Genomic DNA, 55,542 nt, shown 5'->3' with positions numbered 1-55,542 from the left:
GGGACACTTTGCTCTGATTCTTGCTCTTTTTGGCAAGAGAAGCCAGGAGTTTTCCTGCCTAGCCTTACAGCAGAGCATTCAGTGAGGACTCCTCCTGATGAGCTGGGTCCAAGATAAGAGCTGTTAGGGGAAACTAGGGGGTTTGTTTAAGAACACATAAACTACTTCATTTTAATTCATAGGGTAAAAAAAATGAACTGATCTTGCTGCTCATTGCATGTCCCTGCTCACACTTCCTGTGTTAATCACAGCTCTGACTAACTCTGCTCATTCTAGACAAGATGACCAAGTCACAAACATGCAAATGACCTCACTGTGAGGTGAGTGCAAAATGTAACCCAAGCTATTTCCACTTAGGCTGTATTCCTTTGCTGTTTTCTCTAACCCTGGCTGAACTGAGATTCTGGAATGCCTGGATGTCTTAAAGCAGGTAATCTGAAATCTAAATTTTCCTTTGAAAACTCTGACCTGAGTACAGGTGAAGAAATGGAAGAGTGAACTCATGACACCCACCTGTACTAAAAGACAGCACACGTATGGGGAGGGCAAGGAGAGGAAAAAATCATCCCTTTACAGAATATCATGCAAACAAGGAATGTATAGAGAACAACAGGGCAAAAATGCAAACATGCTAGAAGAGTTTGTTGATGCTTAATGCAGATGCTTCTGACTTTAAAAGTTGGGTAAAAGATGTTTAGTTTATTGAGAGATTTTGATTTATGACATAAATTGTTTAGTTTTTGGTAAATGCAAAGAAGAATTTGTCTGTGATATACATTGAAATCTCATCTTTGGAGTTCTTCCAATTAGCAAAAGAAAAATTACATGGACAACTTCCTAAAGTCAATCATTCAGGACATTTTCTATATAAAAATCAGAGAATGTTCTCATGTTTCTTCACAAAATCATGAAACACAGAAGTTGCTTCTAAAGATACTATTTTAAGTTATGTTTTCAGTGATTCAACTTGAAACTTCTGCTTAAGAGCAGACACTGGGTTTTGTTTCCTTGCTACCTAAAATGATGACCATATAAAACTATTAAAACAACAACCAAGAAAAGGCAAAGGCAGTAACTGTTGGTTTTTGTTGTTTTTTTTTTTTTGAGATTTTTTTTTCCTGCTCAATTCCTCTTTTACCCAGCACACTGGCTCCCTTTTACTAGTACACAAAAGAAAATGAAACTTTTTGGGGTTTTTTATCTGCCCTGAGAGGGATAGGCAATTCAATCCCAATGAGGCAATGAGCATTTGTAAAAAGTTAACAAAACTGCTTTCATTTCAAGGTTAGGCAACATAACAGCACGGTGACAGGAACTATAATGAGGAAAAAAATTCCACTATTATAAGAAATATGGCTATTTCTGTCTAAAGGAACAAACACATTTTGTAAAGCACTCAGGTCTTGGAAACAAATATTTTTACCACTGCATTTACAGTGCTTTATCTTTGGGAAAATCAATTCCAGAACAGCACTGACCTCCTTTTCCAGAAGCTTTTGGACTTGCCGATTAAAATGTGATGTAAATGTTAAATGTGCTGCCACATAATTCTCCCCAAATATACTGACACTTGAGTTTTAACCATGCTTTTCCATCTTGTGGTACGCAGTTTAAATATGCTGAGAAGAAGAGACTCCGTGTATGTAGGTGGGATGGAAACTTTGGAGTTCATCTACCCAAACCTCATACTCAGTGGGTCACATTAAAATTCAATGCTACGAGGAAGGGAACTTTTCTGATGGAAATGCATGCTTACTTAGCTCATTCCTATGAGTGTTCCCAGTTAAAATAGTCCACTTTCTGCACGAAAGGTCTTGCAAGAGCAAAATGAAATGTGTTGACCTTCTTCTGAAACATTCTTTAAAGAAAAAGCCCTGCAAACAACCTCAGTGGCTTCCTGAAACAGCAGTAGTCAAAGGCATACAGTCACAGTCTAATAAAGGACTACTAGTGCTAAAATGTCACAACAGGAAAGGAAGAGTAAATATTGAAGGTTCAATAATGAAAACCAACAAAGACACATCAATTTTAAACTAGGCTAATACGTTAAATATTGATTCAGAGTAAAACCCTAGGGGGAAAAAAAAGTATAAGGATGTTCACAATAGAAACAGATTAAATATGACTAAAGCAGATTGAAATACAAATTGGGGTTTATTTAAAATGCTGATTAAGAGGGCCGTTTTCTTCCCATAAGAGGTAAATGGACTAGAGGTCTCCTTGTAAGTGAGAAGGAAATGAATGCACTGCAAATCCTCAGAGCCACCAGGTTACAAGGTAAGAGAGAAAGGAAAAGAGAAAGCCTACAGGCTGCAGCTGTGTACATCAGGACTATTCCCCATTCCATTCGGACTTTAAGGCCTGCATGTACCAGGACCAACATCAGGGATCTTGGCTGGGTCAGGGGCTCTGCCTACAGGCAGCACAGGGAGAGCCTGATCAAAGCAAAATACTGCAAGAAAAGAAGTATGTTTTCTTTGCAGAGTCCACAATCAATTTAGAAATCCATCCTTTGAGTCCAGTTTGTAACGCTGTTACCTATTTGTGAATCTTCCAGTCAAGTGCTCCCTACGTTGCCAGTGCTGAAGGTCAGCAGGAGGACTAGCAGCATGGTCTTAGCTTCTGGGGGAAATTCATTCCATTTTGGTAGCCCACACTGTTACAATTGGTACTTATTTCATCCATCCCTCAAAACTGAAACGTGGATTCTCTAAAAACAAGGAAGAGACTATAGTTTTGGATGAATTAATGTATTTTCCTGAGAAAAACCTGCTGGTTATCTATTAAATAAATAAATAAATAAATAAATATTATTATTTGGCAGTAGTACAGGTTACGCATGTGCCTGTGGAGAAACAAAAGACGTTCTGCTCTGAGTTTCTCCCTTTGATCTCCAAGCATGTGCTCCCACAAACCCTGTCCATGTTCCCTTGTTACTGCTTCTTTCTCTGAATTTGAATGAATGATCAGAGGACAAGTGTTTTCTGAGGACTTTCTGAGCCCTTTATCAAGGGCTACCTGAAAATTCAGGAACTGCAGGTCCATCATGGAGATGGGGATGGACTGTGAGGGAGAAAGCCTTAATGGCCAGGAAGCCCTGCATGCCACAGTAGTGTGGTGAAGGAAGTCTCATCTGAGTTTCCTCTTGTTGTCTAACTCAGAAATAATGTGTACAGCACACTCTATTGCCGGACTGCTACTATTGCTGATCTACTCAGTTAGTTAGTTACAGTTACTACACCTTACCAATTGTTACAGGGATACTTTGGAAGCAGCTGATGGCAGCAGTAGCATCCCACCAGTCACCCAAGACAGAGCCCCAGTGGAGATCAATGACAGAGACTGCTGGGGACCAGGCCACAGACCCTCCCATGTGTCTTGTCACACCAGACTCCTGCTGAGACGGCAGTGCCATCATCCACCTTCTATCATGGCCCCTGCCATCACTGTGGGAAGGTTCTGCAAGAGAAAGTGGAAAAGGGCTTCTTTCCCACCAGGGAAAACTTACACAAGCCTTTGAGGAAGATGGTGGTTTAAGCACAGCTCTTATAATTATCTTTTATGCTGGAACAAAAAAAGATAGGCTTTGATCCTGCAGACACAAAGGCTACCTTATTCCTCTCATCTGAAAGGAGAAAAAAACAATCCCACAGCAGCCTGGAAATGTTTGGCCAGAAATCCATATAAGAGCAAAATTTCACCCTCCTTGTAAAATACAGGATGCAAAAGTTCCTCAGGGAGGGAAGCCTAAGTCACACTCTTGTATTTGATTCTACATTTACCTGCAAGGGAAGTCTGCAACCCAGTATTTCACTGTCAATGGTGGGAACACATGCAAAATGTTTCATTAGGAGAATTCTGGCACCCTTTGGATATCCTCCTAGCCTTCCGGAGGATGCCATCTTCAGGACAGCTACATCTCACCAGCGCACTCAGGAGTGTGCCTGGGCTCCCAGGTTTGGATGCTCACCCCAGCTGTACCCAAACTCCAAACCCAAAGGCAAACATGAACACTCCTATTCCACCTCCCAGAGACAGGGGCGTCAGGGTGGCACGTGAGGTGGCACCCCAGCCCCAAGCACCACACAGAGGAGGGCAGCTCCAAGGTGCAGACACAAGCATTGCTACTCCTGCCCAAACGAGCTCACAGCCCAGCAGGGGAGAGCCGTGGTTCCACATGGCTCACAGATAATGTGCTGTATTTGTTTGTGGTGACGTTTTCCTTTTAGCCTTGCACCGCTAAGCACAAAAAGCCAATGATGAAATAAATCACTCGGGCATTGTATTGATCCTTGAATGACAATTACATAAAGAAAAATGTAAATTATTTGGTGTATTAAATAATCCCTCTCTGGTACCTATTATGCATGTTGCACCCATGCCTTTAATTTCATTTATGCAGCTTCTTTGGAGGAAAGACATCCAAATTTTCCCCTCAGCCTATTCCACGCACTTTATGCAGTGGAATACGTGCAAAGGAAGGAGAGAAGCAGAGGAAAGACGGAAATTGATTGCTGCCAGCCTGGTAGGGAAACGCTAACCTTGCAGGCAGGAGACAAACAGCAGAGTCATCTGCAACATGCAAACCAGCTTCTTCATCTCCATAGCGAGGCAGAGGAAGTGCCCTTCAGAAATTTTCAAAACTATTACAGCTATAAAGGAGTTGTCTTTAGTGGGACCCTGTGGACAGAAGTGAATTTTAAAAAGAAATACTAAGATTAAATGTATGAGGCAAGCATTCTTTGACAGAGAGAACTATAGTGGGTGATCAGTGTTCACAGAACACAGATGCAGACTACTCAGCAGTCCCTAAATGCAACCGCAAGAGAACACCTTCAGTTATCAGATCTGCTAAAACTGCCTCCACTTCAGTATCCCACCCTCACCCCTGCCCTCTCCTGTCTCTCTCTTTGCCTTATCCTGCATTTGTCAGTCACTCTCAAAAGACTTTGTACCCAGCTAAAATTTCTATCACACTGTATCAAATGGGACTTGCTTGAAATCAGGACTGCGGTGCCGGGCCTATTTCTCAAAGTAATTATATAGCCGAGATTAATCCGAAAAGGTCTGGCTCAGCTCGACCTGGTTCACATGAAGAAGCACCAGCTTTACACCTGCCACCCCATCCAGCACAGTCCGCGGCACCGCTGTGCTGGGGCACAGCGTGACACCGACGGCACAGCCCCGCTTCCCTCCGCTCCCCGGGCACGGCTCCGCACCGCCCTCGCCGGCATCCCCGCAGCGCTCCCGCAGCCGGCAGCTCCATCCCGGGACTCCCGCACCGCTCCCGCAGCCGGCAGCGCCATCCCGGGACTCCCGCACCGCTCCCGCAGCCGGCAGCGCCATCCCGGGACTCCCGCAGCGCTCCCCGGTCCGCAGCGCGCCCCCCGAAAGAGCGGTAACTGCTCCCGGAGGAGTCCGCTTCATAGCAACTTTAATTTTAATCTTTTCTTCGTGAGCACCGAGGGGGAAATAATAATAGCAATAATAGCAATAATAGCAATAATAGCAATAATAGCAATAATAGCAATAATAATAATAATAATAATAATAATAATAATAATAATAATAATAATAATAATGACCACCATCACCACGTCCTCCATCCAGAGCCACGATGACAGAGGATAGTTACCAGCGAGGAGCGGCGCAGCAACAGGCGATGCCGGGCCGGGGGCGGGCGCGCTCCCGCAGCCGCAGCCCCTCCGCCCGCTCCCACCGGCGCCGCCGCCCGCGCCCCGCCCAGGCCCTGCGGACACGCCCCGGACACGCCCCTGCACGGGGATCGTCCCCAAGGCCAGCCCGGTGTGTGACACCGGGCAGTCACTGCATTGCTCGGTGAAAGATGCTGCTAAAGGTACAGTGGTACAGGTGCTTTCCCCTCAGCAGTGTTAGCCCGGTTTTGGTACTGTGCAGCAGAAAGTTCCTGGTGCTTGTGCATGGTCGGAGTAGAATACAGCTGTATCCAGGTTTCTCTTGATGCACATATGTTTGCTGGGAATTGGTTTTTCCCTTTCTTCAGACCCTGACTTTGCTGTTTTCCCAGAGTAAGGAGCAAACTGGCAGGGTTCATGACAGACACATCATTCCTTTGCTCCTGCATCCTTTACCATGCTCAGTTTCCTCAGTAGCAGTTTTCTGTTCTCCCTTCTGTAGTACAGATAAATCTGGGCAGCTCAGCTGCCCGGTACCTTGAGCTGAATTGCACCTACCACTGAAACTGCAGACATGCTCGTGTGGCACCAAGGCTGTGAGTTCAATCCCTGGATGGGCCCCTTCCAACTCAGAATATTCTGTGATTCTCTTCTGATTTTATTTTGATTTTTACCTAAAATCTTGCCAAACATAATGGTCAGTTTTATCTCATGAGAAAATCATGTTCCTTCTCCCTGTGATGTGCTTTTATCCTTTCTGTCTCTACTAGCTTGAACACCTCTACTTTTCTTCCCTGCCAGAAGCACTAGGGTTTCTTCTCTACGTTGCATTTCCTCCACTCCTCCCACTGAGTCTCCCGTTTTCTTGTCATCAACCTCTGTAACTTCAGGTTTCCTCTTGGTTTTCACCTCCTTCCCTGTTTCTGAGCTGTGCTGTGTACATTCACTTCAGGAATTCTTCCACTCCCCTTCCATCCTAAGCCCTCATTTCTTTTCCAGTCTGTTCTTCTTCCTGAAATTTTGCAGGCAGTGCTCCTCAGGGCACTGATAACCAATTCTGCAACCATTTCTCACCATCCTTGATCAGTCAGCCAGTTTCCACAGAGGTTACCTATAAATGAGGGAAAACAAGCTCACTTCTCTTTAGATGTGTGCCCTAGCTGGGTGTGCACTCTATGTCTTGGCTTTTATCAGTGTTGGAAGGAGGCAGGACCAGAGGTTGCCCAGAAGGTTGTGGGGTCTCCATCCTTGCATACAGATCTGAGTAATCTGCTCAGAGCTTATAGTTCAACCCTGCTGTGAGCAGGAGCTTGGACTAGAGACCTCCTGAGCTATCTTCCAAGCTGAATTACTCCTTGTGCCATATCTGTGTGCAGGTGCCAGAAATGTTATCCTGAAGAGGAAAAGACTGGAATGCTAAGCTGTATCGGGTATAAACATAATTATAGAGTGTTTTGTAATTGTTCCTCAAATTCAACTTCTTTGGCTCTTTAAGAGGTCTTGCACTGGGGGAGGGAGGACAGTTATTGTTGTTATTGGGTTGTTTGGTGTTGGTTGGTTTGGGTTTTGTTTTTTAATATTATATATTCTTCCTCCTGTGCCTCCAGTCTATTGCAAGGGTACTGTCCCCAGCCTCTGGGTAACATCAGGAACCATTTTTGTGTCATTGTACCTCATCTTGTTGCAATGTTTGTCCATTTATTCAAACTCAGCAGGGTTAGAATTGAACTCCAGGCTTCCTTTTTAAACTTCCCCCATTTCTTCCTGTCTCCAGCTCCTTTTTTAAGTGCCATTCAAGCCCAATAGCCAAGTGTCAAGTCTGAACTCATTATTTGTTTCGGGACTGTCTTTTTTCTTTTCATGACAGTATTTGTTTTTCTTTCCATCACAGTTTTATATTATGCTGCGTTTGATTTAAATTAATCTTGCCCACATGCAAAATTGCTCAGAAGTCCCAAGTTTATCTATTTTCAAATCAAATTACTGGGGGAAAAATTGCCTATAGGTGTCTTTGCTTCTAGGTGTATGTGAAAGTTTTCTTAATCTTTGCAAATCTTTCTGTCAGCCATTAGCTTCTGGTGGCACTTTCAGTTTCTCTTCAAAGTCACCTTCATCAGTGCTCTCTCTTCTGTGTTTTCCTTCTGATTTCCAGATCTTTAGGACTGAGTCTTTATACTCTATGATGTCTAAGATGTTTTCAGCCCTACAGGAAAAAAAAAATATAACTAACATGTTCTGCAATTTAGGATATAGATAATCTTGAAAATTACAGTGAGTCAGAGATTTGCTAAAGTTGGCTACTAATAAGAGGATTTCTGAAACCAAATCAGAGATTCTTTGATTGAAATTAGTGTCATTGTATGCATTCATAAACTAATAGGAAACTAGAAAGAAGCATAAAATTACTACTTGCAGATTCGGCCTTTTCCCAGGGTTAATAGTTGCTCTTAGAAAATCTGTTTACACAGCAGAAAACTGGTTTTGGGAGCTTTTGCAATGTCTGTCATGGGGCATTTCTCTATTTTAGTGTTCCTCCTTTGGCTCAGAGATCAAAAACTCTAATTTCCTCACCTTTTGTGGCAGAGGTCATAGAACTATAGAATTATAAATCATAGAATTATAGAATATCCTAGTTGGAAGGGACACACATGGATCATCAAAGTCCAACTCATGGCCCTGCACAGGATCACCCTAAGTGCTGAATAACATTCTTTAATGCAAGCATTTGAAGTTAATAGAATAAGTTTGGGTTTGTTTTATTTTTGTTAATTTAATGTCACTGATTTATTTCCTGAAACACTAATGATAACTAGAAAAACTGTTAAATCTGTCACTAAGAGAACAAATGCCCTTTTTGGCCACTTCTCATCTTTTATCAACTGCTTCATCTTAGCAGACATTCACAGCTCAGCCCCTTAAACTAGAGGTGATTTTTTTTTTTTTTTTTTTTTTGCCTCGTGAGATTTGTTCTGATTTTTGAAAATTCTTCATTTATCTGTCAGGAACAAAGGCTAAGCAGGAACGGGTTGAGCAGCCAAAGCTGCTCGATAGACCTCTGCCTCCTAAGCTGCTGTCTAAACTGTCTACACCAAGGGAGAATGTTGACCAAGGGAGACTGCACAGACAGTTTCTGTGGCTCATAGTTACAAATGCCATGTTCTCTCTAAAATTAACACAGAAGAAGATAGATTGGCAGCTCACCTGCTAGTGCAAAGCAGTGTGAATGAGATTGCAGTATGACCCATATGACCTGCATCTCTTTGGGAGGCTCTTCATATAAACTGGGGAACAGTCCTCTTGGCAGGTCCTGGAAGTTGAGCCTTCCACCTCTCAGATTTGAATTCTACCCACTGGATAATAGAGGCATTCCCCTTAGCTCATCAGAAAATATGAGACATAGCATGAAAAACTGCTGGTCAAGAAAGATAAAATTGGATCACATGGAGTCACATCATAGGGGAAGTGAGATACAGCTTGGATTCAGATAAAATGGAAAAAATGACATTTTGGGGGATGGTCATGCTCTTCTCAGAATATGCAATCCTGTGAAAAGAAATATCTTGGCTTATATTATTTTACAGGTATCAGAGATTTCTAATAAAACAAAGAACTTTCTATGCAGCGTGCTTTAGAAGTAACCAGGCATTTTGTGTGCTTCTTATGTATGTGAATGAAAAGCTCTTTCCAGTCTATATAAAGTAGCTATTGATTAAATATTTAAGGACTAACCTTTAAAAATAAATGTGAAAAACAATAACATGATCTCTAATTATAACATTTTTAACCTAAGTAATATATGAGTGAGATGGAAACTAGGCACCACTCCTGCAAACAGATCTGTAGAGAAGAATCCTGGCATCTGTGCAGGTTCACTGACTTCTGTCTACAACCTCAGGCCCCAGGAGCCACTGTAAAAAAATAAAATGCAGAAATTTCACAATGTATTTTTTTACAGATCAGCACAGTAGAATAAAGTTGTAGCATGGAAAAACAATGCTGTCCCTATGACTGAGATAAAGAGACCAAATCAAGTTTGGTTTTTTTTCCATCCAGCTTCTGTAATCTGGTAGGAGCACCTAAATAGCTAAAGCTCCTCAATCTTCACATCATCAATGAATTAGGCAAAGAGAAAGAAAATACATCAAAAGGGTTTTTATGATGTTTGAGAGAAATGGTAAGTAATTTGAATATTCATTTTGTTAGAACACTGTCATACTGTACTTATCCTCATTATGTAATATTAAATTAAAAGGAGTATCGGTAATATATTAAAAGTAATACCTTTCTAAGAGTATGAAAAATAGTAAAGAAAACTCAGTTAAAGAAGTAAGGTTGAAAAGTCAGTTAATGTAATATTCCTTGATATTATTAAGCCCTGCTGAATATTATTTTGAAAGTCTGGTAAAATCTGCTTAGGTACAATACAGTTCCAGTCTGGCGCTGCCCAAACAGATGTAAATATTTCTGGCTCACTACCAGAGCTGTGATTCAATGATTTAAGCCATTTAAAAAATGATAGAAAAACCTTTTATCTGGAATCAAACTTCTGCTCTGCTGGCTCTCATTCTAGTAGTACATATTACTGATGAATGCTGTTTAGAGATTGTGTATTTATATAGTAAACATGACAGGAATCTAAGAGCTCGCAGTAAAGTTTGTTCAAGGATCATTTCTCCAAATGGAGCTATCACACTTGAAAGATATTTACACAGCAGCATGCCCATTGATCAGCAAGCAGCTCTTCAGCAATGGTATTTCCATCATCTTGGTGGATGGAATTGTTTTGTGCTTCACGAAGTGTGAGACTGAGACTGAAGAGCAGAAGCCCTGGGCTGGAAAAAAGACAATATTTTGTGTTGTCACTATCTTTTCCCTCACAGGGGAGTATAGAAAGTGGGGCTGTAACAAAATGGGGTTGTTGATTAAAAAGGCAGCAGAAATGTCGTGGAGGGTGGACTGAGCCCACCTGAGAGCTGGAAGCTGTCAGACACTGAAGCTGAGGGCATGAAGTCAGGGAGATAAGGCAATGGTCCCAGCTTTCTTTGAGAGCTAAGCTATAGCAAAGATGTGTACAGAGTGACTTCTCCCTCAGCAGGTCCCAGGAAATGAGCCTCCCTTGTTAAGTAAGCAGGGCATCAACATTGTGGAGCTAAAGAGACTGAGTGAAGGATATGTTACTGAGTATTTATTTGTTGATAAAAATATTCACAACTAAATGGCTGCTGTCTGCAGTGCTGTTCAGAAACCAGGGAGTAGCACAGGACCCAATGGTCCTCTAAAACGAGGTCTTTGGAGATAGCCCTGGTGGCAAAGCCCTGAGCCCAGTTCCAGCGTGAGGTGTGTGAAATGAACCTCTGTCTTAGTGTTTTCATTTGGTTTCTCTGGCACAGTTTTGGTAGTGAGGGGGGCTAAAGGGGTGTCTTCCATGAGAAGCTGCCAGAAACTTCTCCCATGTCTGACAGATCCAATGGCTGCCAGCTCCAGGATGGACCCACTGCTGGCCAAGGCCAAGCCCTCCAGTAATTGTGGTAGCTCCTCAGCACAGCCCTGATTCCCTGTCCTCCTGCACCACTGAGGGGAAGAAAGTAGAAATATCAGGACTGAAGTTAAGCCCAGGACGAAGGGAGGGATGGGGAGAAGATGATTTAAGACTTTGAGTTTTTTCTTATTACTCTGCCCTGGTTCAATTGGTAATAAGTTCAGTTCATTCCCCCAGGTCCAGTTTTGCCTGTGATGGTAGCTGGTGAGCCATGTCTCCCTGTCCTTACCTTGGCCCACAAGCCTTTTGTTATATTTTCTCCCCCTGCCCAGCTGAGGGGAATGACAGACTGGCTTTGGTGGGTACCTGGCATCCAGCCAGGGTCATCTCCCCCCAGTGGTGTGGGACACTAGGGCTCAGTGCCAACAGTTGCATCAAGAATATAGAAATTTGGCAGAAAATGAAGCCTCTTGCACTCCAGCTGGTCCTCAGAGATCAGAGGGGCTGGGTGTGGCTGGGTTTAATTTCTGATTATAGCCTCATCAACTTCAGTAAGAACTTGTACAATCCAGGTTCAAAACCAGTGCAGTTTATTGGAGCAACAGGAAAGCAGGTTCAGAACTGTCAGTGATAAATCCACTCCAATGTAGTGGAAGGTGCAAAGCTCACCTAAGCATCCCTTCAGAGGGAGAGGAGAGACACGGTCTTGACCAATTCAAAGCAGGCAAAGGTTTTCCCCCTCACCTCCAATCTTTTTTTTTTTCTTTTTTTTTTCTGGTCCTGGAACTCCTCTTGTCTATACTATAACTTTTGGCCCTTCGCAATGAGGTGGAAGAGTCACGTGTTATAGGTGGGGTTTTGGTGACTGTGGTCACAAGTATAAGGCATGGATGGACAGTTTTCTCTTCATCTGCATTCTTATGGAAGCAAAAGTTTATATGCAAATAGGGCTTAATAAGGGTGTTTGTTACTTCCTGCCAGAATTTACAGTTGCCACCAGAGGTAGAAAGAACACTTGGATCATCCTTGACCTGCTGAGGCAGCTGTAAAGGCTGTGTGACCTCCGTCAGAGGTCACTCCAGGCATCGTTTCATTGTCAGCCCTTGCTTGAGGCAGGCTCTAGGTAAGCAAGGGGCTCAGCTCAAATTTGTCTCAACTAGCTTCATCAGTTCTTCACAGACTTAAAGCATGTCTGGCTGCTGAAGGCATCATCCACCTTGTGACCACAGACATGAAAACAACACCTATGAAAAGCACAAGAAATTCTGTCATGCTGCCTGTGACTGAAGTTCTGTGAAGTGTCCCATCCTGCAGACACTGGTGAGACAATTTCTAGAAGCTGATTCCCTTGTTCCTTCCACAATTTCCTGTTCCTTGACCACGACTGACCTCACTTTTGCCATCACCCTTTAAACATGTCCCTTCCATGGTGCTTTTTTCATGTGGTATTTGCCTGATTTGCCTTTCCCATTCAGTAGGATTAGGAGATACATGATGGATAAGCTTTAGGTGATACACGGAACACTGTGGAGCATAAGGGGAGGGAGCTCTCACCAAAGGAGCCCCATCTACTTCTCAGGTGAAAGATCTCATTGCATTGCCACATGGCACCTTGCAAATGGATTCAGGATCCCTAAATAGGGACTTGTCAGTGATACAAGGAGCCATATTTCACACACAGGAGAACAAACATTGCTCATTCATTCTTCATTTAAACTCACAATGTACCTCTGAAAACCTGTCCTTTCTGTCTTGCTTCTGAGCCAACTCTTCTACTGGATTCAACGCATCATTCAGTACAGTGTGCAGGAGAACTGCACTTGCGTTGAAAAAAAAAGACTAATGTATTTTGTGATTGCCAACACTGAGATGCTTGGTCTTAATTGTTGGTGCGTTTTTTTCTGAACAAGAAAAATACATATAGGACATGGAGAATTTGTCACATGATCTTTTCATCACAAGGGATGCCAGAGGATCCCTCATTATAAATGTATTTTTTCCCTTGTCTTCAGCAGGAAGGCTTTTTGGACAAATATCCAGCTAGAGCAGTAAATAGTACAAATAATGAAAATGGAAAAGAAGGGTCTGGCAGTGCTTAAGGGTTAGTCAGGCAAACAGACACTTCCCTCAGCAATGAGCATGTAGTGCCTTCAAAATCCAATCTAAAGATGGAAACCACACTATTCATCAGATTTGCCATGGTCAAGTGCAAATCCAGCTGAAAGGACCACTTCTTCAGACGCAGCTGGAGCCTGGCAATGCACAGCCTGTTTGACCACATTTGTTCTTGCCTCATGTGCTTTCAACAGAAATAAGCCTATCTCCTTAGCCAAGATAATATCCATGGGCAAAAACACTTGCAGCACAAAACTACAGGTTTGCATGAATTAACGAGAGCTTTGATTCCCTCCAAAGCAAGTTTCCAACAGGGCAGAATGATGACAGATACTTCCCAGATCTAGTTCATAAGAATAACAGTCCTGGATGTTAGTCTTTGCCAGGCATAGCTGCAAGTCCTCCTGTCTACTCCGGAAGCAAAATGCCAAACCAACTACTTTGAATGGTGCTGACATAACTTGGGTTGAATTACAATTTCACAATAGGTGCAGTGCTGGGCAAGTGCCGTGAAAATTATTCAGGATGCATCTGAAAGAACATGAGACACAGTAAAGCTACAGAGGAAATGGCAAAAGACAAAAGAAAGAAAAATAAACATTGGAAAATGTAAGGCAAGGGTACTACAGAAAAAAAATCCCATGTAAATCAGTTATCCCTACAGCTACTCTAGTACTAAGTTTTAAATCACTAATATTCAGTTTTAAATCATGCTAAGCACTTCATTTTCATGCAGTGGTAGGGTAAGAAATGCAAGATCACTTTTCGGTCAATGAGGTTACAATTCCAAAAGATACTTTAAATAAAAGCTGCTATTGACTCTTGAACACAGCAACATGAGCAATGCATCTTTAAGGAATATACCCTGAAGGCTAAAAGCAGTTTTCTGCTACAAGAAGCAACTCAACACTTCCACTTGGGACCCAGACACCAGTTTTTCCTCAGACTGTCTTGTTCATACTACGTGTCTTGAATGTTTCACAGCTACCTGTGAGAATGCCTGAACTGGATTTTCATTTTTGCTGTAAATGTTTTTTCATCTTTACAATCACATGTTGTAGATTTTTGTTTACACAAAAAAAGGATTTTCATTTGGGTTTTTAATTTTAACAAAATAGAGACAATGCTTTCTTACTCTGACTGTAGTTATCTGTTACTCTCTGTTACTACCCTGGGAAATCTTCTGAAGCACTGAAGCATTGTTTTCCTTGCAAAGCAGATGCCAGGGATCTAAGAAAATTCTGAACTCCAATGCAGTATATAACTTCTCTTTCATGATAGTCATCTTCATTGTTTACTCTCATCTGTGTATTTATTATAACCCTTGTTTTTGTCATATTTATTGAAACCCTTAGATTCATATTTGATAATATTACAGGGATTAAATGGTAGTGTACATTGCATAGATACACTTTATTGTGTATCTGTTGTGAAAATGATTTAATTCTCGTTTATATAGAACTGGATGGCAGATTATATATATATTAAAATGTATTTGAAATTATATAAGGCAAGAGTTAAATATTATCTCAGGATCTATGTAGCTTGAGACAGTGTGTGTAACAATAATCAGAAGAATGCAGAATTGGTGTTCTCCTATCAGAGTTTGTATAAAACTTCCTAGGTTAGAAATGAAATAAAGAATTTTATAAAAGAGCAACAAGCTGCAAAAGAGTTTCCCTGCCTGGTTCCTGGAGATGTTTTGTGAATGGTTTGGATCCTCTCTAGGGGATAAGTACAGTGCAGAACTTGACTAGGCTTCTTGAGTGAACATAGCCAGTATGCCTTAGGAAGGTTACAGAGGGAAGTCCAGCACAGTTGAACAACATGGGAGAGTGTTACTTTATGAAGCTGATTCAATTTAAATGTCTCTTTTGGGCCTACTTTCTGTTTCACCTTCCAGACTCCACGCCTTTAACGGTTACCTTTGCCTGCCTTAATCTGTCATTCAACAACTTACTCTTCTTTCCTGTACAGGTCCGTGCTGCTTATTTTCCATAGCTTCACTGAAGGGATGTAGAGCTGAAATTTCACAGTTTAGTTATATACTTCGATATAAAGCTTTTGCCTGGGCAAAGACTGGTTTTGGACAACAGAGTTGTAGATACAGGCTGGAAGGGAGTTCTGGCCAAGCCCTACTCAGAGCAGCACAAGTTTAGACCTTCAGATATCTCCCTCAGGAGCACAGGACTCTTGACCTAAAGAAATAATCCAGTATTTTCCCAAACTTTTAAAAAATGTGATCCTCACCCTCCCTACTTTTCTGACTCATCATGTGTATGCAGCCAATTATATAAGACCACAAAGTGTCAGAGAAGTGACTTAAATGAGGGTACTGCTAGCAGTCAGACCTCTCTTTTGAAAAGTTTCACTTTTCCTTTTGTAGAGCAGAGCAGGACTAGATGACTTCCAGAGGTCCCCTTCAGCCTATATTTTTCTGACTCCATGTTTCCCTGTAATTTCTAATTTTAAATTCTAATTCATTTTTCTATTTTATTTCCTCGTGGGTTGTTTTTATTAGAAGATCTCAAGTATTTGGATGTTGCCTATAATGATATTAAGTTTATTCCTGATGACATCAAGAACCTCAGGTACCTAAACAACAGAAAATGAAAACAGATCTGTACATCATCATTGTCAGAACCCAGGACTCTCCTCTGGGTGTCCTGGATGGCCAGAGCTGCTGGCAGGGGGCTCTGAGACCCTGGCATGCAGCCAAAGACACACGTGGGGTTTTGATCTTAGCCCATGGAGCAAGTTACTAACTCTGTATGAAGAATTACAAGCCACACACACAAGTTTAGATAGCATAGTAGAGATAGTCACGAAGTGAAAGGAAGGATTTTTGAGTGCTGTACAGGGGGGTTTTAAGCCTTGTACGCAGGGGTCCAAGTTTTGTACATGGGGGTCAGGAGTTCTAAGATGGAGGGACTTGGGTGTGCCCTGTCCTCTTTCTTTCTCCTTCCTAGCCTCCATGTCTTTGGTGATGTTGGCACTCACAGATTGGTTTAGAGTAGAAAGTCACCATTCAATATAGATAGTAGGTATTGGAGAAAAAGCATAAACATGTAGTACGTAATATATGATATAAAAGATGGCACCAGCCCCCTGAGAGGGCAGAGTGCCTTTGTCTGACCTGCTGAACGGGCCACAGCAGTTCAGGAGAAGAATCTTGTAGATAACCAACAATAAATAACCTTGAGAACAGACAACAGAAGACTACTGAGTCTTTCTTTGAAGGCACGGGTTGGAGGAGGGACTTTTCCATCTTTTGGGGTCATCCCAATCCGGGGGTGAAACCCCACATCTGGCATCCCTGGGTGGGCAGGAAACCCCACACATCATGCTCTGGACCATATGTGGATATTAATTATGCCACTGAATACATTTGAAAGATCCACTGCCCCTTCTCCCTCTTCTTACTCCTATCCTATGGGAAAGTCTCATTGAAACAAAACCAGTGGATGATAACTGCATACCAGAAACAGCTGTGGGTAGAGTAGACCCAGGCACTATTTGCAAGAATCTTTATGATGGTTGCAAGTCGAATATTTCTGTGCAAAATATGATCATTCCCTCAACTGACCGTACATGTTCACATACTCTTGCTTTCTGTGATAAGGAAAGAGAAGATGTATTTCTAAGCCATGTATGGTTGTTATCAAGCAGTGTGAAGTGTTGGTGAGATAAAAATTAAAATGGGGACCCACCCAATAGAATCTGTAGGGAAAAAATCATATGAGACTTGTTCTTTGCTGACCTTAATGTTGATGTTATCTGTATATACAAGTCTAATACATTCAGATGCTCGCATTCCTGTTTTTCCAGATAATCCAGGTATTTAAAGTATCATTAGAAAAGAACTGTACATACACTTGCGTCTAGAACCTAAAGGACACTATAAGAAACACATAGCCTTTTTTATGTACATACCAGCTTGGTTTATTAATTCACCAAATAGGAATTAAGACAACAATAATGTGGTCAAGGTTGGATATGGTGTGAAGAACTTAAAAATGCCTAGTGATTCCTCAAGTTACTTAAAAATCAAGTGTTTGAACACTGAAGAGAACCAGCTCTCTGCTTTGCTACCTGGGATTTTGAATCTTCCACTAAAATTCCTCTGAATAAAAAATTACTTTTTGCATTCCTTGTTCTGGAATAATAATATTCAGAATATTCAGAATTCATTAGCCTGAGATGCTTGGTCATGTGGCTGCCATTTGCTTCTCCAGAAAGAACCCAGAGGAAAAAATGCCTAGACATTAATGACAGAAAACAAAAAAAATTACTGGATGAATAATACAGAAATGTGTCCCAGTTCCTTGCCTCCTCCAAGGAGTATTTTGAGCAAGAAATATGCAGAGATGACCCCCAATCAGTAATTGTACAAATACTAGGAGAGTGGAAGTTCATAAGTGGTTCACTCTTTCACGTGGAATTAATGTTGATCAGAGGTGGCCATTACATTATATGGGGCACGTCGTGGTTTGCTCAAATCCAGATATCAAGTGTAACTGAATGAACGAGAAACCATTTTTAAGGGAGATTTATCAGGCATGCAAATATTTCCTTGTATCTGAGGTTTCCTAGGATTGTACACTGCCACCTGTCCTCCAGACAAATGTGCTTTGCAGTTTCACGTGGTGGCCGTGTGCCAAGCCAGTCTGCTCAGAAGGGGGATGGACCTGAAGCTCACAGCTGAGACAGAATTATGTCAGCTCCATTTCTGGGAATTGCAGAATCATTTTCTCCCCTCTCTCTCCACCTCACTGCACTGTACAGCACATCTTTCTATTTTTGACACGCCTGCCTCCTTCCCCACGGGAGCCATGCAGACTGTGCATTAAGGCCAGAGTAATTACTCCTCTGCAGTGGTGTGAGCCTACACTCAAGTGGAGCTGGAAAGCTTAAGCACCTTCTCTAGTGATGAACCACAGCCACTTTGAGGCCAAATGATTTCTTTAATTTGCATTTATGAGTGAGGAGGTTGAGCTGCTGTGGGTGTGTGCACATAATTTTAGAAGGATGATGCCAAGGTTTTGACCCAGTTTCGTCTCCAGAAGAGTTTTGAGTTTTACTGTCTGTGATTGCTGCAGTGGGCCTTGGTATGGGGAAGGGCTTTGGCTCATCATCACAGGAACATGCTTAGATTTGGAAGACTTCCCTTTTATTGCCACGCTGGGTCATCATCATACTACAGAAACCTTGTGTCTCAGACTGAGTCTTGTCTCCTGTACCTTGAGAAAAGTGATCTGGATTGCAGAAGAGGAACTGTGAATGGGATAAAATAGTTTAAAAATACGAGATCTCATGTTATGTTATTCTGTTGTACAACCTGGGACTCGGCTGGAGCAGTGAGGGTATCAGTGCTTTCAGCTCTGAAAGGTCTGTTTTGTATCAATGTATATATAGTTGAATCAAAATGAAAGGCAGACTCAGCCCTATGCAAAATCAATGAAGTTATATGCTGACACTGAGTTTCCTTCAGTGGTACTTGGAGAGGGATCAGATTTTTTCTGCTAGCACTATGTCATTTTACATAATAAGGCTTGTCCAAAAAAAACCCTCCATAACAACAACAACAAAAAATAAACAAAAAAACCCCCCAAAACCCACAACAAAGCAAACCAAAAGCAAAAGCAAAAGCAAAAGCAAAACCAAACAAAAACAATGACTTTATTCCTGGACCACAAATTACATATAGGATCTATTTGTCAAAACTGCAACATTTTGCAAACTTTACAAGGTCTTGCAAATAAATCTTGGCATTTCTTGTAAATACATTTGGTTTATTACAGGAAGAAAACCTGAATTTTTCATGAGTTGCAGTCCCCAAATCTGAAATGTCTGTTTTTTCTAAACACTAAGACCTCAAACAAACAAAAGTACTTTGCCCAAGGGCCTTGATGATGAAGACAGCCTGCAAGAGAACAGGGATCAGAGCTTCAGCTTCTGATCTGCTACCCCTTAACCACTGTACTGCTCAGTAAAGGCTTACTGGTTCTCTCTGTTGTTTCCACACTAACATAGTGAAACTCTAATGCTTTCTTAATTTGAAAAATCAAACCACTCTGATTTTATTACAATTCACTTAACAAGACATTATTATTAAACATGACAGATTTTCATATCTTTGGTTAAATTACAAAATCCAACATTTTTTCACAGTGACAGTTGAAGGGGTTTGCTCTGATCTCTGTAACAAACATTGTACTTTTGCCTATTCCAAGGCAAACATTTTCTGTATTGAAGGATTTATACCATAGGTCTGTAAGAGACTTTGGGGCCTGATGCACTGAATCCAGTGCCTGAGTCTTCCCTGACCGTGGAACACCTGCAGCTACAACCTGGACTAAACAGGAGAAAGGGACTTCCCAGTATGGCCCTATGGGACTTGTCCAAACCTGGTGTTTTCATAACCTTCAGCTGGAAGTGCCTTGGTTTTGTTATGTGTCTTGATTGTCAATAATGTAAATTGTCTCAACAGTCAATATTATTTGACTTGAGGCTGGAAAGTCTGGAAATGGCTTTTCACAGATGCTGGATACACAGCATTATAAATGCAGGGGGGAATCTAAGACAGAAGAGGGGAATGCAAGGGAGAGATTAAAAACTGGTGACACAGGTCTTCTTTGTATCCAAGCACTCCTATGCACAGATGTAATCCTCTGTCCCAGTGAGCGGAACACAGTATTTGTCCCAAAATAGTTGCTGGATAAATTGCATCAGTAACATCAAGGGCAGAGCCCTACACATGGGCCTCCTGCTTGTCTAAGAATTGGGCCACAAAGGCAGGAGCCTTCTGCTGACCTCTCTCTCTGGCCCCACGAATCTTGCATGCCGGTTGATGGCTGTGTAGCCTAAGAGCCCCCATTTCTCTCCCCACCACACTTTCTGCTTTCCAGCATATATCACTTTATACTTACTGAGCTGTGGCTGGTGAGCTCTGCTCCACTACGGTGACAAGGAGTGAAACCACTTTCTTTCAGCCAAAGAAAGAATGCTTTTCACTTCCTGGTGAGTGCTCCAACCTCTGCCCAGCTGTGCAGACACGGTTTCCCTTCTCCCTCCTCCTCCTCCTCCATCTCGAGTGAACTCACTGTTGTCCTTTTGTGGTTCCCACAGTACAGTCACCCACCTGTGTGTGCAGCAAGGAGTCTTCAAGTGCACTGAGGAGCTGCAAGAAGAATTTAGGTGCCTGTGGACAAAGGCCAAGCCAAGGATGCAGTGAGGCTTCACTCTGTTAACACACCCAAATCTTGTTTCTGTGGAGCTGAAGGATGGAAGTAATTTTGTGACTCTTTCTCCACTTGCTGTACTAATCATAGTAAAAACCTCAACTTCTTGTTTCTGCTGGGATTTTCACTGGAGTCATTAATCTCAGTTACAAGTACCCTGCTACACACTGCCAGAAATAGGGAAATAGGGATAGACAGCCGTGGGGACTGGGAGTGAAATTAGAGACATTTAAATGCAGAAGCAGAAAGTGATGTAGCAGAAAGAGAACTGCAAGAGGGAATTCAGGGTTTTAATAGAACTCATGGGCATTGCAGAGAAGAGAGATAATCTGAAGGAGTTTTTGCAAATGATAATAAGGATTATTCAGACACAGAAAACAGGGAAATGTGTCACTTGCAAGAAGATTGTCATTGGCTAAGTGTTAAAGCTTCACATACTGAGGGGAATGGCTAGTATTGAAACTCCACAGCAGTTTCAATGCCTACCGTGGAACAGGTAGTCTGAACAACCACTCTATGATTTTGAGAGGAACAGGAAAGGAAAAGCTCCATGGTACAGAAATAAGAGAGAATTTTCTTTTCCTTTAAAGTTGTTTGGGATTTATGTCATTACAGAAGATTTGTGCATGCTGAGGGACCTGTGGCTGAAAACCAGAATAATCCAAAAACTAGCAAGATGCCCAGTAAAATTAACAGTGACCTTTGGCTTTGTCTCACCTGTTGCTGGCTGTTTATGGTGAGTAAAGTGAACTCTGCACTGCAGAGTACAGTACAGAGCACAGAGCACAGCAGGTGCTTCTGCAAAGGGGCATGAAGGCATAGATAAACACAGACATAGACATGTGTGACCTCCTGTGCTCTGGGCTTAGAGCTGGCTGATAGAGAAGGAGCTGTGAGCTGCTGTGACATTGTCTTCCATGCTACTGTAATAGTAGTAGTAAGACTACTGCTTCACTCTCTGGCTTTTAAGTGAGAGTTTGGACTGTGCCAGGCACAGGGAGGAACCACCATGTGTCTGATCCTGCCTGAGCAGATATGCCTTTAAGGAACACTAGTCCTGTGTCTTCCAAAGGGAAAAAAACATTCACCAACACTGAGCTGCTCTAGGGATAACTTTAAAAATTTTCTTCCTTCATTTTAGGAATGGCTGTAAAGCTTTTCAGGATTAGTTAATAGGAGGAGTCTCCAGACTGAAAGAATTCCAAATGCATTCAGGATTTCTGGCCCAGACTCTCAGCCTCTGTGCCAGGCTCCAAGGGCAGGGATGTACTCTGCATTGCTAACGTGGCAGCAGCAGAGAGAGCTGGCACTCAGCGTGTCTTTTACAAAACGTGAATAACGCAAGGAGTTAAGGGAATATAGGAACAGAAGTCGGCAAACTTGGAGAAGGGAGAAGGTGCCAAGCTGGATGTGGACATACGGTGCAGCTGTGTCCTGCAGCCGCTGGAGCTGCTGGGGGGTGGGCATCGCATCCTCGGGACGAGCCTTCGCTCGCCTCCAGCCTGGAGCGGCTCTGCAGACCCACCTTAGGAACAGAGAGCGGCACGAACACAGCAGCACAGCCCTGCTGAGGCCAGCAATCTGGTTCTGCCCGCGGTTCTGAGCAGGATTTGCAGTTTGCGAGGCTCCAGCTACAGCGCGGCGTGTTTGCGGAGCCTCGTTTGTCCGTCAGTCCTTCCCCGCCGTCCCGGAGCCCGGTCCCGCGGCAGCTGTGTACAGCCAGCCCCCTCTAGCGGCACCTGTCCGTCAGGCTCGGGTGCCTCTTGAGACTGGACTCGGTTTTTTAAAGTTTTAAATTTTATACCTCATTGTATAGCGTGGTGAGACGACATAGTGGCATAGAATCCCAGGTTCGGAGAGATTTAAGCTGTTTGATTCGCCTACGGTCTCTCTTACCTTGCATACGGAGCAAGTCACTTTCAGATGTTTCTGTGCTGGAGTGAAATGAAAACCATGATCAAAGCTGCTGCCCGGGAATACACAGCTCTTCCACTCGCGGCTAATGCTTCTCTCGTCTCCTCTGTGAAAGCCTTCAAACCTCATTTGCCTTCCTCTTTATTCAGGACAGTCCCCAACTCCCCTATTTATACCTTTAAAGGTAAAGCTAGTGTTAGATGAGATCCATCCCCTGAAACTACACTGGAGCATTTTACTAGCAGTATTTATTGCAGTGTAACTTCAGGCATCTGACCCACATGCTGCACCATAGGCATCATATTTTGCCTACAGACAGAGCCCATGCTTACACCGTTCCTCAAACAAAAGATTGGAAAATATTAAAATTACAGCCAGTTTGTGCTGGGGACCTCAGTTTGATCTTTCCACTACTCAGGATTTGAAATTGTGTACTCTGGAGGCAGAGGACCAAGGTTACATGAGGTTAAAAGCTTTTTCTTTTTTGTTTTATCTGGAGATCACTAAAAATATAATTCTGTCTTTCACATCATGTTTAGATAGTGCGGAAATTACTGACTGCTGGGTGATAAACACACAGCATTCTTGCTTCTCAGATGTGGCCTGATTTGAGACAAGATGTAATTTAGTCAAAGCTAAAACTGCCATTTCTTGATTGTATTGCACTGGGCCCTGCTCCTTTAAACATGTGTCTCTGTGTGTGCATGCATGTAAAAGCAGGTGTGTGCAGACATACCTCTACAGGTTAAGAGGGGAAATAAGATTTTTATTGCAAATCCTTTCTCAATTCACGGCTCTGGTCAGCTGAAAGGAGCTCTAAGTGTGCAGGTAAAAAGGATGGTGAAGCAAGACACCCTGAGAGCTCCCGCCTCTGCATGTTGAGGGTAAGGTAGCTGTGAGTGATGTACACTCATGCACTGATTTTGCACAGCCAGTGGGGAGAATTTGGGCCACAGTTAATAACTGCAGCATGTCCTCTCCCATAGCTTTCAGAGGAAAAGCCAATGATTGAGGGCTGTGTACTGTATTCCTTGGCTGTGTGGCTACACCTGTGGCATTTAGTGCCTGTAAAAACCAGACAGATTTCGAGGCCAACACACAGGGCTGGTCACTGGACCAGCTGGAACATGCAGCGTGGTTTCCTGGTCCATTCTGGAGTGTGTCCTCCTACCAGGAAACAATCATTTGCTGCAGCCCAGTTGTGTGTTAGGCAAGCACAGGAAAGATGTCTGTGTTGGGGGAATGAAGTGGAGCTTACAACAGAAAAAACTGCAACCATCTGTGCTGAACAGCACCGGGCTGTTGCCCCATCACATTTACAAAACTCCCAACAGACTTGCTCCTGCTGTTCTGCACGTCTGCTTTTCACTCTTACCTGCTCCCTGTTCTGTCTTCTCACTGAGCTCAGCACACTTGGCTGTTTCTGTCACCTGCAACAGCCCCAACTCCTGTACCATCTATAGTGTCCTTTGGAGTCCAGCTGAGGAAGAATCTTCCAGCTCTACTGATTGAGAGGAAAGCTGAGGTTTCTGCTTCATTGATTGACACCAGTGGGAAGGGAGGCGAACAGATACAAGTCACTGCTTTCCTCATTCCTCCTGCCTGTGAACTGTGCCAAATCCCTCTGGAGGTCAAGGCACATCTTTCTGATGAACATATGAAACACACACCATTCATTTCTTGGCCCTCATCTTGGCTTAGGGCACAGTCCTAGGGCACTGTACATGGTGTAAAATTTACATGATGTCTCTTATTTTTCAGTGTAGAAGTGCCTATGGCTGAGAAGCCCAGAACCAGGCACGAGGACATACCTACCTGCAGGCACACAGCTGACCATGAAATACCAGACTGGCCATCCAGGGCTTCTACAAGCAACTTACAACCCTCACACATAACTAGAAGCTCAAGATGATGTATAAATGCCACTATTTCCTGCAGCCCCAGTGCATGAACTAACACACAGAGGATGATATGCCACACCTTGCCTCTTGCTTGAGAGGGATCCTCAGCCCTGACTTTCTGCATGACGCTGGGACCTCTTTCTCACTCTGATTCACAGGTGTCAAATGTCACAGCACTGGGTGTCACAGTACAAATACATGGGGTTGATCCACTCCCCCTCCTTGCTTCATTCTGGCACCTGCTTAGCAGAGAGAACAGAGGGGGAAAACCTTTTTCTTTTTTTTCTTTTTTTTTTTTTTTCAAAAATAAGGAAATTCCTGGGTCATCTCATTTCACTGGGGTAGAAACAGAAATGATTCAGTGTCAGCAACTTCCATCTTCTTCCTTCCCCTGACTCAGGCAGAACTCTGAAGAGAAGTCCTATGTAGTCATGCACCATCTTTTCTTTGGACAGGGTTTTGCACACATCCTTGGTCAGGCGGGACAGGACAAGCAATCAATAAATACCAGCTGCCCTCTGTCCCTGCATGAGCAGTGCAGGAAATGAGCTACAGCACAAAAAAGGGACAGGACCAGCAGGTAGGTTTTATGCCATCTGCTGTCAAATGTGGATGGTAGGTCTTGTTTGAGAAATCTGCCCTTAGGCACTAGCATGGTGTCAGTATTTGTTTGCCTGGTAAGATCCAGTGCATAGAAATAACTGGCAACACCTATGGATGTATTGATTTGGCAAACAGCACCCTGAGGACAGTGGGATACTGTGGTACCTGTGATCGTGGCCCAGCTTGAAGACAAAAGAAGTGTCGTTTTTTCATGAGGCATGGAAAACAGGATTTGTAAATCTAGAGCACTTGTGATCTCCTGGATTACGAAATCTGAGGATTTACAATCAGGTGGTTTTTTCACTCAGACAAAAGCATGAGCTTGTGCTCTGTCATCAACATGAAGTGGGAATAAAAATGTGAGCTCCATCTTACAGCATTAGAAAGAGGTTTTTTCCTCTAAGCTTGAATTCTGAATTCCTTTGACTGGGAAGCTATGTAGGTGAGCATGGATCATTGGGAAACAGAGTCATGGTTTAGTTGTTGACATGTGTTTCAGGCTTCACCGGCAGGTCAAGTTGGAAGAAAGGATGAGTGGTGAAAATGTACCCGGGAGAGAGCAGTGTGGATTTCAGTCCTAAAGAAAGTGAAGGCGCTTAGTAATAGTCAAAGGCTAATTAATGTGATATGTGCTGGAAAATTGGAGTTCTTTGGGCTGCTCCTCTGGAGGTGGAACAAGGAGAGCGAGCAGGAGAGTACTTGGGCCTGAGATGAGTGCAAAGAGGAGAGAGCAGCTGGAGCCAATAAGCTGCAGGGACCAAGGTGCACCTTCTTGGTAGGCAAGGTGAGAAGGAAGGATTGCTGAAGGCTCCAGACAACCACAAGTGGCAGATGCCAGAAGAAGAGGCAGAAAATGCTAGGGAGAAAAGGCATGGCTGTGGGAGCTAGGAACCCCTCAAAGGTAGGAGTGAATGAGGTGTCCACAGAAACCTGGAGATGAAAACATAGGGTAGGATGGCCTGAAAAATTTCCCTGTGGAAAGGAGGTCTGGAAAGATGAAAATAGAAGGAAATTTGCTGGGAAAATATGGGAATAATGTCATCGTGTTCCTTTGGTGAGCACTCAGGACAGTGCCAAGACTGAGACAAGACTGCCATGGAGACAGACCCTGGACCCAGCATCAAAGGCCCAATCAGGATCCAGCAGATGGACTGCTTGTGGATTTCCCCATCCCCTGGCTGGAGTAACTGGAAGACTGACACAGGGAAACATCTTGGCCATCAGCAGCCAGCACCTGCTGCAGCAGCAGTTGTGCACATTTGCTGTGTGAAAAAGGAAGTACATGTGTTAAGTAGCCAGAATGCAATTTTGAAAAAGGAAGTGTGTGGGATATGCTGGTAGCTATTTCTGCTTTCCCATCAGTCTGACAGATGCAGAAATCCTGGGGATTTGGGTTAGGGGAATCCAGCCTGTCCAGCTCAGGTACTGGACTTGTGCCTGACTGCTGGGACTCACAGAAGGAGCCCTACAGTGGATGCAGGGCCATTCAACAAGGAGAGAAAGCCAGGTGTCTTCCAAGGCACTTTGAGTGGAGGCTGGGGCAACCAGAGCTCTTTGTTGAGAGGGACAGTTGAATAGTGGTGCTGCTGACATGTTGACTAATACATTGATGAAACATAATCCAATTTTTCTTCACTATAGGCAAGAGACAGGGTCTCTTCAGCCTTCTCTGTGCATTCAATCCTTTCTGAGAAAGTCAGTCTGCATCACTGTTGTGTCTCTCAGGGTTAGAGATGCTCATCCGCTCAGTCTGCTGCTCTAAATCTGGGATGTGCTTCCATTTGAACCATCACCTTCCTCAGGGCTGTTTAAGCCTCATCTGGATTGCATTTTGCTATCCACACTTTTCTCTAATTACACATGATCTCATCCCATCACATTTTTCTTCTTCAGTGACTTCTCAATCTTTTGTTATACTGCTAAGTGGCCCTGTGGCTCTGTTTCAGTCATAGACCACAAATATTTTTTGTAGTGTGACACAGCACAACATGCTGGCCATGTTAATGCTGTGCTAACCCAGGAAAATGCTGTGCCAAAGTATTTTCCTGTGAAAGAAGACTGCAATTGCAGCTAGATGTTACTACAGTCCAAATCAGCTTTTAGGAAATCCTCTGTTATAGAAACGTGGATATATCCTCTGTGCTAAGACATAAAGTAATACTCACATTCTTTTGTCTCATCCATGAAATGCATAGGAGGCCTAAAATCATATCCTATTCCAGAAAAAACATTCCTGCTTTTAGTTTCACCTTCTGAGAATTCAGGGAGGGGGAGCTTGATTCACAGCCACTCTTGGCCAGAGATGAGAGCACAGTAAAATGGCTCCCAGGTGAGGCACATAAATTCTCCTTTCCCACATCATGCTCCTTGATGCACAACAGTGCATTTTGGCAGTCACTGACTTGCTTTGAAGTGACCACAACACCACATTATTGCTGATTTATGCAAGGCACTCTGATCCCTTTCTTGGAGGAAATGCTTCTTGGTGTTGTCACCTAAGGCAGTAGGCAGGCCTCCCTAAGGACCTGCCAGCACTTTTTCATCTCTTCAAGCTGACAACACCTCGATAGTTTTGCGTCTCTCTTTTTTTTTTCCTCTCCAAACATCTCCCTTAGTATCATCCCTAGTTTGTGGAATAGCCAAAGTATTTTATTACATTATTTGTTTTATCATAAAGATATTCATCTAGGCTGTAAAGAGGCAAAAATGGTTTAAAAAGTGAATAAAACAAGCAGGCTGAGGAGAAGAGGGGCTGGTAACATTGGGGATTTTTCTCTGTTTCATTTTGCCTCTATGGACAACTGGAAATGCCTTGACTAAAACAGCAGAGAAACGAATCCAAAAGGGACTGCTGCTGCTTGGGGAAGTAAAGCAAGTCAGATAATTTCAGATAAGTGACATAGGGATAGTGGGAGAAGCTGTCAAAAATCAGTCCAGCTCAACTCCTGTAACTATCCAAACAGCTCCATGATCATCCAGACACTGCACTGTTCACAGCATCAGCAACACAGTGCTGGGACAAGGCAGGCACATGAATAAAAGTATGTTGCCAGCTAAAGGCTGACATTGAAACATGCTTCACAAGCATTTTGCCCTGTTACCGGGGCTCTCTTGAGCAAGCATCTGTCCATCACTCAAGCTGACTTCACTGTTTCCTAATCACAGGCAGATGCTGGCAGGAAACTGGAATCAAGATGCTCTGTCTCAGCCTGAGGAAAAGACCTTCAGGCAATGAAAAATTTTTTTCTGAAAAGGACCATTGAAATAGGGCCTTCAGAAAACTGCATTTTTTCTTACTCAGCTCCTCCTTAATACAGGATTCAGCACTTTTTATTGGATCCTGGCTATTGATGGGTGTGACAGACATCCCTGGAATTATACAGACCCATAAAACTATTAAGTGTTTGACATACTTGCTTACAGTCACAATAAGACCTGTAATTGTGAGACCGTACTACACCTGATAATTAGTATTATTCTGTTGTTTACAGTAATAGCTATATAATGCATCATGAAAAATCCTGTCTTCAATGCACTGCACAAAGCCTTAACAAGGCACTTCCACCTCCAGAAAATCCACAACTAAAACTAACAAGGAAAATACAACAAATCAGTATAAACAAATAACTATTGGAGAAGCAGGCAAAATTGCTAACTGCTAGAGTGGGATGTTGGTATTGTATTCCTTTGAAACCTTGTGCCTATGGAAATTACTAATAGTACTGTCTTTAAGTGAACTCTGCCTCTGAACTGAGGTGGGCAGTTGGCTAGGAGTAGGCTTCTCTGCCACCAAAGCCCCTGTGAGTGCTCCTCCAGCAGTGCCCTCAGCAGTGCTCCTGTTGTATCCAGATGGCAACATAAAAACCCATAGTGAAGAATGAGCTTCGGTCATCATTGCTCGTGCAAACAGAGAAGTGTGACAATTCCTTTTCCACAGGTGAACAATCAGGTCTCTTGTAACACATCCTCTGTGAAACATGTTCAGCTCTCTAGCTAGTAGGCAGCTTATTTTGAACTGGCCCAACTCCTTAGTAAGTTTTCCTAACCCTTTTATGTCTGCTCCTATCAAAGAATTCAGAGCTTACACCTATAAGCACTGCAGGATTTTACTTCCTGCAAAGAAATTCACTGTAGCCATATAGCTTTCATTTCTTAATTTCTTTTCTTGGATGTACCTTATCATCTGGTTTAGCCTTAGAAATGACCAAACCCAGTACTTACCCATAGAGATATGCTCAGGAAGACCATGGTATTGATCTGAGAAGCTTATTGAGCCTCAAAATTGGATTCAAAGAACTTGGCTACACCCGAAAGCCATTTAGAGGGTTTGTACACAGAAGTCATCCCTTTCTGTCCAAGCCACTTCATCATCCAAGCACATAATGCATGCTTTCAGTTTCATGATGGTTGCTTTATGCCATTCTAGGATAGCAGCTGATAAAAAACTCACCTCAGCAATGCTGAGAAAACCTTGTGTTTACAGGTCTGTCACCTGTGCCTTGCTTCTCACCAGAGAAGACATTCAGGGTGAACAGCCTCAGGTGTTCCTGTGCTATCCTGTGCTGACACCAGCACACAAGAGTGTGGATTTGGTACAATCCCCCTCCAGACCCAACAGTCAAATGCAATATCCCTTCAAACACAGAAAATAGTTATTCCTTCCAACTTGGGGCCAACCTGCTGGCATCTCACAACTTACTCCTCCTTACTTTAGCTTCAGCAGCAGTACATTTGAACCAGTTTTACTTGGCCCATAAGCATTTTGATACTCTCAGTCCTTTCGCTTTCCAGCTTTACCAACTCATCAAGGATCTGCTCTTGTGGCAACCTGTGTTGTGGTAGGTGGCAATAATTACTGAGGATAAGCTGTACCGGCACTGTGGAGACCCGCGCTGAACTGAACGGATGTGAAGGATCAACACTTGATGCACAAAACTTCTTGCCTGACACTCCCCCTCCTGCGCACTGCTACTGCTTACCAAGACTTCAACATCCATGAAAAGCACAGCCAAAAACCAGATCAGCTCTTCTAAACTAATGAATAGTGAAAAAGACTTACTCAGCTGCCCTGCAGGTTATCCCACAGAAGGAGCATTCACGTCTACTCCTTCGTAAGCACAAAATCCCTGCAAGCAAGGCCTTTCATGTGATTCAGTTAGTTGTGCACCCAACTTAAATGAGAATTTACTCTTGCATAACATTAAATACAGTCAGCTGCCAAAGCAGGCTTTTTCTCACCACCTCTTACCCTGCATTGGTGAGCTTGTGTAAGAGATGCTAATCTTGCTTCAGAGCAATAAGTGGGTAAGCTGGTTTTGATCACAGAAAAAATAGATTAGTGGAAGTGTTAGTGAGCTTAGTAGTACCATAAACATTAATGTGGAGGTGAACTCATACAGTCCCAGGTAGCAGATCTTTTCCTTGCTACAAGGTGGAGCAAACAGATGAGGAGAGCAAGAAAAAAATGCACAAAATGAGAACAAAAAATTCAAAATACTAACAGCATCCCACTGGAGAGAGCAGAACGCTGATTTGTACTTTCAGGTCCTGGGATTTCTCTGTTCATTGGTACTTCATAGTACTAAGAGAAAAATGGTTTTACAGGTTTGAGCAGCTATACCTTTCTGAAGGCAAGGGCTTCATTAGAAGTAACCAACCAGGCAGGGAAAGAAAGCTGCTTTCAATTTCCAGCACTTCACCCTCAGGCAAGGACTCTGTCTGCAAGTGAGGGTGGATTTAAACAGGAGCATCTCTCCTGATCACTCACTGTCTCTCCCCACATTTCTAAGTGCTCTGGAAAGAAACTTCTGCAGTGGAGTAGCTGGTGGAGGTGGCAAGATGTTGGCACTGGGTGACTGCATGGTGGCCTGTGTGCAGAGGCCAGGACTGCCCCATGGAAGATACAGCAGCTTCCAGCCATCTCCGATGGACACACAGCAGAACAGGGCAGAGCATCTCAGCCAAGATGATACTACTAAAAACTTTAAGAAAGAGCAGGAGAAACAGCAGCAAAAACACCAAAGTCAGTGAAAAGAAGAGGAGGAAGAGGTGCTTTAGGCATCAGAGCACAGATTCCCCTGCAGTCCATGAAAAGGACCTCACTGGAACACATGAATATTTCCTGAAGGAACTACATCTTCCTGGAGAGCCTGTACAGGAGCAGGTTTATCCTGAAAGATTGCAGCCCATGGGAAGGATTCACACTGGAGAAAGGGAAAAGTGTGAGGAGGCAGAAGTAGAAGAAAGGAGCAGTTATGGACTTACAGCAACCCCAACTCCCCATCTGCCTTTCACCACTTGGGGCAGGCTGTAAGGTAGAAAAATTGGGAATGAAGATGCAAAGCTCAGCCTGGAAAATGGGTGGGTGAGGTAAGGGAAAATTATTTGTTTAGTCTTTGCTTTTCACCACCCTACTCAATTTCTAATTTACAATGCATTTAATTTTCTCCAATTCAGGTTTTTTGGTTTTTTTTTTTCCCATGACAGTAGCTAGCAAGTGATCTCCCTGTCTGTATCTCAGCCTGTAAGCTCTTCCATCTTCTTTTCTCCCTCTGTCCTCTTGAGGAATGGGGTGAGAGAGCAGCTGGGTGAAGTATGAAGAGCACCTAGCAGCAGGCCAAGTTAACTCATCTGTTGAATTGATGTGTTTAAAAGAAACTTAAAATTCATTGGTTCTCAATAAGCATTTGCCATAACAATTTCAGATTAGCATCTGCCTAAAACTTGCAGACAAGTCTTTTCTATTTATTGTAGAGCTTTTCAGAGAATGATTTTGTACTTCACCACTTTTTCCCCATTTCCAAAAACGAACACAGGCAAAGACTTGCAACGCTCACTTACTATCTATACATTATCTGCAGAATTACAGAGATGAATCATTTTTACATGAAAAAAAAACAGTATTAAAAATCTTACATCCAAGGACAAAACATAGCAACAAAAGGCAGCCCAAAAAATTAACATCCAGTCTGTCACCATTAAGATGAAACTCCTTCAGGGTGAGTTTTCAATGGCAATAATGAAGTTGACATTTGTTTTTTGGTTTTTTTTCTATTTTTTTATTTTTTTTACCCCCCCATAAAGGAGACATGCATTAAAAACAGTAATGTCTAAAACAACATTATTTAACACTTAATCATGCATCTGAAGATATGGCTCTGAGCATCTTCTAAAGCCAGCAGTCAGAGGAACCTAGTTTCACTGAGGCACCAGTGATGGAGATTCTGAAAGAGTCCTCCGAGCTGAGATTCGCAGACATTTGGGGCAGCCTCCAGACTTGAAGCACGCTTTGTGAAAGCATGTTTTGCACTCTGTTCATACATGCAGAGTAGCATTTAGAGAAAAAAAAATCGAATTAAAAAGAATGAATCAACAGCTGTGTTCCTCGAATCGTGTTCTATGATGTACATATCAGCACAAAAGCGAACAGAAGCAGTGCAAGGCTGGGACAACAATCACCACTGTAATAATTTACACTGAATGCTGGCAAGATCTGATAAAACAGCTCTCTCATGCCTAGATACAAAAAACAGCCTCCCCCTGCAAGCATAACCATGATCAGGCAAATGCCTGGTTTTGCTCTCTGAATCCACTGATATGAAACAGCTGCCACAGGCAGGTTTTCAAGGATACATGCTGTCCATGGTTTCCAATGCACATGCAGGTTTTCAAATATGCATGCTTTCAGTGAAGCTAGTTCTCAATGTTTCAAATAAGTCTAAATGGTTTTATACACCAAAATTCCCCCAGGGAAGAAAGAAAAACATTCAGTCTGGAACATACCTGGGCACCTTTTACATTTGGCAGTCTGATATGGAAAGAGCAGGTCTGCGCTCTGGCAGAATTCACAGATAAACCCCTTCGCTTGACAGAGCTACAACAACAGAAAAGAGTTGAATTTAAATCTAAGACAAAAATTATTTGGGAATGGCAGCAGGGATATTTCCTTACAGTAGCACCTGCAAGGACACTAAAAGCCCTGTTTTTTCCTTACCTCACAGCCATCCACATGAGAGGTAGAGGTCTTGAGAATATCTTTAAGAAGAGGCAGTAACTGCCCTCGTTTGATCTTCACCAGATCATCCAGTGAGAAGAGATGCAGCTCCTCTGTCAGATGGCTGGGAACCTGTTCAAATTCTTTCAGTACACTGCAAAGAGAAATAAAACCCAATTAAAGTTACAAAAAGTTGTTTTTCAAATTTATTTCCAGAATAAGCATCTTTCACTTCTTTAGTCACATGGGGATTATACGGCAAGCTCCTGCTATCTACCTCCCCTCCCAATTTGAGATGACTTTAATAAAAATTTGAAGGTTTGGGATTTAGAATAAACTATCTGCTTTAAACGTGCATTCCTCAGGCTTTGGAGTTGCCATACAAAGTTACCGGAGCAATCCTTAAATAATGTGTAAAGGGCTCTCTCCTACCTCAGGACAGTAGGCAAAATCCCATATAGTATCTAATAAAATAAGCCAGGCTTATTTATTTGTTTTGCAAAGAGGACTTTGAGGGGTTTTATCCTGCACAGATCACTACTGGGTGAAACTATGCTTTTGCTGAGCAGGTGAACACTGGAAATAGAGCTACTGGTCTTTATCACTTCTGCTTACTACTACTTTCATTTGAATATTTTTATAAAATAATCTAAATTGAGCATTATGACAGGTTTCTGGAAGAAATCTTTAAATGCTCAAGGAACACACCTGTTAATTTAAAAAAGCCAACATATTTTTAAAGACAAATATTCTCAGAAAGGTAAGTATCTTTGACATTTTAAGGAGTGAGAATCTAGGAGAAACAGAACAGGAAAAAATACACACCTAACTAAAATGACTCAGCATTTAAAACCAAACTATATTGCAACAAACAGCTACCACAGAAAACTTTACTTCACTCAACATTTGCAGTGCAATAGAAAGCAGGTTTTTTTATTAGAGTTCTCTAATGATCATATCAACTTATTTAAAACTGCACCCAAATGTCTCTAGAGAAGAAGGCTCTCATGTAGAGAAGAAGCACATCATGTACATTTTATTAAGCTATTTTTCATGCATAATCACAGTCCATACCTTTCAGCAAACCTGCATGTTTTCAAAAGCTTTTTTAAATGAAAAAGCTGTTCTTGCGCCTCCTAAAAGACAGAGGAGAAAAACAAAGCTGTTTTTAAATCAAAAGCATTGCTTTTATATATTCCTAAGTGAGGAACACCACTATTTGAGTCTGCAACCCCTGCAAGTACACCAAACGACACCTAAAAAAAAAGGGACTTCACACCTAGCATAGTATTAAACAAATGGATCTTCTAATGCATGAAAACCAAAAGCAGGCAAAGGCTGTTTTTATTCCCTGACAAGTGAAGCAAGTCCTAATGCCAAAAATGGCTTCAGGTCTTGATGCTTGCTAGACCCACACCTGTGTAAGAACAGGTAAGCCAGATAAACTCCTCAGCCAAGAAGGGAACACATGCTTACTTGCAGTCTTCAGCACAACACTCTTCCTGAAGCTATAAGAGGTACAGCTCTTACATAAGCAAAGGATGTTTCCCTGGATGGCCCACAAAATTAAGGAGTCATTCCAAAATTACAGAACTTTTCAACAGCCAAAAGCCAGAAAGATGTAAATATTTACTGCTGGAGACCAACTCCCTTATATGCTCTAAAACTGGAAACCACTAAAGAAACACCTCCCAAAGAAAACAGGGCTAAGGAGACCTCTGGCATAGGTTGGAAATGCCTTTCTTTGCTCCCTTCACCTGAGGGAAAAGAGGGCAAGTTCCAGAATTGGTGATGGGATAAGTTAGAAAAAACCAACCCTCCTCCTTACCACATACACATACAGGACATCCTGCCCCCTAAGGACTTCCTCCTGAAAGTCTCAGACCCAGAAATTGCTAATAAAAAAAAAGCCACACTTACCCTGACCCTGTCCATTTCTTTACTTTTTGTGTAGAGGGTTTTGTTAATACATGATACATTGAAAATGGGGTGCTGCCATATGCTGTCCAGTAGGTGTTTGGAGAAGTTGCACACATAGTATTTTTTGAAATCCCACTTTGAAAGTATTCGGGCAGGAATAGAAGACTGGGCATAGCTGTGGCAGCAGTCACAGAAGTACTTCCCCAGGTAATCACAATAGCGGAGTCTCCGGATATATTCTGCAGGCAGACAGCAATGAAATTCTGAGTATTTTAAAAAGTTATGGGACATAACTTCTGTCTGTATGCCTAGTCTGTCTAAATAACTCATACCTAGTGGAACAAAAAGAAAGGGATTGTTTTTTTTGTTTTGTTCTTTTCAGTAGAGGGTTTTATTACTGTGGTGAACACATGTACAAGGCTTATACTTGGCATTAGAACAGAAAGCTTTCCTCATTTCCATATTTGTTCAACTGATTATAATTATCAACATAACATCTTAGAAAAACCCCTGTTGCTTTAACCACAAAAGAAACACTATGTAAAATACACAACAAAAATACTTCCACCGATTTTGGAGTCGTGTTGGTACAATACTTTTTCACATCAAGAGATTTGTGGGGTTTTTCCCAGCTATTACAGCATCTCCTATTTGTTGAACTTAATATGCCATCATAGATTGTTGATACTTTGCAGGACACCACAAATGCTGCTCTCGTGAGCTGACCCAGAGCGAGACTTAAGAGCCACTTCAAAGATTTCTTAGGTAAGGTCTGTTTGTCAGTTCTGTAAATCATTGTGCTTTCAAGCAGTTCTCACAAAGTAGCAGGAATTAAACAAAAAAACAAGAAAGGTTTTGTCATCAAGATCTAAAGAAACAAAAAGTTTTAAAAAGACACCCCAAAAGAACAAAACTACAGATTCCATCAGCTTGCATACAGTCGCCAGAAAGAGACTTTTGGCAATGTCTAAATTGGCACAGGGAAAGAATTATTAAAAAAAAAACAACTGGACTATGCAAAACCAGCACTTTCCAGCCTGGAAGGTTGATTTTTTTTGTATAGCTTTTTTTCTGACTGTTATGAATTTTTGTGGTTATGAGCAGGACATCTATCAAGTATTGTATTCTGTATTGTATGAAAAATTCCAGACACTGGAAAGATCCCACTGTCTGTTTTACTAGTGCAGGCACATCCAACAATGATATTTTCCTTCTAGCTCAGATAATTTAAAAATTGTGGTACATCTGTGTTGGCGAGGATTACAGTCTGATTACAGTACTGATTGCAGTACAAGTACTGCACTTATTAGGGATTTATTGCCAGTTTTGTTAATACTTACTGCTTTCTATTGGGGTTCCACAGCCAACACATGTAAAGTTTTGAGCAGCCACCACTGCATCTCTCCTGTAAACCGAGGCAAATAGTTAGACCATCCAGCACCCAAAAGACCATTTTAATTAACATTCTTCCAAAGTGCAAAAGAGCTAACACTGGCACCAGGGAGAATGTCCACCTCAGGAGCTGACTCCTACCCTTCACATGAAGAAGGGAGATTCTGTAATGCTTGTTGAAAGAACTAAGTTATTTTCCATTTCTTAAGGTGGCGTCAGTATCGTAGGGTTTGGAGAGGGAAAATCCACATTTGCAACTGAAAAAGCAACTGTACCTGCAGCAACACAGGGAACAGCCAGTTTACATACTGTCTGCACTTCACAGCATTTGAGACAGTGTGAGACAGCCATTTCCTCACACATGACCTGCCGCCTCTCCCCACTTTCTGAAAATCAGCTATCCATAAAATACTAGCAGGACATCAGGGAAAGGCAAGACCAGGTAGTGTCACAAAATGAAATTTTCAGGAGCTAAGTACACTGCCACTGTAACACCAAAGAGTATGTTTATTGTCACATGGAAAATTGTACATTCTGTGTTCCTCAGGATGTGCCAAGAGAGGGAAAAAGAGGCCATCTGTTTTCTAGTGAGGCTGGCAACAGACACTGCAGAAGGCTGTGCCATGCACCAGCTCTAGACCAAATCTGTTCACAGATCATCTGCACATGCACTAGATCTGCTAATCACCCAAGGTCCTTCCATCAGCTTTCCCCATGCTATACTAAATGACAATCCTTCAAAACTTACTTGACTGAAGGATGAATATTAAATATAATCTGTGATCTTGGTGGGGACCAGCCAGAAGATCCTCTCAGCTTGGATATGATCTTTATTTCTTCAGCCAGATTCACACTGGACTCAAGTTCTCTTGGAATCTCTTCTTTTAGCACAGACTATTGGGAAAGACAAGTTCATGAAGATAACCAGCCCATCATATGTTAAATGCTGTAGGAGTTGTTTATCTCCCTTTATACTGCAGTATTTTAAAGTTCAGTCTTCACCTGCAAGTAGTCCCCCCTCAAACTCCCTCATATAAGTCCCAGAAGAAAGCACATCCTGATGCTTCACAACTACATGTTTTAAGTGTGCTGAATTTTGCTGGAGAGAGAAGACATTTTCTAAAAATTTAGATAAAGTGAACTAATAAACTGTAAGCACTCATGTGTATTTGTTTTCTTTTCTTTATAAATGTAGCTTCCTCCTTTTCCTAGCAGCGAAGCAGCTGCAGGGAGACCATGATTATTTGGGGAACTGAATAAAGAGCTCGTTGTTTTCAGATCAGACTCACTCTCTGCTTAGATGAGCTCAGGCAACCGGACAGCTGAACTGCAGAGTCTGTCTGCAACCAGTATTTTCTGAAAGCTCTGCACAACTCCTGGGCTGTTGCTTCAGCAGAATTGCTGCCTGGTTCAAAAGATGATCTGAAAGGTAAGGAATACTGTCAGTGAAAAATAGCAGCATGTCATCAGCATCTCCACTGCCTTTTCTGCACCCAGGAAAAGTTTTCTCCCATTCCTTCATTCCCACCCCTCTTTCTTTGATACACCCAGGCCCTCGAAGAACCACAGACACCACCCTCCAGCAAGGCTAGGGGACCAGAGAAACACTGCTAAGCCAAGCACCAGAGACATTTGCTGTCAAGCAGCATTCCTTCCCCTTCCTTGAGAGGGCCCAATTTACCACTCCCACAACTTTCCCTGCCCCAGCCAGAAGAACCACCAGAAAAGGTAGAGCCATGGGGCTATTACAATAAAGATACACACCTTTTATCAGGGGTAACAGACAGATTTTCAAGGTCTTCAAGTTCTGCAGTAAAGGAGAAAATTTTATCAAACCATTTAAGACACAAAGGGTCTCTTACTCAGCACTATTTTAAAAATACTTTGTGTTACCACAGTGTCAGTTTCAAATATATTCATCTTTCCAACACCCTGCCTGGATGCGGGAAATAACCTCAGCCCTGGTTGTAAAACAGGCATAAGGAGTCTTATCTCCTCTGCATATCTCTGATGTGATAAAGAATATTCCCTAATACCTTTGCATCCTATCATCACCATCAGCCTGCCTTCAAGAGCTGAAATGGTAAGGACAGAATAAATGCCTGCTGGTCAAGGTCCAGACAGAAGTCACTCAGCATAATGATGTACAGAGCCAAGAGAGGCCACTTTAGGTTTTTGGACACTAACAAATGTTTGGAGACCCCAGTCACAAACATACCAGTTAATGCTATAAACATGTTAGCAACAGGTGAGATTAATGCAACTAAAGGACACCACTTCATAATGGCTACACAGACACAATACGCTTATGCCAACAAGGTGTTCACATTGGTAGTGTTAGTTCTGACCATGCTTATTGCTCTTAAGACAAATGTTTCCCCATTTATACATCTCAAAGTAACTCTTGCTGCTAGGAATGCAGTTCTTTTGGGAGCTTGCTCTTCATCTGTAGATCAGGGAAAGACGAGAGGAAAAAAGAAGTCTAAGACCAAAGAGGACAATAGAAATCCATTTGTTACCAGGAAAAAGATAAAACAAAGGTTAAAAGTTGCATAGGCCACTTTTCATGGTTTCTATTTCTATATGTGTAAAAATCACAAGCAACCCAAATGAAACTCAGGATGTCCTAAAGAGAAGCAAAGCACATCTAAGAGAACAGAGACATTGTGCTCTAGTCCTGAAGCAGAGGGAGAGGCTGCCTAAAACTGAGTCAATCTGTTTCATTAGGAAATTATCATGTCCTAAATTCTCTCAAACAGTGCTGCTATAGCTGACTGAGGTTGTTCACACTTTCTTCATACATGTTCCTTTGGTTTAATCCTTCGACACAATTTTAGTCCCTCTGTTGGGTTTGCATGGAAAGATTTTGGAAGCAGGAGGGGCTATGGCAGTGGCTTCTGTGAGAAGATGCCAGAAACTTCTCCCAAATCTGAGAGCCAATGCCAGACAGCTCCAGAATGGACACACCATGGGACAAGGCTGAGCCCATAGCCATAGTGGTAGTGCCTGTGTGATAATACAGTCAAAATGGGAGGGAAAAAACCCTGCACAGCTGCAGTTGGAAATAGGTGTGAGAATATGTGTGAGGAACAGCTCTGCAGACACCAAGGTTAGTGGAGAAGGAGGGGCAGGAGGTGCTCCAGGAGCCAGAGATGGGATTTCCCTGCAGCTCCTCATGCAGACCATGGTGAGGCAGCTGAGTGCCCCTGCAGCCCATGGGGTTTTAAGGGGAGCAGATATCCACCTGCAGGCTGGGGCTGGAAGATGCTGAAGGAGGCTGTGACCTAGAGGAAAGAAGCCCATGCTGCAGCAGGCTCCTGACAGGATGTGTGGGAAGCCCCAAGAGGTAGAGAAATCAGAAGTGAAATTGAGCTCAGGAAGAAGAGAGAGGTGGGGGGGAATTAAATTAAAACTTTATTTAATTTCTTATTACCCTACCAATTTGATTGGCAATAAATTAATTTCGCCGTATTGACTGTTTTGTCTGTGACAGTTTTTGATGAATGATGCCTCCCTGTCCTTATCCATCCCAAAAGCCTTTTGTTCTGATTTCTCTCCCTTTCCAGTGGAGAAAGGAAATGACAAAGTGGTTTGGTGATCACTTGATCTCCAGACAGGGTTAGCTCACCACACTCTCAAACCAGCAAAGATATTCCTTCATAGAAATGAAATCCTGCAGCAGTTTGATGTTTCTGCATGTGTTCTAATAAGGACCTACACACACATAATTGTTTCCATTTTCTCATGTTATTTCTCCTACAATAACATCTACTAAATCAAGAGAAGTACCAAACAATGGAATAGATTCAACTGAACAATATATCTGTTTCTGCAGTTACAATTTTAAAGTCTTACCAATAATTACATATTCATCCTCTGAGTCACTGTGGCAATGAAATCTGGTAACCTCATGATGTGATGGTAGGTGCACTGGGGAGCTGACAGGTAGCAAAGCACAGCCTGTCCAAGACAAGGACAAGATCAGTTAAACTTTTCCAGCATTTATAAGTAGCTGCAATTATGTTTATGTTTTTCATCACTTGCCAAAACTTTAACACACATACTTCATTTATGGAGCAATTTTAATTGTTTTTATACATACACAGAGCAGGCCAATTCTTGGGAGTCTGTAATACTGTATGCCTCTCAGTTTCTCAGCCAGCATCTTGTAGAGATAAACCCAAACCTTTTATATGGCCAGTGGTCTTTCCCCTTTTCATGTCCAAGAACACCATTCATTTTTCCACAGAATTTATGTCATTTAGACTTATGACATTTAGACTTTATGTCACTTTAGACTCATGATTCATCACTAAGAGCTGTACTACTCAAGAGACTAAAATCTACTTAAAAATGCATGTGCTGACTCAAGCATAACAATGCCAGGAGTATTTATTATCTTGCCTTAAACTACATGTGAATGAATGCTCTGGGGAGTCTCGCTCAAACCAACTGCACATTGTCTGCATACTGCAGAAGCAAACACAGAAGGAAAGACACAAATTGCAAATACTCCCCAAAAAAAAATTTAAGCAGAGAGAAAAACAGCCAGCTATAGGCATGCTCTGTGGAGAATCATGCTTGGCTTGTGGCATTTAATCCTACATTTTAATTTTAATGTAAAAAAAATTATTATAATTAATAAAACATAGGTGTCAACCACCTTTGTGGTGGCAAAAGGAAGTATGTGACCCACAGGAAAACACCTGTGGCATAATGATCCTGAATGGACCCAGCTCTCCAGAGACTCAAAGAAGGTAACAGAGGATTTGGTTCCAAGCACTGCCCCAATTTGTTTAGTATTTTCTTCCACAGAAACAAACAGCAAAGGCTTTCAAATAAGGTTACATTCTAAATAAAGTAACTTGCCTTCATAACCACTGTCTGAAGAGGTAACAGAAGAATCAGACTTCTTCACTCCAGGGTAGGAAGATAACTCTGAGTCAGTGTGATAGCTGCCATCTGATCCACTTGTTTCCTCCACACCCCAGGACTCTGCTTGTTGTTGGCTTAGGATATTACATTTCATTTTTTCTAGTGATGCTATAATCATATCCGCGACAAAAAAGTGTGCGTTTTCCTGGACACGAGATTGGAACACTCATTAGTACAGAGCATATCTGATATTTAGTTAAGATCAAGTGAAATGTATCATTTTCCCCCCATACTTTTTCAACTTTATGAATAAAAATGTAAACCTGCCTGACCTTTTATTTAAACTCAAAAAAAACCACCCCAAGGGCAACTCAGGAACAATATGCAAAAGGCAACTGCCTAGATAATTGTCTCACCCTTGATTATAATATCCCATCTGCTTTATCTTACCCATGTATTAGATAAAAATGAACTTGATTACATGACTAACTGGTGTATATGTATGCATTTCAGAGATGCAGTCATCTAGTTACACTGCATTATTTAGTATGCAAGTGTGCATCCAAGTAACTTATTTAACATTATTTAATTTCGAGTCAATGCGTACGAGCAGTTTTGCAAACATGCTAGCTGGAAGGGGCCAGAAGTGGCAAGTTTTGAATGGAGTATAGATCTTCAGGTGGTGGGAAGTACAGGAGCTAGTGAAATGTTTTCATGTGTTAAGAGTTAGGGCAGTGAAGTGGGGAATATGCAGTGAGATAGCTTACATGGCCAACTCAATGCTAGGTAGAAAGTCTGTGATAAGAATAAGTGGGAACCTGGCTCCCCTGGGCTTCCCACTGCCTTAAATCAAAGGTAGCTGTTCCAAAGCTTCACTGTAGCATTTCCAAATCAGACAACACTTTCTTGTGATGTCTCTTGCCATCTTGCCTGCCCTGGTCACCCATTCTCTAGGAAAAGGGACCACTGAGACATATACACACACCTGGGGCTCCTTTTCTAATATCACTGCTGTATCCCTTGCTTTCTGGGGTGTAACAGAGCATCCCACCAGCTCCACCTGAGCTACTGCTGATGGCCTGGGCACAAGTCCCACACCAGGCTCAGCTCAAAAGTGGAGAGATAGTTGTACTCAGGCACCAGGGTGGTAACCCAGAGATACCCAGGATACTCTCAACTGCCATGTGCAAATATACACTTACATCTAAAAAGCTATGGCAGTATCCAAGGCTAGAGATTCTTGAGTGCAGGAATAATTAAAACTTTATAAAAGTGGCTTATGCTCAAAAAATTGTACCACTCAACATCAGTATTCATTATATCCCCTCAACTTGTATGGGAACCATGAAGAAAGACATCATTGTTTAGGAATAGCTAAATCTTAAGGAGCACAGCACAGCTTTCTTACTGCTCGCAGACAAATACACGTAGACAAGATTAATCTCAGCATTAGAGTGCACTCAAGTCCCTTTGGGGGTTTGGAGAGACTTATCTTTTTCCTACCACTAATTAATATGACTTGTTTGGTGCACAGTTTCCCCAGAGACAACTTTCAGGGAACTTCAGGAGTCCAGGAGTTTGCTATCCTTCCATTAGCAAAGAAATAATTTTAAAGCCTTTTTTCCTTTTGGGAGTTATCTCCTACTTGGAGGACAGAAAAGTCCAAAGTCAGTGGCAGAACACAGCCTATCAACATGCCCTGCTGATAAAAGCAATTATGAGGGTATCTGAGAGAGTTGCAGTGCAAGAACATGAAAAAGAACACACAGACTCCTGTACTCAGCATGACTATCAGCTTTCAGCTCTGCCTACTGATAGCTCCCTCACCCTACAAAGCAGACCCAACTCAGCTGTGACACATCAACCTTCTCATTTCTGTCCTCTCCCACTAACATCAGTGGAAAGCCCCTTTAAGATCATCTACCCATTTCCTTCCTGGCACACAACTACAACTTCAGGACCTACTGACACATGTACCTTAACTTTCAGTCCTAAAGTTGAAAGAGATTATTTCACAAGCTAAAAGTATTTGAAGTTTAGTGGGTTTTTATTTGGTTGGATTTTTTTGTTCTTTGGGTTTATTTTAAAGGCAGCCTTGCTCATAATGGACTGAGCTCTTGCTATCTTTTAACTTGTAATCACATCAGCCCTCAATCTCTGCACAGTAGTAGTAGCTGATAAGATCTTTATTCACTCAACACTCTGACTGTAGTTTCTAATCCAAATACCTGCTCACTGGTCTCCTGGTGTCTGAAAACAAATTACTTTTGTTTTAGGTCCCACAATAAAGATGGAGAAACATTGTCTCCTTTCTGAAACACTTTTCATAAAAAGCAACACAAAAAGCTAGTTCAAGTTCGTTGAGTTTTGATGTGTGATTTATTGAGTGGGATTTGTTGTTTGAAATGCACCTTATGGATGTTGAGAGCTTCAAACCAAAGGCAGAACTTGCTCCTCTGGTAAAACCAGTGTTGTGCACAAAGATGATGATTACCTCTGTAGCCCAGGACATGGGACCACATGCACACAGTCCAGAAAAAAAAAAAAATCTGCTTTTCTAGGCACATTTTAAAGCTCTTTTATATTAAGTCCTACTCATTGCAATCCATTAACCACTCTTTTTCCACTGTTGGAAAAGATTAACATTTAGCACACAGAGTTATGTGTGACAGCTTTAGCTCCTCATCTTTATTTATAGGCTTCAGTAGACTGCTTATCTGGCAACACACCTAAGACTGTTTGAAGCCCTTATGAGAAACTGCTTGAATTACTGCAGCTCAACAAATCTCACATGCTTATCATAAGCACTCACAAAAAAAACCCCATCCTCTCCCCATCTTTTGATAGTAAAAGCATGAGGTAAATCTCATACATATGCATGCAGCTGCAACAACTTTTATGTGACATATTCTAATATAACTTTAAAGTTACTAATGTTAAAGTTTGCTTTCAAGGAATGTGGGGAAATGATGGAATGAAAAGCAGGAACATACATTGTTGCTGTATATATTTCCGTTATTTAAAAATAATTAAAATATTTAATTAATAGGTCAAGAGTAGAAGACAAATTATGAGATAGGCATTTTATGTTTGTAGGTTCACCTATAGAGGGCAAGAAGAGGGAAAAATAGAGTATTTGTAAAGATTAGCACATCTATCAGGAAGTTCTTTTATTGAGAAACACCTCTCATGATTTGGTTTTGCCACAATGAAACGTAAAAACCATTACGATGATAGTGTTTGATGTCCTCACCTTTTCCACATCCTCTGGAAGCATGCAGATGTCCTGCAATGAACGATTCAAGGGTATAGCACTTATATTCAAAGGAGAAGTAGAACCTGAGGGTATAACAAGAACTTTTATTAGTTACTTCTTTCTCTGCAGCTCCCACGATGTGTGCAGGGACTACCTGAAAGCAAACCAAGGTCTTTTTCCCAAAACTGCACACCACTGGGTCTGGAGGCCATGGTAGAAGCTAAGGCGGAGAAAAATGTGAGAAACACTCTGGCATTTGACCTATTCTAGCAACCTGAAGCATGAATATCAACTACCAGAGAAACACAGTTTAAATGCTGTGATGTGACAGCAGCACTGCACCCCACACCAGTTCTTTTCAAGCAACAGCCTGAGCTGCTGGGGACAACCACAAACAGAACCTGAGGCTGGATTTGCAGCGATGCTCTGCAGTTGGTGACACAGCCAGCTAACACTGGACTCTGCTCCTTCACAGTTGCTGGAAGAACCACAAATCCCACTGCTGTCTGGGCATGCAGAGAGATGCATCGGCCTTAGAGGATTCCCCATATCACTGCTGGCATTGTGTTTGGAAACATCAAATTCGGAAAACATTTTGCCATTATGTTTCCATACCCTGAGGAAATCTCCCTCCTGCTTCCAAACGCAACTCATACTGATTAGTAGTATGTCCAACTGTAGCATTAGCTGCAGTATTCTTTGTTTCCCAGAATTGCAGCTTTTTTCTCCTGGTAGTCTCTGATGAGTATGTGAAATTTTATCTCTTTTTCCCCAATAAAAACTTTTCACTGTACAGCAGGGCACATGTCAGGTTTTTACTGGTGCTTACTACCTCTTCTTGGACCTTGAACTCACAGAGCTTCTGTTTCACCCTCATGATGTTTACAGGATAAAACAGACCATATGTGGTGGAAAAGGGCCACCACACAGACACCATTTAAAGCCTTGGCAAGTAGCACAGCTTAATCAATGGCTTTTTATTTTTTTAAAAACGCCCCTCCTAAATTGGTTTAAAAGTCACAGGCTGAAGAGCTCCCACAAAATATGATCATAATTTATGTAAAACTTTTCTCCAACTAAGGGACACCGACTCTCAGGCCTAGTTTGGATTATTTATGTTGTTGTACTTAGAAACCACGTTACGCTGCCCTGAGCATCGGTGACATCAGGCTGTAAAGTCAACACTGTGCTCGAGCAGAGCGACACAGATGGAGAGTTCGGTACAGAATTATTAATACCTCCATTGTGTATACCGTGAAGGAAAAACGGAAAGGCTGACAATGTGACTTTTCAAAACACATTTAATGGCCTAATTAAGTTATTTTCATACCTACCTGATGATTCATCTTACTAGGTAAGCTCTATAGCTTGATAATAGACTACATTCTCATCAGTTAAGACAACAAATATTACTCTCTAAACTAAAAATAATAAGCAGAAACAAGGAAATGGGAAAATTATTCCTTTCTCTTTAAAACATAGGACCAAATTAATCTTAAATATAATTTTGAAATCTAATGGGGGCTCTCTCCTTTGCTTACCTCTTGCATCCCACTTGCACCTTTAAGTAAAGAGAATGTAAAAAAAAGCACAGGGAAGGAGCCCAGCACATCCAGCAATGGGATGCAACTCTGGGTCTGATGCAGAAAAGTTATCTGGCTGCCCTTCTGCTCCTGAGCACTGTTGCCTGGAGGCTGCTGGGCCTGGGGAAAGAGCCCTAAGAGCCAGAGAAGGAAGTGACTTTGATGTACATAGAGGTTAAAAGCAAGAAAAAGCTTGTGAACTCAGTGACACTCTAGCCACAACAAAGCCCCCAGAAAACACTAAACTCAGTCACAAACTCTTCACTAACAGTGACAGAGCCTTTTCAAAAGGTTGAATAAGGGCCATTCTCTGGTGGCCTCAAACATACGAACAAGGCCTAGTAGGAATTTCAGGGGACCAGCAGAAAATCCCACTAAACAAAAATTATATTCCACTGAAAAAAAATTCTAATTTAAGTGATATTACATAGTTTTCTTGTATCTTGTGCATCCCTCAGCAATTCTCCTGTGAGAAACCATCATCTCTAAGACAGCAAGTCAGGAAATCCTATTGTGTAATTCCTGCCTTCAAATTAGGCGTTATATTTCTTCTTTTTCATTTTGCTATTCACTTTTCACATCCTCATAGTACTGGACAGTGCAGGAGAGAATGAGACCTCATTACCCAAGCTACCCAGTAGTGAGTTAATGGTTAAAAGCAACAAGGAATGAAGAAATGCAGTTTTCACTTTGTACAGAAAAGGCCTGAGTCTAAGGCAGACAGAACATACCACATCGCGAAGCATCTATCAGGATCCCGCCTCCTATGAGGAGTATCTTTTAGTAAAATCAAGGATGCTCTTCAGTCACCTGGCTGCCACATTCCTTGCTCCCTATGTTTTCTGGAGAGCCAGCAGCGCTACTACCCCAACACAAGCTTGTGACACACCGGACTCGTGCCAGAAGGTCGAGTCACGCACGATGTGTTTGTTCTTCTACACGTGCCTCGCAGTCCCCGCTGAGCCCGAGAGCCTGGGCTGTGTTTTCCAGACCAGCTCCCCAAACACGTGTGACTGGCCTCAGCCAGCCCCAACTGCTGGGTGCGGTTTCCTTCTCCCTGCTGGGCACTTCTTGAAGGCACGGAGCCAACGCAACACCCAGCAGAAGGAAACAGCCATAATCGTCACATACTAACTGATGACAACAGCCTGTCCCGGATGACAGAGGTGTTACTAAGAGCACACAGTCCTGCAATGGCACGTGCCTGTTTGAGACCTTGCTGCCAACTTAGACCTTGGAGGAGTTCTGGGTGAATAGCTAGAAAGGATCAGAAGCTGGAAGTGGAAGTCAGTGGAGTGTCACTGTTAGGACTACTCCTGACCAAAGGGAGAAGAAAAAACCCAAATCAAAACAAACCAACAAAACCTAGACATAGTATTATTCTTTTATAATACAAAGGCAGGATGAACACTCCCTGCTGTTTGCCATTATTCCAGTAGAAAAATCAGACCTCAGCTGCAGTATTTTTCTGAAGCTCATAATCTATCATCATGGAATCATAGAGGGGTTTGGATTGGAACAGAAGTTGAATATCATCTTGTTCCAAACCCCTTGCCATGGGCAGGAACACTTTCCACTACACCAGGTTGCTCAAAGATCACTCACTAGACCAGGTTGGTTAAAGGCCATCCAACCTGGCCTTTAACACTTAAAGAGATGGGGCATCCACAACTTCCCTGAGTAACTTGTGCCAATGCCTCAGCACCCTCATAAGAAAAGATTTCTTCCTAATGTCTCGTCGCCCTTCCTAGTTTTTTATAAGACCCCCTCTAAGTACTGGAGGGCTGCTACAAGGTCTCCCTGGAGCCTTCTCCAAGCTGAACAACCCTAGCTCTGTCTTCATAGGAGAGGTGCTCTGTCCATCTGAACATCTTCGTGGCCCTAAGTTAAGTCCTTAGATGCCACTAACATGCTTTACAAACCGAAAATGCTCCATCTCGCTGTACCAAAGGCTGTTCCTGTCAATATCAGGTGTTAAACAGGAGGGGACTGTTCTGCTGCCTCAGCCAAAGGGCAGGGACCCCAGCCTACAGCCTAGAAAGGGTGGCACACTTCATGGAGGCACACACACAGACCCAAGGCCATGCCAGCTGCTCCCCCAACCATCTCAGGGACATGTGCTGAACTTTCCCACTGAACAGTTCCTCACCTACAGGCCTACACTGCCCAGAAACCCCTAACACTGCAGGGACAGAAGGCACCCTGCTCAAAGGGCATCCTCTGCTAGCAGCCCTCAGCCAGTCCTCTTCACAGACAACGCGGGATTATCCATATGGCTGGAAACTGGTGGAAGGTATAAAGAACCTGTTCTACATCAGATGGGGATTTGTATCTCCAAAACCACAGGGGCATTTGCAAAGGGGAACAGGAAAAACAGTTCAGAACAAGCCAATTTAGTCATAATTAACTGGATGATAATGCCCTGCCTCTAAAACCCCAGAATCCAAGGACTCTCTCTCCTCCAGCTGCTGCCAAACACAACAAAACCCACACACACCAATGAATCACCTAATGCCCAGATCCATGCTATCTGCTGTTGGGAAAAGGGTAACAATGAAGACAAGATAAAGCTGGTAGAAAGCTCATCCAGTGGACGTTCTACATTTCTCACAGCTCAGCAACTTCTACATTTCATCTACAATTGTATATTACAAAAGCATTTCTGCATCCTGAGAGATGCCTACTACAAAAGCGTGAGCATCTCTCACTTTACCAACCACCCCTCAGGTTCTCCTTGGTTTTTAAGCTCTTTCTTCCCTCTCTCCTATTTTGAATAACAGCATCTGTCTTATTTGCAATCACCATAAATAAGACCTGCTTCAATTACAGCTCTTTCCAGAGATCTTAGAACAAAAATGCAGCTGTAAAGTTACCTGTTGGATTGACTGGCTCTGACTGGGAAAGGCCACTGGGAGAATCGCTGTCACGGTTGCTGAGAGGCGCAGGCTCCACATGAGGGTATTTCACTAGATCTGCTTTACCAACAGTTGAATCTGAAAGCAACCTTGTGAAAGCCAAGTCTCTTTCAGGGGAGGTACAAGATTCTTTTCCAGAATGCACAACAGCGGATGTGACGGTGCCTCCTGTTAATGTCACCTGGGTAAAGCAGTCACGCTTCAGAGGGGACACGCTTGAAAGAGTGAAACCATTCAAGGAGGAAGCAGCAGGATCTCCATCAGTATAATGGGGACAAGGGAAAGTATCCAGCAAAGGTTTGGGGGAATCACAGTCTGTGTTGTTCCAACATGCCCGGGGTCTGGTAAACCGAATGTCTGTCTGTGTACAGGCAGCGTTGTGATGTGCAGAATCACTGTCACTGTCATCATGGCTGTCTCCGGTGCTGCTTTCTTCCCACTGCTCTGCATCACTGTCTGGGTGCTCAGCTCCCTGCATTGTGCTCTGCTCCAACACCAAAGAGGGCTTCAAACCAGATGCATTTAAAACAGACATGAGAATGTCTTTGATAGCTTCAGCACTGCCTGGGTATGATCCAAAACTTCCAGCATGTCCAATCACTGCTGGCCTTGAAGATTCAGCTGCTCAGAAATTAGAAGAAAACAAGAGGTTAGGAAACAGTACAAAGAAAAGGTTAATACACAACTTGAATAAGATGCATAGTATTTTTTACGTAAGTGAGGAGACAGGACAGCTGAATTCATTCACCACTCGCTGTTGCTTTTCCTGCAAGAAAGCTCTTGCTTTCTTTCCTGCACTCAGGAAGCAATTCTGTCATTGATAAAGGCTAGGTAATAAACCAACAGTATTCTGCTTCTATCCAAACACAATTAGCTAAGACTTTAATGGTGACAGATCGTCAGTGTGCTCAAAAACATCACTGTTCTACAAAACAGGATAACAAAACTATTACTGGTACAGGTACTGATCCTATTGCAAATAGAAGAGAAGATTACCTTATAGTAAGTCACATGGCAGATCAATAGAGCAGAAAGAGTAACAAAAAATACATCAGTAATACAAGGTCAACATGCTTGTGTGTTTCAGTTCAGTCAGACTGGAAGTGGCTAAAGTAAACTTCAGTCCATTATTCATGGGGTGGCAACACTTAGCCAAACCAAAACAAACTTAGCTCTGTCACACCAAGATCATTATAATGCCTCTGAAAGAATGAAAAGCACTGCCAAGGTCCTATGTGATCTATTGCAAAACTTAGTAGGCATGCACCACAACCAGTAGCTTTTGAAGAATAAACTAAAGTCTTGTACCTTGAACAAAACAAACAAAAAACCCAAAAACAAACAAACAAAAAAAGTCTCAGAGGAACTGCCATAATCCAAGTAATTGAGAGATTAGACATAAAGTCTATGTTCAAGCAGAAACCATCTACTACATCAACACAATGAAGTTAACAACTATCTCCTTTGGGGAAGATAAGTCAGTTGTAAAATTCTAAGAATAGATACAATCAAGAAGAATCATTTCCAGGACAAAGAACTCCTAGTTCGGACCACAAGGATTGTTAAACACTGCTGGTGAAAAAAGCAGAAGTCTTGCAGACTCCAGACTTTGCCCAGAGGTTGCTCTCCTTGGATATATCTCATTGGAAAACAGTAAACTTCTCCATGAGTCTCTCACCTGGAAGCCTGCATGCATGCAAACAACATGATAAGAAAGTTTACTAATGATGGGATCAAAACCAAAACAAAAAAAACCCCATGTATTTTGGAATAGCAAGTCCATATGAAGACCAGTGGTCATCAAGAAAAAGCTGAAAAAAAACCCAAGAACACCACATATAACTGAAACTGCAAGAGCTACTAGCAAAACTATCCTAGTAAAGGCAGGTAAAAAACAGCCAGAGCATGTCAGTAATAGGCATCGGTCATCTGTCACTTACCAGGACAAAGCTCTTGCAAAATAGAAGCAAAACTGCACATTTTACTGGCTGCACTTGTAAACAAACATCTTGCCAATGTAGCCAGCCATGGCAATATAAGAACAGGAATGGGAAAATTAAAACTAGCTGACGTTCAAACAAATACATTTCAAACTTTTCAGGGAAAGAAAGATACGTGGGTAAGTACTGACATTTCAATTGCACAGGAATACCTAAATTTGGGCTGCAAACATCATCTTCTCTGTGCAAAACAGGTAGTGTTATAATCAAAAAATTGTAAAATTTTATGGGCTGAAAGGGGCCCGAAAGATCTTCTAGTTTCAACCCCCCTGCTGTAGAGGTGGGAACACCTTCCAGTAGACCAGATTGCTCAGAGTCCCATCCAACCTCACCTTGAACACTTGAAGGGACGGGGCATCCACAGCTTTTCTGGGCAACCTGATCCACCCTCACATGCAAATGTCAGCACTAACTAAAACAGCCAAACTACCATTAAAAGGAAAAAACCACCCATACCTGCAAATTGTATAATATATTTTGATATTGTACCACCCTCAAAGCCATTAAGCAAGGAACCCTCTTCAAACAAACTAGACTTGTGTAGTACACACAAACACCAATAGCTTTTGCTAGCACTACAAGCACTAGCAAAACTCCTGAGGGAGGCAATTTGGGACAAACTGGCATTACCTGAGAGAACAGAGATTTGTGGTGTTGGAGAAAGGCAGCTAATCCTCACGGAGGGATTTGAAGAACACGCTGAGTCGGTGAACGCCACCTTTAGGCTTTCGTGGTTTAACTATAACGAGAACAGAGAGGCAGACAATTTGGTTATAAGATAACAGCACTCTGCTAATGATACCCTAAGTCTCACAGTCATCCCAGCAGGAAGAACACTTTTCTGAAGCCTGCTGACAGTCACCTAACCACTGCCTACATTTCTGGCTGCCTAGAAATCTCCCCAGAAGCATGCACTGTCTGGAGAGCACTCACATCTCAGCTCGCCATCTCTCATTTAATTCCAGAAGGCAGGTGACCAAAAGAAACTCTCCACAGCAGGAGGAGCAAACATGTGCATAAGGCACAAATGAGACAAAATGCTGAATAGGATGCCTCTGTATCTACCAAAACAACAGCAATGGAGTGGAAAAGAATTCAAAGAACCACCAATCTGTATCTGGAAGCATCAGCCTATTTAGATGCTTACAAGTTATAAGTTAAATCTATGAGAATCCAACTCCACAAATATCTGATCCATGTGCTGCTTTATCTCCCAGCTCTAACAACTGGGAGCAAGTGTGGTCATGTCACCTAATTTGATAGAACACAGTGCATGTGGTTCAGGTCAGCAACGTGACTGACCCAGCATAATGCAAGAGGTGACACAGATAGATAATACTTGATCTAGCACAGGAGCCTGCCAGTATAAGCTGACCAAAATTTTGAATGCATTTGAGCTGCCTGAGCAGGTTTATACCAGATCAGCACTTCACTTTTTGCAGTCATGATGCTTTCAATTCAGTATTTCTACCCTCAAAGCTGGATTTGCCATACTGTCAAACAAGTGTAAGCTGAACCAGTGAAGCAATTTAGTGCAGATACTCAGGGACTAATTCCAACAAGAGACTCTGATACACTCAGGACAGCAAAGCAACAAGTATCCTCCCTAAGTTCATAAATTCCTTATGAGGACCTAAAATTTGTCTCCCCATCTCCTTGCTGCCTCAAGTATGTCATGGACCTGCAGAGCACATCACAGAAACCAGGGAAATGAAAGGGATGCCCTGCTCCGACATGCACATCGTTAAGAGGCACTTAACCAAGGTGTTGTGCCTTCCCCCCAGATCAGTGAGAATGTCTGCACACTGAAGCACGACCGGACTCCTCTCACCCTCCCCTGAACTATGTGATCCCATAAAAAGAGAAGGGAGTTAAAGGTGTGCTGTCCTCGGCCACCCCGGGCTGTTGACCTCTACACTTCCTACGTGGAACAGTGAGGTGACTCAGAGTACAGCTCTTGTCCAGATACCCTTCAGACTCACGGAAAGCAGAAGAAATTAAAACCCACAGAGAATTTCCCTTTTAACTGAAGAATAACGTTTCAAGAAAAAAATAGTATGTTTAATTTAAAATATTTAGCATTTGATTATGCCAGTGCTTAGAAAAATACTCTTTTCAGTATCTGCTAGTGTTTTCTATTTTTCCCCCCTCTATACTTCTTTAGAGAAACTGACACGTAGGCAGGCTTTATACATATAAATATCATAGGGTCAAAATTGTTTCAAATACAATTAACAAACTCTCAGCAATTAACAGATTCTACCTCTGCAAGTATCCCAACTGCCCAGCAAGATAAATACAAGTACTTTATCAGTAAGCATAGCTGTTAAGGGTGCTGAGTTTAAAGACTTTTATCTTTGTTTTTAAACAATGCTCCCATCTCTCAGTTCTTATCAGGACGGTCTGAGAATTCAGGAACGATTTCCATTTACTCTCCAGATGCTACAATTTCAACTACATCACAGGGAAAAACAAAAGCCACACAACTGTCCTCTCCAATAAAAAAAAAAAAGGCGATTAAAGAGCAGTGGTAAGGAAATATAACAACAACAGAAGCACATGGAAAGCCCAACACACTGCAATAACAAAAAAAAAGACTATTCTACATCTTCCTAGTATAAAAGAAGTCTGCCTTTTCCTCCCCCACCTCAATATTGGGACTGTGTTTCCCAAGTTAACTCTACCAGCGTTTAAAAATAACTTACTACGTCCACTGAAACTAAAAGCTGTTTTTTGAACCAAGACTCCCCCCGAGCTAACGAGCACACCGAGCCACCATTCAGAAGTCTCCCTTGCCTCACCTTCTCAGAGCAGGGGTGTTTGAAGACTTCTGTTCTGCTGAAGCTGGCGAGCGCTACTGCATGGAGAGACATGATGGGAAAGCTTTCATTTTTCGGTGTTGTTAAGTACCTGGAAGCAATAGAGAGAGAATTACAGTCACCACTACGTTATCCGCGATTCTCCATCTGTTTTGCAGACTCTACAGTTAATATTCTGAACTGTTTTCCGTTCCTACTTGGCAGGCTTATAGAAGCTCACCGAAAAGCAGAGCTCAGCAACAATGGAAATGTGCTTCTAAAAAGTGCCTAGCTCAGAGACGGGGGATCGTCTGTTTGCCCGTTTGTTTTTTAAGTAACTCAACAGGGGCGCCTTCCACATGCGTAAGAGGAAGATTTGATCTGTAGTCCTTCAGTTTGCTGTGAAAGGAGGAAGAGAGGGAGCGCAGTGGGAAGCAGCGCGCTCTGTGCTTCGGCTCTGCAGCAGAGGCTGCACCCCCGCGCCGGGTGCCGGGCAGGGGCAGGGGCAGGGGCAGGGGCGAGCAGCGGCGATGGCAAACTCCGGCGATGTCCCCGGCACGCCGCGCAGCGCTGCTCACGGCAGGGCTCTGCTGCCATCACGGCTCGGCAAGCGCTGAACCCGGAGGGAGACCCCGGCACCTCCCGCCGCCCCAGGCACCGACCGCTCTCCCCCGGCCGCGCTCCCCCGCTCCCACCTGCGGCCGCGGCTCCAGCGGCTCCAGCGTCCCCTGCCCGCCCGGCCGCCGCGCCGACGATGCTGAGGCCGCCTCCTGCCCGCTCCACGTCCCGCCCTCTCCCTCTCTCCCGGCCCGCCTACCTTCCCTCCCGAGGCGGGGCTCAAACCAAACGACGCCGAACAAATCTAAACAACAAAAAAAGCTGCTGCGAGGAGTAGCGTAGGGACTTTGCGCTCGTCTGGTTTGGAGAAAAGGAGAGCGAGCTGGCGACCTCGTTGCTCTTCGCAGCTTCCTGAGGAGGGGAAGTGGAGAGGGAGGGGTTGAGCTCTTCTCGCTCAGCGACAGGACGCGTGGGAATGGTTCAAAGCTGCTCCTTAAGTTTACACTGGACACTGGGGACTGTTTCTTTGCCGAGAGGAACGGCGTTCCTGGAGGTGGTCAGTGCCCCAAGGCTGTCCGTGTTTGAGAAGCATTTGGATAACGACCTTATCAATATGCTTTAACTTGTTCAGCGCTCAATTACTCAGGAAGTTGGGCTAGGTGATCACCGTAGGTCCTTTCCAAGTGGAAGAGTATCCGACAACCAAACAAACCCAGGAGGAATCAACTGGGAATGAATGGAGGGTGTTCTCTCAGTCGGTGTGAGATGGGGTGGAATACAGTGAAGCTTCCAGGCAACATACGGAGACATAACTCAAGAATCAGCTGTATCCGAGGACTTGCTAACTGGCTGATTAGAAGTGCCGGGTCCATTCCCACTGAGCATTTGGAAAAGAATTGAGCCATCTGCCAGGCTGATCTACGAGTCAGCTGCCCTAGCAGGCTCAAAACTAGCAGGCTGTAGTTCTTAGTAGCCAGTCTGAGCTAAAAATAGAGTGAAGGAATGCTGAGCTGTATTTGTGAAGCTAAAAAATTGCTGATTGTTCATAAAAAGCAAAAAATATGTGCTGCAGGAACTTAGGAAATCGCAAATCATGAGGAAGTGGGAAGGAGATAGAGTCCAGATGGTACCTTGCAGAAATAAGTAGAAGCAGTAAATAGAATACAAAACAGAGCTGCAGCTGAAAATGTGGCTTTCAGATGTTCTGGAGTAATTGTCTCCTTTTTAAGCACAAATGATGACTTAGCCAGTAAATAGGACAGTGGAAATGGGCTGTGGAAACTTAGGAGGAGCTGCTGGCTACACTGCACAGTTGCCTGAATTTAGTCTGGATGGGACTCCTTGA

The 55,542-nt window shown here is 42.8% G+C and overlaps 1 protein-coding gene across 2 annotated transcripts; it reads right to left on the bottom strand.

The window, feature by feature from the left end:
* Positions 1–31,578: 31,578 nt before the first annotated feature.
* RUBCNL (rubicon like autophagy enhancer) lies at positions 31,579–54,421 on the bottom strand. Of its 2 annotated transcripts, none has more exons than XM_038151979.1 (16): positions 53,881–54,317; positions 53,643–53,751; positions 51,472–51,580; positions 48,800–49,462; positions 44,341–44,426; positions 41,082–41,292; positions 40,068–40,172; positions 37,977–38,019; positions 37,502–37,634; positions 36,961–37,106; positions 36,161–36,225; positions 34,821–35,059; positions 33,975–34,036; positions 32,901–33,054; positions 32,690–32,780; positions 31,579–32,217 (listed from the first exon to the last, which is right to left on the bottom strand). In XM_038151979.1, exons 2-16 carry the CDS (start codon positions 53,712–53,714, stop codon positions 32,105–32,107), a joined length of 2,292 nt encoding a protein of 763 aa, XP_038007907.1. In that variant the 5' UTR covers positions 53,715–53,751; positions 53,881–54,317; the 3' UTR covers positions 31,579–32,104. The 2 variants fall into 2 exon arrangements, with proteins under 2 accessions (XP_038007907.1, XP_038007897.1); XM_038151969.1 differs by lacking the exon at positions 53,881–54,317 and adding an exon at positions 54,335–54,421 and having other exon boundaries at positions 31,581–32,217.
* Positions 54,422–55,542: the final 1,121 nt, after the last annotated feature.

This window comes from Motacilla alba, chromosome 1 (assembly GCF_015832195.1).
Source record: "Motacilla alba alba isolate MOTALB_02 chromosome 1, Motacilla_alba_V1.0_pri, whole genome shotgun sequence".
Lineage (NCBI taxonomy): Eukaryota > Metazoa > Chordata > Aves > Passeriformes > Motacillidae > Motacilla > Motacilla alba.
Note: the sequence above shows the minus strand (reverse complement) of the source record. Positions and strands in the feature narration are given on the sequence as shown.

What these genes read in the sequence shown, in the direction of transcription:
- RUBCNL (XM_038151969.1), bottom strand. Translation starts at nt 53,714, where the DNA reads ATGTCTCTCCATGCAGTAGCGCTCGCCAGCTTCAGCAGAACAGAAGTC. An exon ending in TCTGTTACCCCTGATAAAAG is followed by an intron (nt 37,635 to 37,976) that starts GTGTGTATCTTT and finishes CTTACCTTTCAG; the next exon opens with ATCATCTTTTGAACCAGGCA. An exon ending in CTCATGTGGATGGCTGTGAG is followed by an intron (nt 32,781 to 32,900) that starts GTAAGGAAAAAA and finishes CTGTTGTTGTAG; the next exon opens with CTCTGTCAAGCGAAGGGGTT.